General features: G+C 46.2%; 3 protein-coding genes across 7 annotated transcripts; all 3 read right to left on the bottom strand.

The window, feature by feature from the left end:
- Nucleotides 1-20,334: 20,334 nt before the first annotated feature.
- On the bottom strand, nt 20,335-25,190 carry LOC125553655 (fatty acid amide hydrolase-like). Of its 2 annotated transcripts, XM_048717408.1 has the most exons (19): nt 25,029-25,190; nt 24,838-24,947; nt 24,669-24,729; nt 24,404-24,579; nt 24,143-24,272; nt 23,296-23,373; nt 22,713-22,973; nt 22,530-22,605; nt 22,372-22,443; nt 22,186-22,228; nt 22,037-22,108; nt 21,851-21,931; nt 21,651-21,757; nt 21,476-21,568; nt 21,311-21,379; nt 21,132-21,196; nt 20,950-21,011; nt 20,764-20,859; nt 20,335-20,657 (listed from the first exon to the last, which is right to left on the bottom strand). In XM_048717408.1, exons 1-19 carry the CDS (start codon nt 25,126-25,128, stop codon nt 20,592-20,594), a joined length of 1,818 nt encoding a protein of 605 aa, XP_048573365.1. In that variant the 5' UTR covers nt 25,129-25,190; the 3' UTR covers nt 20,335-20,591. The 2 variants fall into 2 exon arrangements, with proteins under 2 accessions (XP_048573365.1, XP_048573366.1); XM_048717409.1 differs by lacking the exon at nt 23,296-23,373.
- A 1,457-nt stretch (nt 25,191-26,647) lies between these two features.
- Nucleotides 26,648-33,054, bottom strand: LOC125550954 (filament-like plant protein 3). 3 transcript variants are annotated; one of them, XM_048714089.1, is made up of 7 exons: nt 32,548-32,625; nt 31,476-31,671; nt 31,201-31,331; nt 29,930-30,030; nt 29,491-29,815; nt 27,265-29,246; nt 26,648-27,108 (listed from the first exon to the last, which is right to left on the bottom strand). In XM_048714089.1, coding segments are annotated over exons 1-7 (3,063 nt in total). In that variant the 5' UTR covers nt 32,549-32,625; the 3' UTR covers nt 26,648-26,781. The 3 variants fall into 3 exon arrangements, with proteins under 3 accessions (XP_048570046.1, XP_048570048.1, XP_048570047.1); XM_048714091.1 differs by lacking the exons at nt 31,201-31,331; nt 32,548-32,625 and adding an exon at nt 32,938-33,054; XM_048714090.1 differs by lacking the exons at nt 31,201-31,331; nt 32,548-32,625 and adding an exon at nt 32,166-32,515.
- A 19,100-nt stretch (nt 33,055-52,154) lies between these two features.
- On the bottom strand, nt 52,155-57,884 carry LOC125550953 (CBS domain-containing protein CBSCBSPB3-like). Of its 2 annotated transcripts, none has more exons than XM_048714088.1 (14): nt 57,558-57,884; nt 57,313-57,472; nt 56,690-56,822; nt 55,399-55,569; nt 55,066-55,144; nt 54,856-54,969; nt 54,691-54,757; nt 54,495-54,600; nt 54,345-54,403; nt 54,136-54,245; nt 53,931-54,058; nt 53,764-53,846; nt 52,966-53,055; nt 52,155-52,796 (listed from the first exon to the last, which is right to left on the bottom strand). In XM_048714088.1, exons 1-14 carry the CDS (start codon nt 57,713-57,715, stop codon nt 52,620-52,622), a joined length of 1,635 nt encoding a protein of 544 aa, XP_048570045.1. In that variant the 5' UTR covers nt 57,716-57,884; the 3' UTR covers nt 52,155-52,619. The 2 variants fall into 2 exon arrangements, 1 of the variants encoding a protein (XP_048570045.1); XR_007302091.1 differs by having other exon boundaries at nt 52,727-52,796; nt 53,790-53,846.
- Between the last annotated feature and the right edge of the window lie 13,219 nt (nt 57,885-71,103).

Here is a 71,103-nt window from a genome sequence, read left to right as displayed (position 1 = left end):
CACCACACCTCCTAGAAGGGCTATGATGCGCAACACACCATCACTTGAAGACTCTGAGTTTTCTTCATCTGCTGCCACAGTCACTGCCAGAATCATTGATGAAGAAGACGATGCTACATCACCGCCACCTGCTTCAGCACCTCCAAGCTCTTCTGCACCGCCAAACACCTCCAACGACCCTGCTGCTCCTGGGAACGAGTAGACACTCTATGTCTTCAAACCTTTTTGGTCCTTGCTGACAAAAGGGGGAGAAGCATATGGGTTGATAGTCTTCAAGCGGGTCCATATGGGCGGGTGCTTTATGTTTTGCTATATTTTGCTTCGTGCTTACAACTCTTGTTTTGCTTCATTTGGTTCTTATGAGTTGTAACACTTAAACCAGATGGTCGTCTGCTACTTGTTTGCCACCCTGTTTTGCGAAGATAAATTCCGCATGTGCGGCGATAAATTCCGCACTTAGCTCATTCTGCAGACGTCCATTTTCCATTATGCATGTCATTATCTTCATATACTTTCACATGCATAGTGGATTGTCATCATAAGCTGAAGTGGATCTCCAAGTACAACCTGCCATGTGCATTTGCATTCCAAAAGCAAATTAACTTATATGCACATCTTCAGGGGGAGCCCTTACAACTTATGAAGACAATTCCTTATCCTTTACAATTTCACAGACTATATTCCCCGTTGAAAACTTCAACTAGTTTGTCATCAATCACCAAAAAGGGGGAGATTGTAAGTGCATCTAGTGCCACCCCTGGTTGGTTTTGGAGTATTGACGACAAACCTAGTTGAGGGACTAATGTGTTTGTGAGAATTGCAGGATAACACAGGTAGAAGTCCCTCATTGATTCGGTTTTACTACCAGAGATGACCCCTAAAAATGTATGAAGACATTGAAGCCAAAGGTGGTATATGAAGATATTCACATTGAAGACTATGACAAAAGAAGACACGTTATGAAGCCTATGGAGCTCGAAGACTTAGATCTTTCGTAGTTCTTTTTCTTTTGTGTTGAGTCATAGGAACCACCGTACTGTTAAGTGGGGTCCAGGAGAACCAGTCAGAATGACTGAAGTGATGCCTAAACCAAAAACCTATGTCTTCGAGTGAAGACAATGAGAGCAAATCTTGTCCAGAGTCGGACAAGTCAGCTTTGCTTGTAGCCCAAGTAAAGTTGCCATGAGAGTTTGAAATCTGACCATTGAGACACGTGTCAGTTCCTTAGTGACCCAGGGTCATTTCGGACAAATCAGGTCGGGTTGCCAAGTGGCTATAAATAGCCCACCCCCTACAACCATAAACGGTTGGCTGCTCAGATTTCAGTGCACGACTTTTGTCGTTTGAGAGCAACCCACCTCGAAGCCTTTGAGAGAAAATTCCTAGCGAGGAGAAAAGCCCTGACCACCCAGAGCCAGAGAACATTGGGCATCACTTAAGTCTTTTTGTCTGTGTGATCTGAAGACTTATTACACTTGAGGACTGTGAATCCTCCAGACGGTTAGGCGTCGCGTTCAGAGCATCCAAGAGACATTGTGGATTGCCAGTGAACGAAGTTTGTGAAGGTTTGGGAGTCTACCTTGAAGACTTACCAGAGTGATTGGGCGAGGACTATGTGACCTTAGCTCAAGGAGAATATGGTGAGGACTTGGTGTCCTGAGCTGCGTGTTCAGGACTGGGTGTCCGGGACTATGTGTCCTAAGGTTTAAATACCTAGCCGCTGCAACCAGACGTACAGTTGTCACAGCAACTGGAACTGGTCCAACACATCATTGTCTTCAATGAGTCACCGGTTTCATCTTCACTTCCTTTTTCTTACTGTTACTCATTGTGAAGCCATTGCATGCTTGCTCTATCTTTTGTCTTCACAACGTGAATGTATGATCTGTTTGGCTTCATAACTTCTTCCAATCTGATCCTTATTACACTGCAGCTGTTTGTCTTTGTGCTTTCACTCTATTGAATACTTGACCATGGCTTGCCTAGTGTAATCTAACTTCCGCTGCATAGTAATAGGCAAAATCTTCGCTGTTTGTCTTCATAACTCCCACGTTTTGAAGACTTTCATAAAAATCGCCTATTCACCCCCCCTCTAGTCGATATAACGCACTTTCACTATGCTACCACGCTGCTGCTGGTTTCACTGTCCGGGCGGGACCATCTTCGTCTTCCCCGCCGCGGCGTCGCGTCGTCTCTCCGGTAGCGCTCGGGGGCTCGACTTCGACCCGCCCCTGGAGCAGCCGTGCGGGACGGCGCGCCCTCGCCGTCGGCCTCGCCTTCTTCACCACCACCGCAACGCGGGCCGTCCGTCCGCGCGCATGCCGCGCACGGGGCCTTGCTTCGGTCGGCCGTGTCCATCCACGCGCCGCCCGCGTCGGCTCCCCTCCGCAATGCACCTTGCTCTGGCCGGAACGCGCCTTCACTTCTCTATATGTCATCTCTACAAGCTAGCTAGATGCATGTCAAACAATGGTCAAACCATTGGCCATGCACAAGCCGTATATGCCCTGTACGCAGCCCATACACTTCCCAGACAATGGCTCTGTACTAGCACGCCCTGCTCATCCTTCTCGAGTCCATTCGCCACGCCTGCGTGCGCCGTTCCTGCTGCTCGAGCATTGTTGCTACCTTCGCCCGCAGCCGCGGCCGTCTCCTCCGCTGCCGCGGTCGCTGCTCCTACTTGCTGTCGTTGTGCCGCAGCGCCCCTCGCGCCTGCGCGCCGGACGCTCGTCCGCGCCGAGCTCCTCCTGGCCAGCTGCATACACACGCACACGTGATGACTGAGATTCAGTCAAAGCAGCTTGCTTAGCAAGCTCCACAAAACGTGATTTTCAACCAAGATGGTCAGCTTGGCTGGTTGGATGCACGCGTGCTTCGCCGGCTCCCAGTCAACACTTCCCATGCTCCCCCGCATCAGCAACCTCGGGCTGGCTCAGCTTCGTCCGGCCGCCGCCTGGCCAGCTACCCAGGCTGTCTGGCCGGCTGCGCCTAGCCTGCTGCCTGCCATGCTGCCCGGCCGGCTGCGCTAACCCGACGACTGCACGAGTCTAGTCGGCAGGCCACACCCGGCTCTGCCTTATCGTCATGCATACGGAAACGTCCGGCTCTGCTTACTCCTCCTGCACGTGCGTCCGGCGCGCGGCGCCTCCCGCGCGCCGGCCCTGTGTTACTCCGTCGTGACCGCGCCAGCTCACCGGCCGGATGCCCCGCCTCCCGTGCTGGCCGGCCTCCCGCACCGCCTATCGGACTCGCCCCGCTCGGCCAGCTTCCGGCTGGCCGGCTCCCCTACCACCCTGTGCCCATCCGCGTCCGGGCTACGCGCGCGCCTGCTCCACCTCGAGCCCGGCCGCGTCCGGCTCCCTGGTGCCGCCTTGCGCCCGGCCGGGTCCGGCGAGCGTCGCGCTCGGCCACCCATCCCCGCACCAGCCGGCTCCGGGTCCCCGCCGGGTCGCCTCCACCTGCGGTCGGGTGCCCCGCACCGGCCAGCTCCGTGTCGCCGCCTGGTCGCCTCCTGCGCGCTCTCACGCTGGCTCGCGCCCTGTGCGCCTCGCACCGCCGCCTCCAGCTGGCCGCGGCCCCGGGCCGTCTCCGCCCCGCACGCACGTGGCGCCTGCCGCTGTAGGATCGAAAGTATGTCTAGAGGGGGGGTGATTAGACTACTTGACCAAATAAAAACTTAACCTTTTCCCAATTTTAGTTCTTGGCAGATTTTAGCTATTTTAGGACAAGTCAAGCAATCATCACACAATTCAAGCAAGCATGCAAAGAGTATATTGGCAGCGGAAAGTAAAGCATGCAACTTGCAAGAATGTAAAGGGAAGGGTTTGGAGAATTCAAACACAATTGGAGAGACGGATGTTTTTCCCGTGGTTCGGATAGGTGGTGCTATCCTACATCCACGTTGATGGAGACTTCAACCCACAAAGGGTAACGGTTGCGAGAGTCCACGGAGGGCTCCACCCACAAAGGGTAACGGTTGCGCGAGTCCACACAGGGCTCCACCCATGAAGGGTCCACGAAGAAGCAACCACCCACAAAGGGTCCACGAAGAAGCAACCTTGTCTATCCCACCATGGCCATCGCCCACACAGGACTTGCCTCACTAGCGGTAGATCTTCACGAAGTAGGCAATCTCCTTGCCCTTACAAACTCCTTGGTTCAACTCCACAATCTTGTCGGAGGCTCCCAAGTGACACCTAGCCAATCTAGGAGACACCACTCTCCAAGAAGTAACAAATGGTGTGTAGGTAATGAACTCCTTGCTCTTGTGCTTCAAATGATAGTCTCCCCAACACTCAACTCTCTCTCATAGGATTTGGATTTTGTGGAAAGAAGATTTGAGTGGAAAGCAACTTGGAAAGGCTAGAGAACAAGATTCATATGGTAGGAATGGAATATCTTGGTCTCAACACATGAGTACGTGGTTCTCTCTCAGAACATATGAGTTGGAATGGTGTATGTGTTCTGATGGCTCTCTCTTCGAATGAAGAGGAGGTGGAGGGGTATATATAGCCTCCACACAAAATCCAACCGTTACACACAGTTTTCCAATCTCGGTGGGACCGAATCAACAAACTCGGTCGGACCGAAAATGTAAACCTAGTGACCGTTAGAGATTTTCGGTGGGACTGACATGCAACTCGGTAGGACCGATATGGTTAGGGTTTGGGCATAACGTAATCTCGGTGAGACCAACTACACAAACTCGGTGAGACCGAATTTGGTAATTAGCTAACCAGAGAGTTGGTCAGGCAAACTCGGTGGGACCGATTTTCTCTTTCGGTGAGACCGAAAAGTTACAAAGGGGAAACACTGAATTTACATTGCAATCTCGGTGGGACCGATTCGCTCTTTCGGTGAGACCGAAAAGTTACGAAAGGGAAACAGAGAGTTTGCAATCCCATCTCGGTGAGACCGAGATCCCTATCGGTAGAACCGAATTGCTAGGGTTTGGCAGTGGCTTATGACAAGTGAAACTCGGTGGCGCCGGATAGGAAGAATCGGTAGGACCGAGTTTGGCTTAGGGTTTAGGTCATATGTGGATATGGGAAAATAGTTGAGGGTTTTGGAGCATATCACTAAGCACATGAAGCAAGAGGCTCATTAAGCAACACCTCATCCCTCCTTGATAGTATTGGCTTTTCCTAAAGACTCAATGTGATCTTGGATCACTAAAATATAAAATGAAGAGTCTTGAGATTTTGAGCTTGAGCCAATCCTTTGTCCTTAGCATTTTGAGGGTTCCACTTTCACATCCATGCCATGCCAATCATTGAGCTTTCCTGAAATAATCATCTTGGAATAGCATTAGCTCAATGAGATATATGTTGTTATGAATTACCAAAACCACCTAGGGATAGTTGCACTTTCAGCCGCCCGCCTTCCCGCCGGCCGGCTTGCTGCGCCTCGCGCACCCCCGCCGAATCCCACTACAGCCGCCTGTTATCCTGAAGAAAAAGAAGAGGCCGGCTGCCCCATGCGAGGAGAAGAAAAAAAATAAGTGGGAGGCCGGCTGAAAAAAGAAAAGTCAAGCCGGCTGAAGAAAAAAAATATATATATATATATATACGTCCGGCTGTGCAGAAAGGAAGAAGTACGTCTGGCTGCCCATAGCCGGCTGTTGAGAAAAAGTGCGTCCGGCTACCCACAGCCGGCTCACAAGAGAAAGAAAGAAATGTGCGTCTGACTGCCAGATGTGCGTCTGACCGCTGGCTGCCTGGCCGGCTGCAAAGAGCCCGACTGCTGTGTGGGGGTCCGCCCGCCCAGCCGGTTGAAGAAGAAAAAGAAAAAGACAAAGTAGTCGCCGGGAGATCCGGCCCGACTGCTCAGCAGTCGGCCCGAATCTCGAGGGCTACACCCAGCGGGTGCGCTGACGCGTCCCCGTGAAGAAGAAGACAAAGTAGTCGCCGGGAGATCCGACCCGACTGCTCAGCAGTCGGCCCGAATGTCGGGGGCTACACCCAGCGGGTGTGCTGGCGCGCCCCCGCGAAGATTGCAGACAAGAGAAGAGTTCTGTCTGACTGTCAGCAGCCGATAGAAGAGGAAAAGCAGAAAAAGGGCGTTGCAAGACGCCTCACCGCCCGGCCGGTCGAGCCTGACCGGCCGGGACCCCCCTTCGAGCACCCGGGGGCTCGAAGGCTACACCCAGCGGGTGCGCCGACGCGCTCTGCCAGTGCCGAGTCGCGCCGGCTGTCTCCGACGACCGCGACTACACAAAAATCAATGTGAGCTCCTCGCCCGTATATTTTTGCATCGCGCAAACACGGATAACCCCGAGCGATGCTCGGGGGCTATCTCCGCATTTTAATTACAGTTGCATCACTGTTTGCCCCGACGCCAGCCAGAGTTGGCCCGGGGGCTGGCCGCTTGGCCTAAGACGTTAGTTCCCGCAGACGGCTTAGTAGCGCGCGTGGTACCAAAGGCTCACTCTTAGTCACAGATCGCAGAGCGGCTGTCCGGCTAGCAAGAGTGAACGCTGGAGGCCACCCACGCGAAAAACGTCCGGGAAGAAAAACGGTTCGGGCGACCCGGCCGTTTTCCTTTACAAGTATCTACTCGGTTGAATCTGCTCCTAGACTCTGAGTACTGTACACTCCACTTCGCGGCCCACTCTTAGCCACAGACCGCAGAGCGGCTGTCCGGCAAGCAAGAGCACAAGCCAAAAAGCGGAGGGAACACGAAAAAGATTAAGGGGGCTCGGACGAAACCGAGTCGGCACCCTCCGCATAAAACTTGCATTGCTAAAATCAAACATTTGATATATCTACATGGACTAACTTTGTCTTTTTTCTTGACAATTTCCATGAACACTCGCCAAAAAACCTCCGCCCAACTTTGCCAAGTTGCCCGGAGGCTTGGGGGCTACTGTCGGAGTAATCGACCATGGGTACCCCGAGGACGGCAAGACGATATTTCAAGACATCGGGGCTAGCAAAGCCCCTCAGTCCGACTATCCGGCCGCTCCTGTCGGCTTCCCGTCCGACTGCTCTGCCCGGCCGACTGCCGGCTGCCGACTGCGCCAACCAGCCAGCTGCCGACTGCGTCAACCAGCCGGCTGCCGACTGCAGCACGACCCGACACCGACAAGACCCTGACACGATGGCCATACCATGGACAAGACGGCTGTACCCGGACACTGCTGAGCAATAGTGATACACTGTAGCAGGTGTGAGATGTCACATCGTTGTCTCCCAAATAGTGAAGTTGGTCACATGGGCCATCCCTTGTCCCCTGGGCTCCCCTTTATAAGGAGCACCAGGGGAGGCTCACGGCCAGGGGCGCCACTATGGCCTCTTGGCCATTCACTCCCACGCATGAGCACTCACATGCTCACGGCCATGAGCATGGTCGGCCACTAGCATGCCTCACATAGGCATATACCAGATCAGATGCACTTAGCACTGATCCCAGATACAGCTCCAGGAGCACTTTGTACTGCCCGATGTACACCCCAGATAGATACCCTCAGACATGCAGTAGTAGGAGTATTATCTCTCCGGAGAGCTCCGAAGTTGGGTAAACCACCGCGTGCTACTCGCATACCCGCTCCCGGTCCTATCAGCAGCAGTCTTACCCTCACACTAAGCCCTTGTGGCATCTGTCGACTCGCAAAGCCCCCCGTGAGAATACCACGACAAAATCCGCAGTGCTTAGGCAGATGATAAGGTGTTACAAATATATGTTCAAAATATGCACCAAGGGCACGCACCGGATTTCTCTATGGATCAGCAAGGCTCGCTAAGGTTCCGAGGGAGACTTTGCGTACCCAACCAAGAAAGTATGAAGAAGAAAATATTGGCAGAAGCGCATGAAGCACCATACTCAATTCACCCCGGTGATACCAAAATGTATGAGGACCTTCGTCAGGTATTTTGGTGGGATGGAATGAAGAAATACATCACATACTTTGTGGCCTGTTGTGACATATGCAATAAGGTAAAGGCAGAACATCAAAAACCCGTCGGTCTCCTCCAACCTCTGTCGGTATCCCAATGGAAATGGGACGATATTTGCATGGATTTCATCACCGGATTACCAAGGTCTCATCGAGGAAACGACGCGATATGGGTCATAGTGGACACCTTAACCAAGGTGGCACACTTCCTGCCTATCCGGACTACATACCGTGCAAATCAACTCACACAGCTGTATGTATCAAGAATTGTCAGTCTGCATGGAGTACCCAAGACTATCACCTCCGACAAGGGATCTCTATTCACCTCCGCATTTTGGTCCCGACTACATCAAGCCTTGGGGACCTCTCTGAAGTACAGCACGGCCTATCATCCTCAGACAGATGGACAGACCGAGTGAGTAAATCAAATACTCGAGGATATGCTCCGTGCATGCACATTGGCCCAAGGAACCAAGTGGGAAGACTGTCTGCCCTACGCCGAGTTTTCCTACAACAACAGTTTCGAGGCCAGCTTAAAGATGTCACCCTATGAAGCCTTGTATGGCCGGAAATGCCGCACCCCATTGAATTGGTCTCAAACCGGAGACAGCCTTATTTTTGGGACTGGTTTAATGCTCGAAGCAGAGAAGCAAGTCAAGGAAATCCGAGACACACTGCAGCTGGCCAAATCCCGGCAGAAGAGCTACTATGATGCCAAACATCGCCAGATCAGCTTCGAACCCGGAGAACACGTATATCTCCGAGTCACCCTTATGAAAGAAGTCAAGAGGTTTCAGACCCGAGGAAAATTGGCACCCAGATATATCGGTCCATTCCCCGTCATGGCCAGAGTCGGAACAGTTGCATACCAGCTGGAATTGCCACCAGAATTGTCAAAAGTACACAACGTGTTTCACATCTCACATCTAAGGAGATGTATCTCGCCATCGGAGAAAAGGACTGATATGGCAGAAATAGAATTGGCTAAGGATTTGACTTGTGAGGAAAAGCCAATCAGAATATTGGATCAGACAGAAAGGGTCACTCGCAGCAAAGAGATACGGTTTTACAAGGTTTAGTGGGAGCATCACACCGAAGAAGAAGCAACCTAGGAAAGAGAGGAATTTTTAAGGATTGCATACCCAGAATGGTTTTCCCAAGCAACCGAATCTCGAGGATGAGATTCATCCTAAGTGGGGGAGGTTTGTGACAGCCTGGACTTTGCCTTCTCCCTTTTTCCGGACTTGCCTTCTCTCTTTTTCCGGACTTGGTTTTCACCGTGGTTTTTGCCCTGATTTGATTTGGGTTTTGAATCATTTCAAATGGACTTGTCACTTGGGCATATCCTTGACTTTCACCCAAGTGACCTATCTACCTTATTCTTCCAACAAATTCCTAAAATAATCAAATGAATATTTTTCTGGAAAAATATTCATTTTCCCCTCTGAAACTCACTTCAGAAACTTGTGCTCCAAAGCAACCTCAATTTTTCTTACTCAGAAAAATCTGAGATAAATCATGAATATTCTTAGAACCCTAGCACACCTTCCCACGCAAAAATATTGCATCACTTTTTGTAATATTTTTGCTGTAGAAAATCTTTTCACTTCTGGTCTAGAAATGCACTTTGTACAGCAAGTGCATTTTTCCTTTAGCTTTTGGCCTTGAGATTTCTTGAGCTTAAACACCCTCCTAAGAAACCCTAAACCCCAGGAGATCAGCCTAATGGCCTTCTAGAAGGTGGCAAAACTTGGTGACCAAGTTTCTGATCAGAAACTTGCCTGCTTAGTTGAGTCCAATCTGGTCGGCCTGGGTATGAGCCATCACCTCTCCTAGACGTAACACTGCACGGTCGAGCGCATAGAAAAGGTTTGGCCGCTCCTGGACGTCGTTTTGACCATGCCATCTTGGTGACCGCGCGAGGACATGGCGCCTGGCAGCGTCTCGACGCGCTCTGGCTATCGTCTTGGCCTCCGTTTCGCGCGTGCTCGTTCTAGTGCTCGCCGCCGACTGCCGCACCGCGCCACAAGCCTCGACCCATCAACCTTGACCGCTCCCTGGCGCTCGCCAACTCCGGAGCCGCCGCAGCAAGCACGGGCGCGTCGCGTCCAAAACGCCACAATGCGCGCGTGCGCTTGTCCTCTTCTCCAACCGCCTCCTGTGCTCGTCCGCGAGCGTGGGCAAGCTCCTGCGTTGACGCTGAGCCTTGCCCCCTCGCGTCGGAGCTTCTCGTCGATGTTCGCCACATGTATAGAGCGCTCCGGCGGCGACACGTCCTCCCCCTCTTGCTCCGGCTATATATAGCGCGCCCCTCCTCGTTTTCGAGCCAAGCCACACTCCACACAAACCCCACGAACACATAGAACGACTGCAGCTTGATCGGACAGGCCTCTGGCTATCGCCCCGACCCAAGGACTCCGGCGATCCCCGCAAGCCAGCCGCCGCTCTCCGGTGCCTCTCGAGCTCAAGCAACTGCTTGGGAGGAGCATTGGTGGTCCGTTGGTGCTGCCTGGATACCGCCAAGCCCTCGGAGCCGCCCCAGCCATCGTCTTCAACCTCACCGGCGAACTCCGTCCGCCACCGAAGCTTGCGAGCTCGAGCGCGAGCCATTCCGTCCATCTCTCGCCAAGCCACGGGTACGGGCAGGTGTGCCTCAAGCCCTGCTTCAATCCTATCCCTCTAGCCTAGCCCCAAACCCCCTCGTCACCGGCGTGAGCCCCGACGAAGCGTCCCCCCCCTCTGATCTCGATCCCCCCCTCTCTCTCCTAACAGGCGGGGCCTAGTGTCAGTCTCACCACTCGCGCCCGAAGCGGTACGAGTGGAGGCGCACTCCCGCTTTACGCCTTTGACGTCACCCCCCAGATTTCTGTTTAATTCAAATTTAATTCAGAAAGTTGACTAAACTTTGACTAGCCATCATTTCTAAACCATAAGTCCAAATGAATTGATTCTTTTTGCATTGTCTTTGTTACAGAAAGCTCTAGCAGCACACCAAAGGGTGGATTTTTCTCTGCTGCCTAGAATTTCTAGTAATTTTCAGAATGTGTTTTGACATTTATTTTTGTGGTTTTAAATTATTTTCAGAAGGAGAAGCTTGCCTTGAAGCAACCCAAGAGGAGTGTGATCCTCCTCTACACCAAGGCAAGCCACACCAGCATTTGGATGGTGTTATTTCAATATCTATGATTTTCTACTTGAATATGAGTTCTTATTTGCATTTCAAATTTGATAAATAAATTTGGTGAATTGTTAGTTACCTTACTATGCATGATATGCTTGTTTTAGTTCCTGGTTGATTGCATGAACTTGTTTGGTTAAGTAGAGTAAGATTTTACACTATGCATATTGCTATGGAAACTAATGGTAGTAGTTTTTACTAAGTGATATTTTCATTTAAATAAAGAACTAATAAAAATATTGCTTGAGGATAAAAATGAGTTATAACCAGAGAGTTTTGATCTTTACTGTTGCAAGATAATTATGTGGTTAAGTTTGATCCATGAATATGAGTTGTTTGCTTTGCATGATGAGTAGTTGCATGAATTTTTTTTATATCATGTTATTGATAAAAAGTTTTTATCAAAGTTAAATTGGATTAAGTTCAACTTGAACATGATGTTGATCGCATCATGGTGCCACTAAATCGGGTTTCTAGTTCAGTGCGACCACATTTACCTAATGGGAAGGTCTCGATTCAGTCCTTTGTTGTGGCTCTTACTGGTGCCTCCTGCGAGGGAAGGTTATGGGCGTGCATACCCTGGCCCGGTCAACAAACATAACCTTGTGTGATCATTTTTGTTTTTATGGTACCTTGTCCCCGTTTGGGACTGTTTTGCTACGACGGTGGCCGTTGGTGTCTTTGGTAGACACGGGGCCACCCAAGACCTAGCTCGGAGAGGGAGATGGTCGGAGTGGCCGGGGAGAGTGCATGACAAAGGGAGGGTTTCGTCAGAATATTTTGGTCCACCCAAATGGGAGTACGGGGCCAGGTATTTCATAGTGTGGGTAAAGTGTGCTACCTCTGCAGAGTGTATTTAATCTATCGATAGCCGCACCCTCGGTTATGGGCAAGACTCGGGAGTAAGTCACACCATGGATCAACTTTTATAATAAATCTTGCAAACTAAATGATTGTCGTGATGCATTGTTTGTGTTGAACCTTGAACACTCGAGGTGTTTATGAGTAATTGATTTCAAGTGTGACCCCGGTGTGGTCACCGTTTGGTTACGAGGTAACCGTCTGGTAAGCGAGTCCGTGTGACTCGGTGCACTGTTTGGCTGCATTGCATCTGTAGTATTTCTTGCATTGATTTAACCTGATTAATTATCATGATATTGTCTATCATCATGCCTATGTTTGTTGTGAGCTTGCAAGTACATTCCATGTACTGACCTGGCGTGTTATGCCAGCTTTCAGGCAAGTCGATTCGCATCGGAGCGCACCTGGTGCCTAGGCCGTGTCCACGTCGGTGTCCCTGTTCTATGGAGTTCCACTTTGTCGTCTTCCGCAGTTGCGTAGTTCGCGTGATTGAGGCCCCAGCCATGTTCATTAAATAATGTACATACTGTCCAGTAGCATCGTGTGTGCCGCTTGGCCTCGTATCTCGATGTAATATCAGACCTGTGTATTCCGCTAGTATCAATAAAGCGGTTATTTTTGTACCATGTTGTTGTGTATTACCAGAAGGCTCGATCTCTGGGCTGGCAATGCAGGGTAAACCGGTTGCTCTGAGCCGGTTTGCCACATGACCTAGTCATCGCCAATTGCTTGATAGATGCTAGAGTGTTTGTGCATGCTCTACCACATATTTCATTTGCCATTTTATTGTGTGAGCATGTTGGTTGCATATTGTACTCATTCGAGGACATCCACTTGTTGTTTTGATTTTTTTGGCGTTTTTCTCTTTTGCCAAGTGGATGAACATGAATGCCTAAGAACCTCCTCTAGCTATCTATGCTTTTGTCGTCTCAAACCCTATTCATTCTACATCACAAAGTTTGATCAAGTCAGATTCAAACCACTCTCTATGAGGAGCACTCGGAGTCCCCGATTCTTCATAGACTTAAACTTCCAAAACCTCTTTGTGCATTTCGGTATGACCGAGTCATCCACTTCGGTCACGCTGAGTTCACTAAGTTGATCTAGGTTTTCCATCTCGGTGCAACCGATTTGAACTTTTCGGTCACACCGAGTTGCAGTAACCGCTCGCGATTCTGCATCTCGGTGCCAACGAGTTGTTCCACTCGGTCACACCAACAGGGTCGGGATATATATACCGATGGGTTGAATTTTGGATATTTTTCCAAAACCCTTCACCCCGCGTGTGTCCTGCTCTGCCTCCTCGGGTCTCCGGATCATCTCCTCGCCGCCAGCGACCTCCCGCCGATGGTCTCCATCGCCGTCAATGGAATTCTGCTCCGCCGTTGTCGCCGTAGCGAACTCCCGCCGAACTTGGGGTTTGCTGTCAGTGATTGCCAAGATGTCTGACCAGAGTGACAGTCAGAACAAATCTGAGGAACATGTGCAATTGAGTGAGGGTTCAGATCCATCAAGCACCTCAGATGATGGCAGCAGGAGCACTCCTAGTAACTTGCAAAAGGCAGCCACTAGGACAAGGAAGAAGAAAACCTCGGACTCTAAGGATGAAGACTATGTGACTGTTGAGGATGAGGCCACCTCAAAGAGGAAAGTGTTGAAGAAGGAGTATGGCTCAGCTGCTGCAACAAAGCCAGGGATGCACAAAAAGGCACCTGCCAAGAGAATGCCAACATCCAAGCCTAGGAAATCAGCCTTGGAAGAAACTATGGATTTCACTCTTGAACCCAAAGAGGCTGGAGAAGGCAAGAAGAGAAAGGAGAGGGTCAAGAAGACCACTGCCAGAGCTCTAGGGAGATCATCCATGTTCAAGGATCCCGTAGAAGAAGAGGAAGAGGAAGAGGATGCTCCAGCACCCAAAGCTTAGAAGCTTATGGGAGATGCAATTAAGTCAGGGGCTGCAACATCAAAGCTCAAGTCTGCTCCCAAAGCTCAAGCTCAGAAGTCAAAGCCCAAGAGAAACACTAGAAGTATTCCTGCAAAAGAGAAGAACAAGGCCCCAGTGCCTCAAGCTGAAGAAGAGGATGACGAGTCTCTTGTTTTGAGGAAATTGAAACCCAAGATCCCAGACCACAATGATACTCATCCAGTGGCTGAAGACATGCACATCAGAAAAGATGCTGGACTAAGATTGTGGAGACAGTCTGATCCCTATGCTGTGAGGAGAAGGACTGCAGTTGACTACAGGTTCCACACAAAAGAACAACAAGACTTCTATGAAACTATTTTGCTTGACAAGAAGCCCATTGTTTGTGACATGAGATGGGTTGATTGGGAATTCATCAAGGATAATGAAGATCACTTCCCAGGAGTATATGACAGCTTCAAAGCATCTGGAATAGATGAGTTTGTTGGACAGAAGCTCACAAAATGGAATGATGAGTTGATCGTGCAATTTTACTCCACTGCTCACTTTTACCCAGATGGGAAGATCATGGATGTCTAAAGGTACTAAGTACCAATCCACTGTTGAAGAATGGGCCAAGCTAATCAATGCCCCAGAGGAACATGAGGATGACTTGGATGTGTATGCCAAGAATAAGAAAGACCACAACTCCATGGAAAACATGTACAAAGAGATCCCTGATAAAGCTGTGGAGACTCACAAGCTTGGATTTGTACATTACTTGTTGTCTGGTCTGCCTCCCATCAACTGGATCCTAAGGCACACATTGCTAGCCAAGTCAGGAGATCACAAGATGATCAGAGCACATTCCATCAACATGCTGCAAATCTTTGATGTCCCTCAGAAGTCAAGGTCATGAGTCTAATTGTAGAGACAATCAAGAGGACTGCTGCTGACCAAAAGAGAAGTTGTGGGTATGCTCCACATATTCAGGAGCTCATCAATTCTAAGATGGGCACAGAGACATACTTGTTGGACAAGGAGCATCTACCACTTTATCCTGAATTTGAAGACAACACGGTTGTGGTGAATGAGGAGGAACCATCTTCAGTACAAGCACAAGAGAAGAGAGCCAAAGCTAAGGCAGAGAAAGCTGCAAGGATGACAAGTGCAGAAGAAGCATCTCAGGTGTTCCTCAAGTCAAAACAAGATCAATTACGCTATCTGATTCAAGCTACACTAAGAATTGAGAAGGGCTTGGCCACCCTGACTCAGAATCAGGAGAGCCTGGAGAGGATTGTTGAGAAAAAATTCTATGATCTTGACCTCAAGGTAACTGAGATACAGACTGCAGTTGAGCGGCTCTAGGAGGGAGCAGAAGAGAGGAGAGGGAAGGCAACTACTAATGCTTTTCAGCGTGTGCCACGAGGTCAGAGGTCTGCCGCAGTGCCAGTACCAGTCTCTAGAACCACTCTGTCAGCACTAGCAGCTGCAGCCTCAGTACCACCTCCAGCAGCCACTCCACCAGCTCCAACTACATCGACATATGCCTTCATCCTTGGAGTTCTCTTTACACCACCTCCCGAAGACCGAGCTTGAGAGACGCATAGCACTATGCGTTTTCAAACTTTTTGGTAACTTGTTGCCAAAGGGGGGAAATATGTATAGATCATAGGCTGAGAGAGAGAGTGTGTGTGTTGCTTTTTATCTCTCTTGCTTTTGGTTGAACCTTTTTATGCGCTTGGTTGATACACTATGTCTTTGTCTGTGTGAGATACTTGTTTGATCATGTGTTTGATCATATGCTACCTTAATGCTTGCTTGGATGATATTATCTCTTATATTCTTATATGATCATTCACTTTGCTTGGTGATGAGTGCATGCTTTTAAGTTATATCATTTTGAGTGCTCCACCAAGATGTATGTGACATGTAAGAGTAACCCATGATCCTAATCGATTGTGCATTTGCATTCAAAAGAAATTTTAAATAATGCACAAATTTAGGGGGGGCTCTTGCTTATCACATACTTCTCAAAGTGATGATGTATTTCAATCTTATAATCATTTGTCGAAGCTTTGATCTATATGTTGTCATCAATTACCAAAAAGGGGGAGATTGAAAGTGCAACTATCCCTGGGTGGTTTTGGTAATTCCTAACAACATATAGCTCATTGAGCTAATACTATTTCAAGATAAATATTTCAAGAAAGCTCAATGATTGGCATGGCATGGATTATAAATGTGGACCCCTCAAAATGCTAAAGACAAAAGATTGGCTCAAGCTCTAAAGCTCAAGACTCTACATTTTACCTTTTAGTGATCCAGGATCACATTGAGTCCATAGGAAAAGCCAATACTATTAAAAGGGGATGAGGTGTTGCTTAATGGGTTACTTGCTCAAAATGCTTAGTGATATGCTCCAAAACCCTCAACCACTTTCTCATATCCACATTTGTCCCAAACCAAAAGTCAAACTCGGCCCCACCGAAACTTTCCATCCGGCGCCACCGTTGACATAGCCACTGCCACAAAACCCTAGTCTTTTCGGTCTCACCGATAGGGATCTCGGTCTCACCGAGATGGGATTGCAAACTCTCTGTTTTCCTTCATAACGTTTCGGTCTAACCGAGATGAGCGACCGGTCCCACCAAGTTCGCAATGCAAACTCTCTGTTTCCCCTTCGTAACATTTCGGTCCAACCGAGATGAGCGAATCGGTCCCACCAAGTTTGCCTGACCAACTCTCTGGTTAGCTTATTACCAAAATCGGTCCCACCGAGTTTGTGTAATCGGCCTCACCGAGATTACGTTATGCCCTAACCCTAATGAAATTGGTCCCACTGAGTTGACGTGTCGGTCCCACCGAAAATCCTAATATTCACATTTTGAACTGAATCAGTCCGATCAAGTTTCACGATTCGGTCTCACCGAGTTTGGTCAATTGTGTGTAATGGTTAGATTTTGTGTGGAGGCTATATATACCCCTCCACCCACTCTTCATTAACAGAGAGAGCCATCAGAATATGCCTACACTTCTAGCTTACATTTTCTGAGAGAGAACCACCTACACTTGTGTTGAGATCAAGATCTTCCATTCCAACCACATAAATCTTGATCTCTAGCCATCCCCAAGTTGCTTTCCACTCAAATCATCTTTCCACCAAATCCAAATTAGTGAGAGAGAGTTGAGTGTTGGGGAGACTATCATTTGAAGCACAAGAGCAAGGAGTTCATCATCAACACACCATCTATTACCTTTTGGAGAGTGGTGTCTCCTAGATTGGTTAGGTGTCACTTGGGAGCCTCCATCAAGATTGTGGAGTTGAACTAAGAAGTTTGTACGGGAAAGGAGATCGCCTACTTCGTGAAGATCTACCCTAGTGAGGCAAGTCCTTCATGGGCGATGGCCATGGTGGGATAGACAAGGTTGCTTCTTCGTGGACCCTTCGTGGGTGGAGCCCTCCATGGACTCGCGCAACCGTTACCCTTCGTGGGTTGAAGTCTACATCAACGTGGATGTACGATAGCACCACCTATCGGAACCACGCCAAAAATCTTCGTGTCTACATTATGTTTGCTCCCTCCAAACTCCTCCCTTTACCTTCATGTGCAATGTTTTACATTTCGCTGCTATACTCTTAGACTTGCATGTGTAGGTTGTTTACTTGATTAGTGCTAAGTTGCTAAAATCTGCCAAGACTTAAAATTGGGAAAAGGCTAGATTTTTATTTGGTCAAGTAGTCTAATCACCCCCCTCTAGACATACTTTCGATCCTACAACAAACTAACAAACACTTGCACACATCGCAAAAGAGGAGTTGTCAATCCCTTCGCGGTCACTAGCAAGAGTGAGATCTAATAGAGATAGATATAAAAGATAAGCAAAAGGCAAAATAAAGTAAATATAAATAAATTGCAGCAAGGTATTTTTGGGTTTTTGATTTTATAGATCTGAAAATATATGATGAGAAATAGACTCGGGGGCCATAGGTTTCACTAGGGGCTTCTCTCTTGAAGAAAGCATATGGTGGGTAAACAAATTACTGTTGAGCAATTGATAGAAAAGCGCATAGTTATGACGATATCTAAGGAAATGATCATTAATATAGGCATAACGTCCGTGACAAGTAGACCGACTCCTGCCTGCATCTACTACTGTTACTCCACACATCGACCGCTATACAATATTCATCTAGAGTATTAAGTTCATAAGAACAGAGTAACGCCTTAAGCAAGATGACATGATGTAGAGGGATAGGTCCAATCAATATGGTAACCCCATCTTTTTATCCTTAATGGCAACAATACAATACGTGCCTCGCTACCCCTCCTGTCACTAGGTGAGGACACCGCAAGATTGAACCCATCACAAAGCACCTCTCCCATTGCAAGAAAAAACAATCTAGTTGGCCAAACCAAATTGATAGATCAGAGAGAAATATAAGGTTATCTTAACCATGCATAAACGAGTTTAGAGAAGACTCAAATAATATTCATAGATAATCTGATTATAAATCCACAATTCATCGGATCTCAACAAAAGCACCGCAAAAATAAGATTACATCGAATAGATCTCCAACAACATCGAGGAGAACATTGTATTGAAGATCAAAGAGAGAGAGAGAGAGAGAGAGAGAGAGATAAAGCCATCTAGCTAGTAGCTATGGACCCTTAGGTCCGTGGTAAACTACTTACACATCATCGGAAGGGCGGCAAGGTTGATGTAGAGGCCCTCCGTGATCGAATCCCCCTCCGGCGGAGTGCCGAAAAAGGCTCCAAGATGGGATCTCATGAGAACAGAAGCTTGCGACGGAGAAAAAGTATTTTTGGTGTGCCCTCTGACATAAGGGGAATATTTGGGTATTTATAAAGCTAGAGTTAGTGTTAGGAGATCTGTGAGGGGCCCACGGCCTAGGGGCGCGCCCCTAGGGCTTGTGGCCTCCTCGTGGGTCTTCTGGCCTCCTCCCTGAGCTTCCTATATGTCTTGTTGTTCAAGAAAAATCATCAAAAAGTTTCGTTTCGTTTCGTTTGGACTCCATTTGGTATTGATTTTCTGTAGAAGACAAAATTAAGGAAAAAAACAGCAACTGTCACTGGGCACTAGGTTAATATGTTAGTCCCAAAAAATAATATAAAATAGCACATTAATGCATATAAAACATCCAAAATAGATAATATAATAGCACGGAACAATAAAAGATTATAGATACGTTGGAGACGTATCAACTCTCTCTCTCTCTCTCTCTCTTTGATGTTCAGTGCAATGTTTTCCACGGAGTTCTATTTGACGTAATCTTCTTTTCCGGTGTGTATGTCCGGATCCGATGAATTGTGGGTTCTTGATCAGATTATTCACTAAAAACAATTGAGTCTTTTCTGAACTTATTATGCATGATTATTATAGCTTTGTATTTCTCTCCGATCTATCTGTTTGGTTTGGCCAACTAGATTGATTTATCTTCAGCGGAAGAGGTGCTTTGTAGTGGTTCCAATCTTGCGATGTCCTCACCCAGTGACAGCAGGGGTAGAGAGGCACGTATTTGTATTGTTGCTACTAAGGGTAAAACGACGGGGTTTAATCATATTGCTTGGTTTTATTCTGTCTACATTATGTCATCATACTTCATGCATTAACTCTATTTATTACGAATTAAAACATAGACAGGCAAGCATAGAAGCGCTCTGAAGTGGAGTAATAGTAGTATATACATGCAAGAGTTGGTCTACTTGTCACGGACGTAATGCCTATATACATGATCATTGCCATGAATAATATCATGCGATTTTCTATCAATTTTCTAGTAATTTGTCTACCCATTGTATGCTATTTTTATGAGAGAGATGCCTCTAGTGAAAACTATGGCTCTAGGGTCTATTTTAATCATATTACAAAAACCAAAAATACCTCGCTGCAATTTTCTTTCTTTATTTTACTTTGCAATTCATTTATCACCTATTATCAGATTTAATCCTTGCAATTAACGAGTACAAGGGGATGGACAACCCTCTTGCCCGTGTTGGGTGCAAGTATTTGCTCTTGTGTTTGTAGGTATTGTTGACTGGCCGTTTGCGTGAGTCTTGTATTGGTTCGATAACCTTGCTTATCTACTGAGGAATACTACCCGCTACTATATTACTTCACACTTCCTCTCCGGGGAAAATCCTACGAATGCCGTCGAGGCCGCCACCGCCGCCGCGTTGGCCTTGCCAACGAAAGGGTATGATTCGTTCACCCCCTATTTGCTCGTTCAGGTGCTAGCAATATATATGTTGTTCATAGATGTTTCGGTTTTATGTACTGTACGCGCTCACATGCTTAGGTATCGGTATGGGTTGTATACCGTATTGTCATGCTTATTGTTAACTCGTGGATTAGTCGAATGGAAAAAGGTGATGATATTTTCAACATGGGCATATTCAACTTAACTTTAGCAGTTTTATTCTTCAGAGGTAAGTGTGCCCGTCGACAACAAAACATCTATGATGACTTCGTCAATATCAAGACATGCAAATCCAATCTCATGGTGTGCATGTTTATATAGGCATGAGTAATATATGTGTGTGAGAACGTCGGCATCTGTACCGTGTTTCAAAAAAAAAGTACCACTGCATTAGTGTATCATACGGCTGCTGTACGCAGATATTCTACAATGTATCTCAAGCTTATACAAACTTAATGTTCATAGCTATTCGCATCCAAATCAATGGTCTTCTCTCGCCGCACACATCGTAAGTCGTATGACTAACAGAAGCTACTCTTTCTTGCTGAGGAGATCAAAGGACACCATGGGTTTCCTGCAGCTCTTAGAGCACGCTTCCTGCACAAACAACCACATCCACCACTGCTGAGAGAGGAAGAAAAAAGGTACTGGCCCTGAAGAGATGGCCGTGAGGTCGTGAGGAGATGCATGTGGTGAGACTGACCTGCATGGCGTAGGCTAAATGCAGCAGCGTCGCCTCCGCCCACGGCCGGCCGATGAACTGGAGGCCGACGGGGAGGCCTCCCCTGTCGTACCCGACCTGGAGATTTTTCCAAGAAAAATCGTGTCAGATTGTTTCTTGCGCGAGGTACACGAAGCACCCTGGAAAGCTGAGTGGATGGATGCGCACCGTGACGGTGATGGCCGGCAAGCCGAGGAAGTTCCCTGCGATGGAGTACCTCGAGATCGCGGCTGGTTTTGGGTGCAACAACAAGACCACGAGTTAGCGTAAACATTGTTGCAGCTTCCCACTGGATTTGCTGCAGCTTTGAGACACACGAGTTTCACTGGAAACGTGGAGGACGGTCGTACCTGCGTTTATGTAATCGAGTTCTCCGGTGCGCAGCGCGTCGTCCTGCAGCGCGTACGCGGTCACGCTGCACCCACAGGAAAATGCGGTGGTGGTAAGAAAGAATGCCACCAAGAAATAATGATGGATGACGTGAACAGCTAGCTTGACAGGCAGATGAGAACACTCCCCACGCACGTACCCAGTCATGGGTGTAACGATGGCGTCGGCCGTCTCGAAGATCTTGTTGTGGAAGTACATCTGACGGTTTCTGTGAAGCACGCAGCTCTCAAGATCATACCATCCATTCAGAAAAAAGATCTACTAGTAGAAAACAGAACAAAAACGTGGTCTGAATCAGACTGACCGAATCCGCTGCGCGTTGAGGTAAGCCCTGCTGCTGAAGGAGCCGTAGGCGCTCAGCGCGATCCTCACGTCCCACCCGATCTCGGACTTGTCCCTTCGTTCGCACACACGCACAAATCCTTCAGATTCAAAGTAGAGTACTACAGTATATGGAAAGAAACTAACTCAAAACTCACAGTTTGTCGAGGTATTTGGTGGCGAGGGAAGCGGAGCACTCGGAGCCCATGGTCACGTAGTGCGCCAGACGCATCTCCTCCACCTCAGGCACCGTCACGTCCACGGTCTTGCGGTGCCATCCACGAAAAATGTCATTGTTTCAGAGAAATGCGGAGTAATGTTTCAGAGAAATGGGTCAAATCTTTAATTCGTACTATACCTCCCACCCGTAGTGCGCGCGCAGGATCTGCAGAGCCTTGTCGCAGCAGCCCCGGATGTCCTCGGAGCTGTCGTCGAACCACTGCGTTCAAAATGCCAGTTATTACACTTATTACTACTCCTACTATCCTGTGTTCATCATGAGGCTTGAATCGGTTTGTATCTGAAGACAGAGACGCTAGCTCACCTTTCCGTATCTTGCTAGCCTGATGTTAGGCATGGAATGGGTGGACGTCAGCAATGGCAGATTCAGCTGGGGCTGCAAATAAACGGATATTTAAGCCTGCAAATTTAGCTGAATACCTCTCATGCATCCAGCAAAAGTAACAAAATTACCTGGGAGTGAGCTGGTCCAGACTGATCAACCATGGCCGCGTAGCTGAAAGATCAGTCAGTCACATGCATGGTAAGATGAGCAGAGTGCAGATAGATACAGCAGGAACATCCATTTGGTTGATGTTCAAAAAGTAATAACGAAAGTGCTAGCTAGTTTATGCAAGAGAGAAGCGTGGAGACACTGACGCGACAAGTGCGTCCTCGACCGTCGCCGCCAAGATCCCCGGCACCCCCACCGTCCAGTTCAACGGGAGAAGCCTGAGTTAAAAGAGCAGCGCACTCGTCACTACACAAGTCAAGTGCGTGCATATGAAAGCAGCTAGGCCATGTGTTAGCTACGGCACCCCGAGTTGGAGAGCCGGCCTGCGGTGGGCTTGAAGCCGACGACGCCGCAGAGCGCCGCGGGCATGCGAACGGATCCTGTAAATAATGGAGCAAGCATCACAGGCACGGTGGGATTCAGGTAGCATTGCGGGCAGATAACTAACTGCAAGTTGTTGAAAGCACTAGAGAGAGAGCACACGCACCGCCTCCGTCGGCGCCGAGGGCGACGGGGCAGAGGCCGGCGCAGACGGCGGCCGCGGAGCCGCTGGACGAGCCGCCCGACACCCTGGCGGTGTGGTAGGGGTTCCTGGTGGAGCCGTGGTGCGGGTTGATGCCGCTGGTGCCGGCGCCGAGCTCGTGCATGTTGGTCTTGCCGGCCAGGACGGCGCCGCAGGCCCGCAGCTGCGCCACGCACGCCGCGTCCGCCACGCACGGCCTCATCTTTCCCAGCCAACTCGTGCCTCCTGCATGCACGAGTATTTGTGAAACATAGACATATTTGAAAACCTACTCCCTCCTTTCACTGTTACAAGATGTTCTACTAACTTTTTCTGACTCGGATGTATATGGACACATTTTTGTGTGTATGTTGACTCATTTAAGTCGATAAGAAGAGAGCCAGGTGCAAGCGATCCACCATTCATATCTTCGCATCAAACATGACTATTGGGTGAGTTGACGAGTGCGTGCATGCACGCAACCTAACGCTCCTCTGTGCAAGTGCAACACAGTACCAGCGTATGTTCAGCTAAAAAACAAAAATCTTGCGTTTTACTGTATTTTTACCGGTTGTTTGGTAGGGCAGGCAATCGATCTCGTCCTTGACTGCCACCAGCACCCCATCCATGGCAGACAGAGGCGCCCCTGCAATGCACAGCGCATCAGACGTACTTCCTCCGTTTTGAAATGGCGCACGCATATACTCCCTCCGTTCCAAAATAAATGACCCAACTTTAAAGTTAGTACATATTACGCCAGCTGGCGAAAGGGGGATGTGCTGCAAGGCGATTAAGTTGGGTAACGCCAGGGTTTTCCCAGTCACGACGTTGTAAAACGACGGCCAGTGAATTGTAATACGACTCACTATAGGGCGAATTCTAGCACAGATCAGTGCCGACTGCTTTCACCTCCGCGGGATTCAGGACCATGGACGCGTACGCACCAGCATCTCCAGATCGGCCATTCATGCATGGGCATTGGGCTGGGTTTTTCCCCGTGAACGCCTGAATTTCCTGCCAGCTTCGAGACTTGCTGAATCTGCAACAACTCGAGGAGCAACGTGTTCCTCCACTGCTCTTGAGAGACCTCAGGCAGGTTCTCGCAATGGCGACACCACCGTTGGCTCTGCTGCGCTACCCACCTAACTATACACACCGTGATGAGTGAGCTGAGCGGGACCACGGAGGAGGTGCGAATGCAAAGACAGCGGGGCATCGTCTTCGTACCATCCGTAATGGCGGTGCCACTGCCACTGCCACGCCATCCTCGATTCGGCCGGCGACGGCCCTACTGCTTAAATGTCACGGCGATCGCTTCGCTGTCACCGGCCCGGCCCGGCGGCGTACGTGTCTGAGGGTGATTGATTGATTGGACCGGAGAAACGAGGCATAAGTTTTGGTAAGCTGATGTTTACCTTGCTGGTATCTGAGGGTGGACTCCTCGGCCTGCCTGAGGATGTCTTCGGGGTCGTAGCTGATGAACAGGGCCATGTTCAGGTCTGGGCCCGAGCACTCCTCCACCGCCGCCAGAAACCTCCTCGCCACCTGCGAATTCAACAGGGACACCGGACACGTCGCTGATCAATCATCATGTGTTTGCAACCACGCCCGGTGCTCGCGTGATCAAGTGGTGGCTACCAGTACGTAGTGCGACACGGAACAGATAAAATGTTTACCATGACAGGAGTGATCTCTCCTGAAGTGTAGGCCTTGGTGAAATCCCGGATCGTCCAGCGCCTGAAGCCCGGCGATGACGGGTCGGCGAGGCCAGGGAGGCAGCCGACGGCCTCCTCAACACGCTCCGCCGGCGACCACCCGGGCTTGGCCAGGCTCACGTTCTGCTCAGGGATGTCTGCAGTAACAGTGGACATGACCGAGTTAAACCCAATGTGACAAAAGAACTACTTATGCAGGAACGGACCGGAGGTGATGAGAATCCACCTTGCCAGGTGTGAGTGGGAGTGAACAATGGCGGCTCCGGGATGTCGGCGTCGGAGACGAGCTGCAGCGTCAGGTCAAATTCAGTGTTAAGCTCTAGTTCCTGCTGCGGTTCCACATGGCAATCGACACTAGAAAGAGCAGAAAGAAGGTTGTTTGATTTGATCTCCACCTTGTTGACGAGGTTGTCTTTCTTGAGGACGTAGAGCACGACGGAGCCGAGGACGGGCGTCTCCAGCACCCACGCGAACATCTTCACCGGAAGCCCAGCCACCCGAGGAGCTGAAGAACATATACAGACAAGAAACAAAGAAGATTCAGCAGGAGTAGAAAATGCGAGCGTGAAATCGGGGAAGAAAGAACCTTTGACGTTGGGACTGATGTAGTGCTCGTCGCTGTCGGGGCCGAGGTCGACCTCGGCCGCCGGCTTGTAGACCTTGGGAGCCGAGCAGACGAGACCCATGGACGAGCAGAGCTGTGCCGTTCTGGTTCCGGTGATGGAATGGACGTCAGAGACTGGCTTGGCTGGGGGAGCACGGGCTCGTAGTACTAGTAGTAGCGTGGCCAGGTCTCAGTTGACCGAGACTTAACCAAGTCTAGGTCAACTGATATAATATGCAAAAAAGAAAAAAAACTAAAAAGAAAAGTTTACACGAATCTTCACGTAAGATCTCATGAATATAACATTAACCGAGACTTGGCTAAATCTCAGTCGACTGAGATTTAGCAATCTCGTACTACGGTAGTATTCATGTGCTGGCCCTTGGTGTTGTGGCGTTGGTCGTTTTAGAGTCGAGGCACAGGCAAGTCAATAATATAGAAACAGGCCGCCATCGTCTACTCCCTCTGTTCCAAATTACTCGTCACAGAAATGGATGTATCTAGAATTAAAATACATCTAGATACATCCATACCTGCTATAAGTAATTCGAAACGGAGGAAGTAGTACCGTACATGGCTTAATTGGCATTATTAGTAGTTAACTCACCAAATATACCTGTACTTTGGACTTTAAGTTATGTTGTACCAATTGATGGGCAAAGTGACATCTTCTGCCGTGAAATGTGGCAAGCACGGCCATTGGTGAGAAGTGAAAAGGTAGTTTTTAAAAGGGCACCGTAATTGTGGTCTTACTTTTGCAAGTAGCGTGTGCATCTGCAGCAACCAATGAACACCCAAACACCAAGAAACAGCAGAACGAGAGGCAAAATCAAACCAACGATTGGATCGAATGAAACCCAAGAACGGTGGTGGTATGCGTCACAATGGCGCAGAGGTCATCGCCTTTTCGAAGAACCCAATGTAAACGGTGAAGTGCGCCATGATGATAGAGGCTGGATGTCACCCTAATTTTCAAAGAAAAACAAACTGTAGTTGATCATCTTAGAAGTTGTGAGGATTTGGCAACGAGCAACCTCGTTGTCTCATCCCTGGTCGCTTCCAAAGATGGCTACGGAGAACGTTTGGCAAAGAAATTAATCTGTGTGTAAACTTTCAGCTGCATTCAGAGGAATCATAAGTTTCTTTTTACAAAACGAGGTTGAGAACACATGAGGAGATGAAAATCACAAACCAATATATTACATGATTACATAACTACACACATTTACAGGATCGCCATCCAAATTTGTGGAACGTATCTCATGCTACCGTCTCCCATCAATATCATATGCTCATGCAGTTCCACACATTGAAATAAGGACTACAGATCTATCGTGTAGGAGTAGCACTCAATTGATCTGCGATTTATTTTATTTTGAAAAACATACTTTTCTCAATTACTAAATGACCAGCGTGCTACTTTACACGTGGCAAATTAGTGAAAAGCGAAGAAGTATATTTTAAAAAGGACACCGTAATTGCAGTTTTGCTGCTTGGTCTTTGTTTTGAGATTGTCCTAGGTAACATTTTAGTGCAAGTACACTACTAATCATCTGCATCTAGCGAAACACCGATCATCTAGTGACAGACAGGACCGAAAATGACAGACAGCACAAATCCAAGCGAACCATCAACTTCCAGTAAATGCACACCGATCATCTACCACCAGGTGACAACTGACAACAACATCCAGGAACAGTTAGATAACCCTATGGCCTATGCACAATCCCTTCCATCACGACTCACTCCCTTGCTCTGCCCCTGTAGCTACCGATCGACGATAACCCGAGAACACCGAGCGCCGCGATGACGGGGACTGCGCCCGAGGAACAGGCGAGGCGCAGCCCCCGTTGCTCATTGGGAGATGCAGGCCGTACGATTCATCGGCGAGCGGCTCAGTGCCATCTTCTCTGAAGTCCAGCAGCGTGTCCTTGGATTCCAGCTTGCCAGGCTCGGTCATCACACTGTCAAGGTTCGTCAGAGATTTCAGCTGAAGCCCGAGGTTGGCGATCGTCCTCTGGCACTCCGCGAGCTTCCCTGCAGCACTGGCGACCTCCTTCTCCTGCGATGAAGATGATGATGATTGTTATACAGGGATTTCTCAAGTTTCAGGAGTGATTAGACCATATGCCTTGAGAGGGGTGCTTAGAACCTAGGCTAATAGCAGGTACCACCCATGTTATTTTAGCCCAATGTTGTCAACTTCTAAAAGGTTTACCTGCTTGAACTTCAGGTCTCCATTTGTGTTGGCGAGTCGCCAAAGCTTTGCCTCGCGACTGTCCCTTGACAGCTGAGCCTCCAATTTGCGGCATTTTGCTTCATACTCTTCTGAGAGCAGCTTCTCCTGCTCAATCTTCCCTTGTAGCAAGCTCACCCTGTTTGTCAGTTTCGCGAGTTCCAGATTTGCCTCTTCAAGTTGACTCCCCATTGCCTTCCTCGCAGAGACTGCATCCTCTGCCTTGGCAGTGAATTCTACCAGCAACACACTCTGCTCTTTAAGTCTCACTTCCAGTGACAACACCTTCTCCTGGAGCTTCATGGTCTCCTGGTGCGCAGACTCAAGCTCAGACCCCAAAACCTTTCTGATGCCCTCAACTGCCTCCAATTGCATATTGACCTCCGAAGAATATTCCCTCTCCTTTGCCGCATCAGACTCCAGTGCATTGACCGTTACATGCAGCTTTGCGATTTCTGAATTTGCTACCAGGAGCTGAGCCTCTAGTGATTCTTTGGTGGACTCCACCAAAAATGTTCTCTCTGATTCAGTCTTCATAGCCTCTATTTGTGCCTCAAGCTCTTTGTGACACATCTTTCCCTTCTGCACCTCACTCTCCAGTGTTTCGATAATTCCTCTTAGCTGCCCAATTTCTGTGTGTGCAGATCGCAGTTGTGTCTCTAACGTGTCTTTAGCTGTCTTTGCCATGTCTGCATCTGCTTTGTGCTGCGCAGACAGGGTTTTCACTGCATCAATCTTCGCTTCCAAGGATGCCACCGTCTTTCGAAGATTTGCTACCTCTGCAGTAGTTGATTCTAACTGCAACTCCAACTCCAACTCCTTGCTAGCCCCACTTTCTTCCAATGAAGTCACCACACCCTGAAGCTTCTCAACTTCTGCTGACTTTGATTCCAACTGCAATGCCAATGACTTCCTCTCACCATCTAACCGGTCAGCTTGTCCTAAAGCAGCATCTTTGGACTTGTTTGCCAAGTTTAACTGCATCTGCAGGTCAACAAGCTTGCTGTCAGCTGCCATGAGAGTGTCACATGACGTGTCAAGCTGATTTCTAGCCTCCGCAAGGGCCATTTCAAGCTCTTTTTTCTCATGTTCGATCTTTTCAACCTTTGCTTGCAGATCCATAACCTGGTGCTGTAGGGCTTCAGTTTCGCCTCTTGAGATATCTCTGGTCACAGCCCGGTCAGAATCAGTTTCTGTTCCAAAGCTAGAGCTCGTGTGATCCGCTTCAGGCAATGCGGCCAGCTTTTCCATCTCAAGAAAGTCATCCATTAGGTCAATTTCAACAGGATTATTTACAAGATCTCTTGTGCCCTCGTTGCCGTTTTTGAACTGATCGAGTTCTGCTATAAGAGCTGAGGCCCACAGATCAGAATTTTTTACTTCGCTGTCAATAGCTAGCATATGCTCCCCACTATCAGACTGGCTGTCAGTCAGAGATTCCATGCAAGCATTGTTTGGAACAGGCCTAGAAGAATCATTGGTTAGGGAGGTTCTACGTGTCACATGGCGCAACCTACGGCATTCTGCCTCGACTCTTGTAATTTTCTTCACACTTTCCAAGTGTTGTTTGCTCGCTGTCTCTGCTGCTTGGCTGCTCAAGTCTCTTTCCAGTGCAAGCATCTTCAATTCCTTGGATAGCGTGAGCAACTCGATCTTGAGATCCTTGCATTCTTTCTCTGCTACCTGAAGTTTTTCCCGCAGATCAGAGGCTTCAAGCTGCTGCTTCAGGTCCACGATATTGTTCTGGAGCTCAGACATCTCAGACTCCAATTCCTGGGACTTCTTAGCAACTGCATCACGGATTTTCTCCTCCTGTTCTTCTCGTGCCTGGCGAAGCTGCCTGACGCATTCCTTGAGAGCACCATCCAAGTGGCTGACTTGATCCTCCAGAGAGGCATTCTTCAGAGATGAAGCATCAAGTAGCCGCTTCAGGTTACTAACTTCAGCTTCAGCATGCTCCCAACCTACAAATAAATCACAAGTATGAGTTAACTACTACTACGCATTCTAAATTTCTGGTTACTACAATGTAATAAATAGATTTCTTGTTCATACCATTCTAAATTTGCTCAAAGAGCATGCAAAAGTAAAAATCATCTATGAGTTTACTCTTTCTTAATTTCAGCAGATGCAACAGTGATTCTTAATAAAGAGAGGAAACTACTGACTAGCATGAATGCATGCAATCTAACATGAAAAAAACAATACCTGCAACAGCATCTTCTGCAACTTTTGCATGCTGCTTCACCAAGTCCTCTTTAGCACTGATAGTCAAAAGAGCAGCAGAAAGCTTCTCACTTAAACTTTTCACAGAATCCTTCATATCAGCATCTCCTACATTTGTAAGGACCTCCTGCGGTGGTAGTTGACCATGCTGCGGGGAAGAATCATTTGGCCCATTTGCCCATGTTAGCTTCTCATTCAATGATTTTCCTGCTTCAGTTTCATGGGTTTCACCGTCTCTAATTCTCGAGGAAGCTTCAGGTGATTGGCTATGATTTGGGGAACCACCAATGGAGATAGGTTTGGTATCCTGTATTTGCCAAAAGTGAACAAACTGAGAATGTTTTCTGCAAAGCATTTGCCAAAGAAATTCAAATTTACGAATAGTCTACAAAAGCCTCAAGGCATCATCTAATCACTGTACCAGATGAGTCATTCCTCCCAGCTCCCAGCTCCTCTTTTTGAGAAGTTGAGCTAGGCAATAGTAATCTTCTAAACCAACGTAGTGGAAATCAAGCTTGAGGCCTGTTACATAACCAGCAATTATCTTAAAACTAAGATAATAAATGAATCTGAAGCAAAATCTACACATTCAGCTCCATCATGAAAAAAGCAGTATGGAATTCATTCAGCACGGCATAAGTCACTGATATAGTCATGCAAACGTTTCAACTAAAACATACAATTTTGACAAGTTTAATTGTGACCTCAGTATTCAAGCGTAACACAACTTTGTTCCTGTATATATTGGAGATGTTTTCCTTTTTTTCTAAAAATGTATTGAGGATTCTAACTATCTAGGACCAAAATATAGGAAACAAAAACTTCGAAAATGAAAAGTATATGATTGGTTATATTAATTTCTGTCAGTTCTATGATAAACTTTCGTAAAAAGTATCACTGCCTGATACAGTAATCAAAATCAGATATTGCATGACAGCTTAAAGATACTCCCTTCCCCCATTTAAAAATAGAAGGCCTACAGTTTTTGCAATCTTCTAAAAGAATATGACACGCGCATGTAGAATTGATAACCCTTTTTCTCTTTTTCCCACATTAATCTCTTCATCATTTATGGCTAAACATACATTGTAACTAATCTACCCCTCCGTCCCAAAATAAGACACTTATTTATTTTGGGACGGAGGAAGTATCTTATAATATCAAGATAATAACACCATGGCTATGATGGTCATTTCCCTCTACTATTAGAAATGAGATAGAGGAAGCAGATAGTAATCATTGATAATCTCAAGATAACAACACCATGGCTATGAGGGCCATTGATCTCATAATTTCAAGATAACATACTGTACATGGTAACTAATCTATCTCATACCAAACCCATGTAAAACTAAGACAAGTATTGAAAAAAGCTCAACCCACAATCCGTTTTTGCTCTAATTAGGAAAAACATATGACTAAGAGAAAATTCCTAGAATTACCACTCTCTACTAGATGCACCATTTACTAGTGTAACCGTGGTTCAGAAGACAAATACATTGCAACCTTCTAAAATCACATAAACATGAGCACTCAAACACAGTCCAGCTACTGCAGTGTCTTGCTATGTAGTAACATCTAACAAGACATTGTTAGTACTCCTACTTATTAGCAATTTAGCATGAAACTTGTAAGTCTGGTTTGTGAGAATGTTTTCATCAAACAGTATAGTAAGGTCTGATTATGTCCCACCAGAAACAGGTTGAAGTGAAGCTGAATGTTCGACAAATCTGTCCAAGACTGCAAATGACACATTGCTTGAGATGCCAATAGTAACACATTGCTTTGTTTTCACTAGAAGTCCCAAAGTTGCTTTCCGAAATCTGAAAGTAACACCTGAACTATCACCATGATGTTTCCCTCTACTGTACATGTTTCGCTGTATTTGAAATCGAAAAAACTCAAGCAAACAAGATATAAGACATGCAATCCCATCTAAACAACAAAATTAACATATGGAGCAGAACCTGGCCACGGGATTAACGGTCAGAATGTGATGACACCAAACTGAAGATCTCACTTTCCCCAGGGCTCCTCTCCGACGATTTGCGCCTCCAGAGCGGATTCCGGCAATCCATCTCACACCCACCACACCATCAAAGCATCCACAGTCGTTCCCTTGGTTTATTGGAGACCACCAAAGGCAGGGTTCAGGTACCAACACTGAAACAGAAAGGAATGGAGAGAAATGCCCTTTAGTACACACCTCCTTGCAGATTACCAGCGTACCAGGCACTAAAAATAATCCCTCTTGAGTAAGAACAGAATTTGTTGAAGGATGGGAATAGCAAAATCTTTAAAGCAACCCGCTTATAGCAAAATAACACCTGACTTTCAACCGCAAATACCAAATTCTTGGCAACAAATTGTTAGCAAGATACGAAATCAAATCAAATAATGAGTCGGATCCCAGAAACTGAGAGATGTCACAGGCGAATATGTCACTGCAGAAAACTACATTTCCACTATCCTCCAAATCCTTTGTTAGAAAAGGAGGATCACCCCCGGCCTCTCTGCATAGAAATCCAAATCTATAACAGAACACTACTTTTTTGCGGCTTTTCCAGTCGAAACTTGTCTAGGAATCCGCTGTAAAACCCCAAAATCCTACCACCTCGCATCAACCGAAAACCCTAAGGAGACGGCCAAGATTTTACCTCAAAATCCAACCAAGAAACCAAATCCAGGAGAAGTCGATTGCAGCACGGAGAAAACCCTCCCTCGCCTTACACAACACCTAAATCTCATAGAGAATCTGCTCGAAATCCCAGACCGGCGGCAGGACGCAGAGCAGAATCTGCAGAACCCCGCCGAAGAGTGCCAGGAGGAAGGAGCAGGAGAACATCTCTCCCCTTTCCCAGGCAGGCCCACACGGGAAATGAATGGAAGAAAGAGAAGAACTCAATCAAGAAGAGCGAGACGCCATTGGAAGAAAGAGGGAAGGGGACGGAACGGAAACGAAATCGGGGCAGCATTAACGCCTGCCTGCGGGCGCAATTAAACCCTCGGCGTGGCGGAGAAGGGCAAGCCATCACTCACTCACATGAACCGTGTGAACTGTGAACTCGCTCTCCCACCGTCGGTCCCTCGTTCCCCCCCCCCCCCCCCCCCCCCCCCCCCCCCCCCCCCAAAACCAAATTTTGGCGGACTAGGCCCGGCGAAAGAAGGAGAGCGGGAACGGGAATCGCATTGCCCAACCAACCGGCCGGACGGACGCCGGCGCAGATCAACGCGGCGAGGGGGGAGGAGGAAGAGAAGAAGGGGACTGTACCGGGGCCGCGGCGGCGTCGCAATGTGGAAGGAGGGAAGGAAGAAAAGCGGCGGGCTCGCGTGGGAGCGTGGGAGGGAGAGAGCCGGGCGCGTGGGAATCGGCGATAGGATACAGAAATCTGCTCCTTTTCCTTTTTTTCCTTTCCCCTTTTCTCTCACCAGTTCACCAGCATGCGCACTGGGCCTCCTCCTCCTCCTCCCCAGTTTCCTTTCCCGCCCAGGCAGCTCAAGCCACTCCTCTCCTTGCTTGCCTATCTTCTCCTCTCTGGCTCTCTTCCCTATGCCTGCACGAGAGAGTGATGGACTTCAAGGCTCAAGACTACTCTTCTTCTATCAACATATTATTGTTATCCTACTAGTACTACTTGACACACTGCAGAAACGCTTTTCCTTTTTCCCGGTTTAAACGGGTAAAAAAAATGCTGCTGCTCCTACTGGCAGTACTACCTGTACACCTGTACTGCTGTCTGTACCGCTGCAAATGCAGCCGTACGTACTTCCTGACATTTGACCAGAGACTGTTACTGTAGCAGAGTAGACTTTGTAGCCTTGTTGGAGTGCTGTGATGTGCTGCTTGTAGTACATGAATTTTTTTCCTACTCTTTTTCTTTTCTAGCTTGTTGAGCTTCGTGCACCGGAGGGTTTAGGTTTGGTTATTTTTGTTTTTGTCTCTTCCAATACCGTGGCCCCCACACGGGAGGGTTTCGCTTCGTGCGGTGCGGTGCTGCATCGGGGCCCATGATACCCCTTGTATTTGTAGTGGAGTACACCGTGAAGCATGTACTACCACTGTACACAAGGAGTAAGTTTTTCTTTACACACTACAATCAAAGTCGCTCACATAGTCACATACACGAGCATACACTCACCCTATGAATACACATCCTACACCTACGAGCACTCGCCTCACAGTCGACGAAAACGTCTCCTCTCGCTGAACGAACATTGTCGAAAGTCTAAAATAAATTCAGAAATAATGCAAGCATACTTCAAACATGACGGGCTGAGAATACCACTGCCTCCTAACCATCCAAACATAGATTGATTCCCACACAAGTAACTGTAAAAAAAGTGATGCATTTCAGAAGCAGCACGCATCCCTGACCCCCGAGCCGCTCCCGCGAGCGTCCTCGGGGGAAACCCTAGCCGCCGCCCCTCGTCCTCCCTCGTCGATCTCTCCCCCCGCCGCCACCGCACAGCGCCGCCGGGCAAAGACCGGTCGGCGTTGGTGGCGGCGGGGATCTTGCCCCTCTCCTCGCGGTTGGCGTCCGGCGCGAGACGGCGCTGGGCTGGGCGGGGCCCAGCGGCACGGCGGAGGGCGTGTTGGGTGGCGGCGCCCCTGCCTGGCGGCGGTGCAGTTGCGGCTTGAGGCCTCTCCAACGCGCGGCGGCTGCGGCTTCTCTGGCGGCGGCGCGAGTTATCCCGGCGGTGGCTTGGCTGCGTGGCGCGGCGGAGCTCCGGCGATGACTCGACGGCGGGCTGGAGGGCTAGGCACTGTCCAGTGGTGCTGCCTCCGCGGCGGTTGCGGCTTGGGGCCCTGGACCCCGATCCGATCTGGATCTAGTGGTGCCGGGGTCTGGGCCATGGCGGCTGGCGAGGCATGGGATTCGTCGGGGCTTGTCGCCCTCTAGGCATCATGGGGGTGCCCGCGGCGACACGTACCCGGCGTGGTGACACTGGTGGACGTGGTGGTCATCTTCTTCCCGAGATGGCCGGCCAGAGGCTTGGTGATCGGATCTCGAGATCCATCATCTTGTCCCGGTTGCGAGTAGGGGAGACATGGTTGCCGGTGAAAACCGAGCCGACGGCAGGCGATGGCGGCGTTTTCGCCGTTACCTTGATGAAGGCATCGTCGTGTAACTATTGTCGACCCACTCGTGCTGCTCTGGGGGAAACCCTAGGATCTGGTGTTCCAGATCGGACGATGGCGGCACTGCGGTGTCGTTTCTCTCTTGGGAGCATCGTTTGCGGAGCAGCGCTGGATGTCAGAGGCAGGAGGTGGAGCGGCTTCGTCTTGCACGGAGCTTCGGTGGTGATGTCAAGTCATGCCTGACCGACAGGTGCTACGCTTTGTCATGCCTGGTCGGCAGGTGCTACGCACGACAGATCTTCCAAGGACTTCAAGCTGTGTCAGCTGGTGATACCTGGCAGCATGGCGCTGAGGTGTATCAGTGGCGACCGCAACGTGCTCAGCTGTCTGCGCGCAGGGAGGAGGTGTCGTTTGGCGCCATGGTGGCGTCGACGATAGCTAGACCGAGCAAGGTTGATGCAGCAGTACAGTTCTGAAGATGGAGCGGTGGCAGTTGGCGGCGGCGGCATCTGAGTGCATGCCGGACCGGTGAGACCCATGCCCGGCAGGCGTCCTGGATGGATTCTCAGGTCTTAGATGTTAGGTTTGGCTGCGATGTCTGTTTGGTATTAGGCCCAGGTTATCTGCGCCCCTTCATCAGTTGGATAGAGGTGTTTAGACGGTGGCTTTAGTCTTACTGTTGTATTACTTTATAAGGTCTTATGAGAATAATTAATAAAGTGGCCATATGCATCGCCTAAATGCAGAGGCCGGGGGTCATCCTTCTTTTCTAATAAAAAAATTCATGTTCAAAAGATGTTCAAGACACAAGAGCAGTACGCTGCCCAGAGTGATGGCCCAGCCATGTCTCACTAAACATAACACGCGATGGCCGTGGCCGTACCAGACACGCCCCACGACCACATGTGTAACAGTTAACGCATGCCCCCCATGCTTGGAGGCTTGAGGTTTACTCAACCTTCTGCCACAAGAGCAACTTGTACTCTTTCCCAAAAGAAAAAGGAGCAAGTCGTAGTACTCTAGAGAGATCAAACCAACTCAGTACTCCACTGTACATTTCCACGTCGGCTTAGGTAATTAATACACAAAAAGGCAAGAAAAGGAAGAGTAGGTGATTTGTCCTTAATAACACATTTACGGTTGGTAATTTGATGTCTAACCGAAAGCAAACAACATTAGGTGATTCCTTGAAATTTTGATGGTACCTAGTAGTTTTTATAGCCAATGAAAAATAAGCAGTACACATGGTTGCAAAATAAACTGTCGTCCTTTGAGGAGTGTACAGAAGGTCCAAACATGACAATACGTGAAACTCCACGTCGAAGCCAAAGTTTCTTTTTCTTTCCTTCAGTTAGTTTTTTTTAAAGCGAATATACCAATTACACTCAGCCTTTGCACCAATTAGATGTCTCAAAGACATTTGAAATGCACATAACCCGAAAAGAAAATAGAAAAAAAGAGAAAAAGAAAACCTCGCCACAGTGGTCATTGATGTCCTCATCATGTATTCCACTCGGCATATACCTCTATCCTCTCCAACCAGAGAGAAGATTTTCTGAACGCATCCCTCCTCTGCTGGTAGGTTGTTGTCCCCTCCTAATCCATTGGCTATATTAGTGCAAGGCCCTGATGTACTCGATGAAGCTCTAATTTTACCACTTTAGGGCTTTTAGTAGGATTGTGCAGCTCCGCTTCAATGATAGTGGCGGGAGCGCCGATCTGACAAAGAAAAGTTCCTCGAGCTTTTTCCATTTTGATGTGTTGGCTCAACCGGCTTTAATGGATCGTTAGTGTAGACTCTTGCTAGGCTATCTAGTCAGTGATGTTAGGAGGTTTGCAGAATTTTTGTGCAGGCGGTGACCATTTTTTTTGCAGTTTGGTCCTCTAGCCTCCACTCCGTCATGTTGGTGCTGACGTGAGGTTTGTGAGTTTTTTTTGGAGGTTGGGGTCTTGGATCCGTGGATCTTTCAACAACAACGACTTCAACGGTTTCTTCTTCAGGGCACTGGTCCAACAGGACTTGGCCTTGATGGCTTCTCATCCACGATCAACAATGACCGGATGGCTTTGATGATGGAGTGGTAGTGGCGGGGGCGCAGTCGACGCATCCAGGACGAAGAAGACAATCGACCCCCAAGGGACCATAATGTATTTTTCTTTAATTTTTTAGGATGTCTATACTATTGGTTTGATCAATAGATTTGAGGCCTTCTGCAAACAATAAATTAAAAATAAGTCATTGATGCATGGTGCCGTCGTAGAGTATCTCATAATAAAGGAAAATAATTCCATCTTTGAACCAAAGATAAACTATCTTGTTTCGAATTGACGTATCTGAAAGTGCCATTCTTCTCCCGAGCTCAAATGCACTTCTTGTGAACAGTGATTTTTTTAAAAATAAATCATAAAAATTCTTTGATTTTTTGGCAATAAACATTGTTGAATGTTTTACATACGTGCAGTTTTCATGAACAAAAAACATTACCAGTGCTCTAAAAAAAACACTCCAACATGCTTTCCAAAATAGTCTTTTTGGAACATCGATTTTGTTTTTTCGACCATAGCATCTAGAAATGTTTTCTCTTCATGAAAATATTCATTAATGTTTCTTGTCAAAATAATTCATAGTTGTTTTAAAAAAATATTGTTCATCGGGAAGCATTTGAGCTCGCGAGCAGATAGTCTACCTCCATTGGAAATGTGGATAATTAGCTATATGTCGCCGCTTACCAACTTGGTCTAGCTACACTATGAAAATGAAACGGTGTATGATCACAGCAATCCGGTTGAAAAATTGCCTTTGAAGCTACGGTACGTAGCGAACGACACCGGTTGCAAAAGATAAACAAAATAATCCATCCATCATGAGATTACACGCTGGTTGAGCAGTTATGCATGACACGAACCCACCCAAGGGAATTAAGCCAGAATGGACAAGACCACACGCATAAAAAGCTCATGGAAAAAGAGGCTTCACCTCACTTGCATTGCATGCGCCCCCACCCCATGAGAAGAAGACGCCGCACCCCATTTCTCATCTCCCATCATTTCTCGGAGGATTAACTGGGGACCCTCCAAATGGCGACACCAAACCTTTTCGGAAAAGGATAGGAGAGAATGTGGAGGCAGTTCCGTGAAACTTCGGGATGTGATTACGCAGCTGAAAATTGAGGGCTCACCTATTCATACCCACTATTGGTTTGTCTTTCTTCTAAAAAGGATGGTATGCATTGGACTTTTGTTAGCTTTATGTCGGCGGAAACTCGCAGGGGAACGCATGTCGGAGGCACGCACCTGTTCAGCTGTGTCAGCCTTTCGATTGTCTTGCAATTCCGGAAGTCGTTGGATTCCGCACGAGAGCACATTAAAGGCCTGTTCGGCAACCCCCTGTTCCGTGAAATTCGAGAATCCGGGGAGCGCCTGTTCCCCCGCTCCGCAATTTTTAACTTCAACTCCACCAGCTCCGGAAGCGGGAGTGTGGAGCGGTGGGATGCCGAACAGGCCTCAAGTTTCAAGTTTTAGTTTCTGAAACATGCAATTTTGTTGTTGGTTCATACCAAGTTTCAACAGTTGAAACTTATTTTTTTTATACATCGAAGTGAATTTAAAATGAGTCTTATTTGAAAGCCCTCGTCGCAAAAAACGAATACGCAAAAAAAAACATAGTTTAAACTTTTGATTCAAAATGTATACAGTAAAAGATTAAAAATCAAGAGCCAAGAGAAAATGGGTCGGTGCCTCACCCATGCGTGCCACAAGCCCCCGTGTGATCTACTTTTTTCTCCTTTCCATGATGTCTTAGTTTGTGTCTCCCTGATGCAAAGTGTGAGGGAATGGAGATAAAACTGAATATATAGACTCAGCTCACTCACAAATGGATGTCATTTTGGTCAACCTATGTAGGTTGATTTACGCCTATGATAGATCAAGTTAGTTCTTGTGTTGCCACAAACAAGTTAGTTTTCTTCTGGAAAGGAGATTAACCCCCGACCTTTGCATATCGATATCGATAGATGCAACCATCTTTATTATTATTTAACAGAGTCTGACAACATGTATACATGGATAAACCCGAAGCCACCTATCTGATGAACAAAGTCGTAATGCCTACACTCATGATAATGTGCTTGAACCCCATGAACATGCACTATCTAATCCGGTGGTCACACGCGGCTGCCCCGCATTGGGCCAAGAGCACAACCCGGTCTGGTTGAACCGCAACATGCACCGTATGCGCACGCTCTGGATTTGCCGCCGCCATCTTCTGTCGTCCCATCTCCAGAAGCGATCAATGCATGCACCCTGCTAGGCCATGCCACCATCGACGCCACCACGACACCAGACAATGTCACCCTCATGCACGTGTCCATCCACACGCGCCCGTCGCCGAAAACTCCACTGCGCCACGCCGCTGAGACCCGTCGTTGGCCTTGCGGTAGATGTAACACCGCTCCTCCTCTTCTCTTCTCCAGCCAGCTCCTGCTCCAAAATGATGCCCCCAGGAGGGAGAACGGTATCGAAGACACCGTCATCGTCTGATGCGGGAGACCCAGATTTAGGGTTTCACACGAAACATCCCGAGCATGGTGCCGCAACCTGCAACGACGATGCCTTGAGAAGGAAATGGCGTCACAGACGCCGGCATCATCCGCCATGATCGCAACGATTTTCACCTGAAGTCGCATCACCCTGATCTCGTAGCTGGCAGGATCCGTGCAGAGCCTCGCCCTGAAGACGAACGCTATCGGCGGAACGCCGACAGAGAGCCTCCAGCCGCCCATCACTGGTCCCTCCATGCGTCACCGATTGGACAAGGCCACGCCACGGCAGATCTAGATGGGGCGCCAGATTCATGGCCCGCCACCACCCATCTCCAGGCATAGAGTCCAGCCCACTAGCAGGAGGGGAAGCACACCATGCCGGCCATGGATCGCAGGTCGCCGTCGCACGGGCTAGGGACGCAGTCCTACCTGCTGCTCGCGGATCCACCACTAGTCCCCCCCCCCCCCGCGCTTCTAGGGATCGCGCAATGCAACACCTGCTCTAGTGCGTCTGGCGCCGGCCAGGCCCGCCGCCGTCGCAGACCTCGCCGGCGGCAGCGGCGACGGGTGAGGAGGGGAGGGAAGACTGGCAGCTTTAGGGTTTGGGGCCCCTAGCATCGCCCAGGGGAAGCCGCGTGAGGGGGTACGAGGGGTTATCTTGTGTCTTCTCCAATCAAGTTAGTTGTATATTAGGAAAACATTCAATATGGTTGACATGATATACTATGTAGTATGTACCAATTTCTCATTTTTTAAATAATAATACTATGTAGCCTTATCTAAGAAGGTGCTTCTAGTGTGGAATTAAGCTCTCGAGGTGTACCTATGGTTTGAACCCTAATTTTCATGTCCATCGTTGCGTTTGTTTCTTGTGCAATGTCAAGTCATGAATTGTCTCACTACAGTGGATGGAGCTGGCTTTCAGAGCTTTCTTGATCTAAGGACATATCCAAAGCTGGCCCGCAAATGGCTCCAGTATATGCCTGTTTTTATGTCCGAATGTGATCCGCGAACATGATGTGGGAGACATTCATCCAACCCATTTCAAAAACTAATCCTTATTTGTCCGGTTGGAAGAGAGAGAGAGGAGAAGGGGGCCATGCATGTGAGGAGGAGAGAAAAGGGAGGAGGACCACGTGGTGGCTTTTTTCAAGTGGATGTCCAGACCTTGGTATAGCCCGCCACATTTGTCTTCGGTTTGCTGGAAAACGGACGTCCGGACCACTTCATGGACCGATGGGGTCTCCATTGGGTGACAAAAGTTGACACAAACTATCCGGACACTACAGCCCGGGCATGTATCAAAGCTTTGAGGGTCTCCTTTGGGTATGACTGAAGGAAATATGCCCTAGAGGCAATAATAAAGTTGTTATTTATATTTCCTTATATCATGATAAATGTTTATTATTCATGCTAGAATTGTATTAACCGAAAACTTGATACATGTGTGAATACATAGACAAAACACGGTGTCCCTAGTATGCCTCTACTAGACTAGCTCGTTAATCAAAGATGGTTAAGTTTCATAACCATTGACATATGTTATCATTTGATGAACGGAATCACATCATTAGGAGAATGATGTCATGGACAAGACCCATCCGTTAGCTTAGCATAATGATCGTTAAGTTTTATTGCTATTGCTTTCTTCATGACTTATACATATTCCTTTGACTATGAGATTATGAAACTCCCGGATACCGAAGGAACACCCTGTGTGCTATCAAACGTCACAACATAACTGGGTGATTATAAAGATTCTCTACAGGTATCTCCGAAGGTGTTTGTTGGGTTGGCATAGATCGAGATTAGGATTTGTCACTCCGAGTATCGGAGAGGTATCTCTAGGCCCTCTCGGTAATGCACATCATGATAAGCCTTGCAAGCAATGTGACTAATGAGTTAGTTGCGGGATGATGCATTACGGAATGAGTAAAGAGACTTGTCGGTAATGAGATTGAACTAGGTATGAAGATACAGATGATCGAATCTCGGGCAAGTAACATACCGATGACAAAGGGAATGACGTATGTTGTCATTACGATTTGACCGATAAAGATCTTCGTAGAATATGTAGGAACCAATATGAGCATCAAGGTTCCACTATTGGTTATTGACCGGAGAGGTGTCTCGGTCATGTCTACATAGTTCTCGAACCCGTAGGGTCCGCACGCTTAACGTTCGATGACGATTTGTATTATGAGTTATGTGTTTTGGTGACCGAAGATTGTTCGGAGTCCCAGATGAGATCATGGACATGATGAGGAGTCTCAAAATGGCCGAGAGGTAAAAATTGATATATTGGACGATAGTATTCAGACACCAGAAATGTTTCGAAATGTATCGGGTACGTATCGGAGTACCGGGGGGGTTACCGTAACCCCCCCTCCCCCGGGGGGGGGAGATATGGGACACATGGGCCATAGGAGGGAGGCAAGCCAGCCCACAAGGGTGCCCCCCCAAGGGAGGAGTCCGAATTGGACTAGGGGAGGGGGCGGCGCCCCCCTTTCCTTCTCCTTCTCCCTCTCCTTCCCCTTTTCCCCCTCCGATAAAAGGAAGGGGGGCGAATTGGACTAGGAGCCCAAGTGGTACTCCTCCCACTTGGGGCGCCCCTAGGCCGGCCTCCTCCCCTCTCCCTCCTTTATATACGGGGGCGGGGGAGGGGGGCTCTAACACACATCAATTGTTCCAAGCCGTGTGTGGCGCCCCCCTCCACCGTTTACCCTTCCAGTCATATTGTCCTAGTTCTTAGGTGAAGCCCTATGTGGATCACTTCACCATCACCACGCTGTCATGTTGATGGAACTCTCCCTTGACACTTTACTGGATCAAGAGTTCGAGGGGCGTCATCGAGCTGAACGTGTGCAGAAATTGGAGGTGCCGTATGTTCGGTACTTGATCGGTTGAATCGAGAGGACGTTCGACTACATCAACCGCGTTAAACTAACGCTTCCGCTTTTGGTCTACGAGGGTACGTGGACACACTCTCCCTCTCTTGTTGCTATGCATCTCCTAGATAGATCTTGCGTGATTGTAGGAATTTTTTTGAAATTGCATGCTACGTTCCCGAACAATGACCTAAGAGTATCTCCAACATCGACTCTCAAAACGCCTGCATCAGTTCGGACCGAGTTGTACGAACCCATTCTACCATCCATACCGAAGCGGTTTGGATTTCCATTTTCCCGCAAATTGAAAGCAAACTGGGGAGGGGGCTTTGCGGGAGTCTGGATAGCCGCCACGTAGGACTCCTACACCCCAGACCCACTCAAATCCTCCCTCCCAGTCTCATTTTCTTCCACTCTGATACGTCTCCAACGTATCTATAATTTTTTATTGTTCCATGTTATTATATTATCTGTTTTGAATGTTTTATATGCATTAATATGCTATTTTATATTATTGTTGGGCTAACTTATTAACCTAGAGCCCAGTGCCAGTTTTTGTTTTTTCCTTGTTTTTGAGTTTCGCAGAAAAGGAATACCAAACGGAGTCCAAACAGAATAAAACCTTCGCGATGATTATTCTTGGACCAGAAGACACACATGAGACTTGGAGTTAAAGTCAGAGGAGCCACGAGGCGGCCACAAGGGTGGAGGGCGCACCCAAGGGGGTAGGGCGCGCCCCCTACCTTGTGGGCCCCTCGCGACTCCTCTGACATAATTCTTTCACCTATATATATATATGTATATTCCCAAACCACCAGAGGCATCCACGAAAACACTTTTCCACTACTGCAACCTTCTGTACCCATGAGATCCCATCTAGGGGCATTTTTCGGCATCCTGCCGGAGGGGGATTCGATCACGGAGGGCTTCTACATCAACTCTATTGCCCTTGTGATGAAGCGTGAGTAGTTTACCACAGACCTACGGGTCCATAGCTAGTAGCTAGATGGCTTCTTCTCTCTCTTTGATTCTCAATACCATGTTCTCCTCGATGTTCTTGGAGATCTATCCGATGTAATATTCTTTTGCGGTGTGTTTGTCGAGATCCGATGAATTGTGGATTTATGATCAGCTTATCTATGAATCTTCTCCGAATTCTTATATGCATGATTTGATATCTTTGTAATTCTCTTTGAACCATCGATTTGGTTTGGCCAACTAGATTGGTTTTTCTTGCAATGGGAGAAGTGCTTAGCTTTGGGTTCAATCTTCCGGTGTCTTTTACCGGTGGCAGTAGGGGCAGCAAGGCACTTATTGTATTGTTGCCATTGAGAATAAAAAGATGGGGTTTTCATCATATTGCTTGAGTTAATTTCTCTACATCATGTCATCTTACTTAATGCGTTACTTTGTTCTTCATGAACTTAATACTCTAGATGCAGGCAGGAGTCGGTCGATGTGTGGAGTAATAGTAGTAGATGCAGAATTGTTTCGGTCTACTTGACACGGACGTGATGCCTATAGTTCATAATCATTGCCTTAGATATCGTCATAACTTTGCGCTTTTCTATCAATTGCTCGACAGTAATTTGTTCATCCACTGTATTATTTGCTATCTTGAGAGAAGCCTCTAGTGAAACCTATGGCTCCCGAGTCTATTTTCCATCATATAAGTTTCCGATTTACTATTTTGCAATCTTTTACTTTTCGATCTATAAACCAAAAACCCCAAAAATATTTACTTTATCATTTGTTTAGTTTTATCTATCTCTATCAGATCTCACTTTTGCAAGTAACCATGAAGGGATTGACAACCCATTTATCACGTTGGGTGCAAGTTGTTTGATTGTTTGTGCAGGTATTAGGTGTTTCGTACGTTGTCTCCTACTGGATTGATACCTTGGTTCTCTAACTGAGGGAAATACTTATCTCTACTTTGCTGCATCACCCTTTCCTCTTCAAGGGAAAAACCAACGCAAATTCAAGAAGTAGCACACTCCGTCCGGCTCGCCCTTGCTTTGCATCCACACCCTACTCGCCAGCCGCCGCCTTTGTACTTCGTTGGCCGCTGCCCAGGCATTGCCGAACTTCTACAGCCCCCACCCACGCACCCGCTCGCCTTGTAGTACTGTGTCGTTCACCCAAGATACATCCAGAACCACATACCTTCTGTCCCCCTGTCGATGTCGTCCATGGCGGACAGCACGCCCGGTAGGTGTTCGGTCAAATGCCATTGAGCATATTTTCAAACTTCATGTCATTTTTTAGAGTAAGAAGGATGGCAGGGTACTCACAGAAGGAGGATGATTTGTTGTGCGATGTGTGGTTGCCTGTATCTGCTGACTTCGTAGGGAGGAGTAGAAGGGGGACCTTTGTCAGCGGGTGCATGGTTTGTTTATGTGCGAAAGCACATTGCACTTTATGACATGCACATCATCCATGAACGTAATGTCAAGTCGTTAGCATACCAATAGTACGTCATCCAGAACTCTGTCATGACGTTTTTGGCGCGATTGACCGGCTGGTGGCAATGTGACCATTGTGCGTTGCACGCGGTAACCATGGAGATCGTAAGTTTTGCTTCTTCTTACTCTACATGTTGATTGATTCATTCGTTGTTGTACACATTGTGTAGCCTGCATGCGCTATCGTGACGTACTACAGGTCAGAGGGTAGACCATTCACGCACATACATTGTTGAATAAAACTCAAGGGGCGGTATGTGTAGGGCAACATGATCCATCCATGAAACACTTATTGATCATCCGGTTAATCTCGTTGAATTTGTACTATTGTTGTACAAGACATACTTGCATGCTATTTATGATTAATTTGTGCTATTTTCTATCCAAATTTCGATAAATTTCGTCATGTTTGATGAAAATCATCGGGTTAGTTGAAATCCAATTTAAAATGTATGCGGCTATGGTTGGATAGCCGGCTCCCGCATTAATGTCCGCGGTCAAATATGGTGTCCAGTTTGGACAGCATTGAAGATGCCCTAAAAAGCAATGCCTCGGGGTTGGTTTCCTTAAAGTCGAGTTTTTCTTTCCATGTGCTCTCATTTTAGGCATAAAGTGACATTTGGATAAGGTTGATGTACGATTACAATAAATTAAAATATTTGTACTATATAAAAAAATATGGTAGCAGTGCATATAATTGTAATATTACATGCACACATATGTGCAAAACAAAGTTCTTTTTTGAAAATAGAGGAAAAGATTTGCCTCAATGATTAAGAAGAAAAACACTGCCCAGTTAATTTCTGAAAAATTGGGCAAAAACCGATGAAACCGACCATTGACGCAATACTAACAGACCGGACAAAGTTCTACATCACACTACACAAAAGGACAAACAAAAAGGCGCAGTCACAACAACAATTATTAGAACGGTACAAGCAAAACACAAACAAATAAAAACCTTTTGCCATGAAACTAGAGTGTGATAAAGCTATCAAGAAAAATGGTAACACGTGTTCCTTTGATGAGGCAAAAACCTCTTTTCAGACTAAAATAATAATCCTACAAAGCTAACTAATTAACCTCTTTGTATAAAATACAACAAAACATCTAATGGAAATCTTTCAACCCCAGAGTATATGGGGATATTTTTTACGGAACCTCGTTAGAAAGCAGTGCTCCTACATATTTCATATAGATAAAAAAGTAGATACTGCACAGTGTGATCCGGTCTATAAGGAAAACTAGGTCGAAAACCACACCATAAAAAAAGACAGAGGAGAAAAAACACAACACCTATGAAAACCTAAACCGGCCACCACTATCGAGAGTGATTGAGAGCAAGAACTTCGGAGACGTCTTCACGAAGAAGAATGACAACTATTGGCGTCGTCAACGACCAGCATCGGCCACAAAGATTCCGCCCAGACCCTTTCTAGACCGCCCCACCGAATTGTGGGTAATGATCCAGCCATGCCAACAGCCTCCAACGTTTCTCGCATGGTCCAATGTTGAGGAAGGACTCTTCAAAGTGCCTTCAAGGAGGAGAAATACACCCTCAAGCACCAACATCATCGGTAACCCTCATCGAATCAAAGATTTCATCCATAGTCTTATTCCTCGCTACCTCAAGAGATCCCGGATAGGAGCCTAGCCACTTGGAGACCGAGCCGTGGCTCCATTCGTATTCATCAACAGAGGACCACACCGAACTAAGCAGAAAGACATCACAATCATGCAACACCATGGAGGATCGCCGAATTCGACGCCGGCACAACTCGGAGCCAGAACGAGCCCGCAGCACCGCCGCACAAGCAACACCTGCGAGGAAAGATGAGAGTGGAAAACAGCATCATTGCTTATTTCACACCCACGTTTGCCACCGTATTAAATTCATGGTATCCTTGCACATCTCCCATATCTCTAGGTCGCTACCGGTTTGTTATGCGTGCCCTCTTTGGTTCATGTGTAAGCTAAGGTAGTAGCTTGTGTCATACTCCTCTTGTCGTGTCATTGCCATTGGACCAAGAAACCTCTCCTTGTTTAATTTTGTGCTCACGAGGAAGGAGGAGATATGAAAAGTAGCCTCTCTCCTAGCTAGGCTTCATACACAAGCTAACAACCGATACTTAACTTTTAGTTTTTCTCTTGAATAGAGAGCTTGAAGAACCCTCCTAGCCCGCCCAGCATCCTATGCTCCTAGGAGATCTTGAATGTAGAGCGTTTCCTTTTAGCTTTTTTTCTGGATCTTGACTTCATTTCCAGTAGGCTGGTCTTTCAGCTTCCGTCCCACCACCGCCGGTGCGGTAGTGTATCTCTCGTTGTTTTTAAATATAAGACGTTTGGGAAATTTAAACTGCCCAAACATCTTATATTTAGGAATGGAAGTACTACATCACTAATTCCATGTGCGTACATCGATCGATCACAAAACGCTGGGCTTTCTAGTGGTGCGTTGAGCTGGACGACGCTTCCTGTTTTTTCCTTTCAACTATTGATGGATTTGACTTCATTTCCGGTAAACGCCTAAACGGGTAGTATAAATCTGGTCTTTCAGCTTTCGTCCCACCAGCCACCACCACCACCACCACCACCGGTAGTGTATCTCTTGTTGTCATAAGTATGCCACAAGGTACCACATCCATAATTGTTCAATCAATGGCACTAAATCAGAGTAATAATGAGCGACAACAAACTCCACCTTTTGCAGTATAGTTTGTTGGTACCATTGTCCTGGAACTGCTAAATCTTTGGTAGATGGTGAAAATGAACTGGAGTATAGAATTGTGCAACGCTTTCTTGTCATAAACTAAAATGAACCGGGGTAGCAACATGCACATCAAGGAGCTCGGAACATTTTTCATGATTCATACATGAATTCTGTGTCTTTTTATAAAGCTTGAAACGGAGAAAACATAAATAGAGAAAAGGGTGGTTAGCGCATCTCCAACGGCGATCCGTAAATTTCCTATCGCATCCATGTCTGCGGACGGATCGTCCGCGGACACGGATTCGGGAGGCAGCCATCCAATGCTGCCCGCATACATTTCAACACCATTCCTAACCAACCGAATGAAATTCGTGCAAACACGCCGGATTTCATACAAACCGAATGAAAACATTTATATCTTGGACATATTTTAACTAAAAAGGTAAAAGTATGTGCATGTACGATCGCGCGGAGCTCCACTTCCACGACACGAATACACTACACTAGCCTACGGCCGGCCGCAACGGATTCCTTTGTCTTCCCCATGTCCGGCAGCCCGCTCATCAGACTGTCGGGAGCCCCGGAGGTATATTCTTCCCCCGTATCTTCCCTATATCCAGCTGTGTCGCTCATCGGAGTGGCAAAGAGGGTGCTTCAGCCGAAGGGGAAGGGAGGCTCATCCGCTTCCGTGGAGCCCAGGCGGGGGTCGGCGATGGTCTGAGATAAAGACAGGATAGGTCACCGGCTGTACAAACGGGCGACGCACCGACGGTGGCCTTCCTGGGACCCAAGCGGCGGCGGCCTCCCGTGTTCTACTTTCCCTCGATGCTGGCAGTGGATGCGCTGGCCACTAACTCGTCGATCTCTGCGCAGACGGTTTCTTTCTCTGCTGGCAAGGCGCAGTTACGCGTGCGTTGACGGCCAATGGCACTGTCGCAAGCACGGGAGGCGTGGTACGGCGCGGTGTCGTCCATGACAACGACGATGCCCGTGCCACGGTGTTGCTGGCTTGGAGCGACATCTTGCTGCGTCGAGCTGGGCGAGGGAGGTGGAGCAACGAGCTGCCTCGCTTGTATCGGGCGGGCTCGGTGGGTCACCTAGCCAGCTTTTATGCTGGAGAACTACTCTTCTTGCTCGTCGGATGCCATCTAAAGGGTGGAAGGAGGAGATGGGGAGTGGCGGAGTGGTGCGATTCTTGCCTGGCATCTGGCCTCCTTTAATAGCGGGTGGACGGGAGGAGCTTGTTCGACGTTGTGTTTAATGTCGCCCGCTCGTGGACGGACGTGTGGCCGGAGTAGGTTTCTCGGCTTCCACACAGGTTTAATGGAGGTGCTTAAATGTGACGAGGAGGCGTGTTCTACCGACGGTGCAGCGGGCAGTGCTCTCGGCCAGCGCACCGCTTGAATGGTGGAGACAGTGAAAGGTCGCGTCCGCCCTGAGACGTGTTCAATGTGGAGCAATCGCTCTACAGCGGCACGGATGCGGGTAGCTGGCGTGAGGCAACAATGTGCGCGGGCGAGGAAGGAGGAGTTTGGGTGGGCCATGGCTGTCAGAAGCGGGCGTGGGTGCTGTCTAGACGCCCGCAAAGTCCCACCATATTTGTCTTCGGTTTGCAGGAGAAAGTATGTCCGGACCGCCCTGTAGACTGATATAGACCCACGTTGCATGGCACAACACGTCTGGACGGTTGGGGCCAGTTTGAGGGTCGCCGTTGGAGATGCCCTTAGAGCATCTCCAAGGACAGTCCCCGTACCCACCCCATATATCCGCTCAGATACCACATGGATAAAAAAAATATCAACCTACGAGCCTTCCAAACATCCCTTTGTGTGGATTGTTCGAACTGAAGGAAATATGCCCTGGGGGAAATAATAAAGTTGTTATTTTATATTTTCTTATTCATGATAAAGGTTTATTATTCATGCTAGAATTGTATTGATCGAAAACCTTAATACATGTGTGAATACATAAACAAACACCGTGTCCCTAGTGAGCCTCTACTAGAGTAGCTCGTTGATCAAAGATGGTTAAGATTTCCTAACCATGGACATGAGTTCATTTGATAACGGGATCACATCATTAGAAGAATGATGTGATGGACAAGACTCATCCGTTAGCTTAGCATTATGATCATTCAGTTTTATTGCTATTGCTTTCTTCATGTCAAATACATATTCCTTCGACTATGAGATTATGCAACTCCCGGATACCGGAGGAATGCCTTGTGTGCTATCAAACGTCACAACGTAACTGGGTGATTATAAAGATGCTCTACAGGTATATCCGAAGATGTTTGTTGAGTTGACATAGATCGAGATTAGGATTTGTCACTCCGAGTATCGGAGAGGTATCTTTGGGCCCTCTCGGTAATACACATCATAAGCTTGCAAGCAAACGACTAAGGAGTTAGTCACGAGGTGATGTATTACGTAACGAGTAAAGAGACTTTCCGGTAACGAGATTGAACTAGGTATGAAGATACCAACGATCGAATGTCGGGCAAGTAACATACCGATGGACAAGGGAATTACGTATGTTGTCATAACGGTTCGACCGATAAAGATCTTTCGTAGAATATGTAGGAGCCAATATAGGCATCCAGGTTCCGCTATTGGTTATTGACCAAAGAGGTGTCTCGGTCATGTCTACATAGTTCTCGAACCCGTAGGGTCCGCACGCTTAACGTTCGATGACGATATAGTATTATATGAGTTATGTGTTTTGGTGACCGAATATTGTTCGGGTTCCCGGATGAGATCATGGACATGACGAGGAGTCTTGAAATGATCAAGAGGTAAAAATTGATATATAGGACGATAGTATTCGGACACCATAAGTGTTTCGGGGAGTACCGAGTACTTATCGGGTCACCGGAAAGGATTTCGGGCACCCCTGGCAAAAGATATGGGCCTTATGGGTCAAGAGGGGAAACCCACCAGCCACAAGGGGATGGTGCGCCCCCCATATGGGCCGGCCAAGGTGGAGAAGGAAAGGGGAAGGAGGAAAGGAAAGAAAGGGAATAGGATCCCCCTTCTTTTCCCCCTCCCCCTCTTTCGTTCCCCCTCCAACAAATAAGGCAGGGGGCGGCTACTTGGGAGGACCCCAAGTAGGATTCGGCCTACTTAGGGCGCCTCCTGGCAGCCTCCCCTCTCCCTCCCACCTATATATATGTGTGTGTGGGGGGGGGGCTAGCATAGGACAGACAATTGTTTAGCCGTGTGCAGCGCCCCCCTCCACCGTTTACACCCCCAGTCATATTTTCGTAGTGCTTAGGCGAAGCCCTGTGAGGATCACTTCACCATCACCATCACCACGCCGTCGTGCTGACGGAACTCATCTACTACCTCGACGTCTTGCTGGATCAAGAAGGTGAGGGACATCACCGAGCTGAACGTGTGCAGAACGCGAAGGTGCCGTGCGTTCGGTACTTGATCGGTTGAAGCGTGAAGAAGTTCGACTACATCAACCGCGTTGAGAAACGCTTCCGCTTACGGTATACGAGGGTACGTAGACACACTCTCCCCCTCGTTGCTATGCATCTCCATTGATAGATCATTGTGTGTGCGTATTTTTGTTTTGTTTTCCATGCAACGATTTCCAACACGAACTGCCCCAAACCCAGCACAACATGCCTCCCCAAACGCCACCCATTTGTTCAAACTATCTGGACCAACCCAAACTTAACCCAAGTGTGAGACATATATGGAGTTGTCCAGACACATCCACCACGTCAGATCCAACATGTCGGCCCACCCTAATACCACCCAATCGCCCCCATGACCTGCTCTCTTCATCCTTTCCTCCTATGTCTTGTCCAGCCCCTGGTCCCGCAAGCACCGACCCCCCCCCCTCCCTGACTTGCTCGTCACCCCTAGTCCTGCCTCCACTCGAAGCACCTTACAGGGATATGGACTCCGCCTCAGGTGCCACGTCGGTATGTCCTAGTCCGCCCGGCCACCACCATACAACGCGTACACCACCTGCTCACCAAATGCCCGAATAGATTTTTGACCCTCTAGGTCATTACAAATTTGTAGGGACACACAATGAACTCAGATGATGCATTTATTTACAACGAGGTCTTCAATTCATCATCATCGGAAGGCGGTGGCGACGAATACGAGTTGATGATGATGAGCATCCTCAAAGCAATAGAGAAGGGAGAGTAGCATGTTCTCAACTACAAGGGTTCGATGCTGGGCGGGAAAAATGTTAGTCGAAATAGGGCAAAGGGTCATGTCGATCTCTACGATGACTATTTTAAAGCCAATCTAATATATAATGAGGGCTTCTTTCAGCATCGCTACTTGATGCACAAGCGTGTGTTATTGCACATAGTGGAGGGTGTGAAGGAATATGACATTTACTTCACGGTGAAGAAGGATTACACGGGTTCTCTCCTCTCTAGAAATGCATTGCTGCTATGAGGATGATTGTATATGGTACAACTGCAGACACCATTGATGAGTATGTCCAGATGGGAGAGATCACATGCATTGACGCAACTGTGAGATTTGTCACTGCATTGGTGCGACTGTTTGGACCAGAGTACTTGAGAAAAGCAAATGTCAAGCACACACAACCAAGACTTTGGCACTTGAAGAAGCAACAGGCTTTCCCGGTATGCCAGGTTCCGTCAATTGCATGCACTGACAATAGAAGAATTGCCTGTTAGGATTGTACGAGCAATACAAAGGTCATACCAAAGAACCCACTATGAAAGTAGTGGCATCACATAACTTATGGATTTGACATGCAATTATCTCAAAACAACGTCAATTGCAATTATGTAAGATCTCGAGACATTGTGGGAGGTGATGACTCATTTGATTTTGCACAATAAATTGTGGAGGATAAGCACAATGGTATACGTACCATCGCGGTCATCCTCCAGAATCTGACAATGGTTGCCTCCCCACATTGCGACCTAACTTTTCAAACATGTATAAGACGCATACTCAGTAGTCAACCACACTGGACATAAATATGTCCACCTCATCTCAGAAAATATGTCCAGTGATTGTTTGGGAAATAACCCCTCACCGGATTTGTGGTAGAGATGGTTACAAAAGGCACATGTTTCACCGCATTCATGGAACTAAAATGAACTGAAAATATATATCATAGTTTCGTGCTTCCTTCCCAGTATAACTAAACTCAATAGTTTCGTGCTTCCTTCCCGGTATATAACTAAACTCATTTATGCAAAAAATTGAGATGGTCAGCTGATTACTTTCTGGACTTCGGTGCATCTGGTGTATAGCCCATGATCTTCAGTTCTTCATTCTTTTCCTTATTCTTTTTCTTTGTCTTTTGTGAGGGGTTCAGTTCTTCATCCTTGGCCAGCTGAAGTGCCGGGGCGTTTGAGTCTTCTGAGAGACGTTAGTCACAGAGGTAAGGATTGGAGTTAAGTGTGCCTCCCAGAACTCACACTTTTGAGCGCTTCAAGTAAACCACGAGCACGACGCCTGTCAGGGCAATAGCGCCAGCCATTAGCCCGTAATGAGCAGGCATCAACTGACTTTTTTGGAGAGGCACTAGCTCCGGCAATTGCTTTTTAACTTCAGAACTGGAATCCGAGTTGTCAACGTGCAACCTCAGGACCTGCAAGTCCAAGCTCCACTACAATGAGGCATAGGAGACAAGCAAAAGACTGACACATCTGGCCATGACAAAGTGGTAAAGGAATCTCCGGATGCTTGTGCTGAGAGTAATAGCAAAATAGCGGCATTTTAAGCAGGCAAATGGGTTCTAAGTCAGAGAAAGGAAATACCTTCAATCCGGATGATTTGGCATTGAGAACAGCACCGGCAAGATCAGAATCTGTAGTAAGCAGCACCCTATCGCCTTCATCATCGTCATACTGCATAGAACATCAGAATCAAAATCTTATTGCTACTGCAGTTTGGATGTAGTATAGTGTAGAATACAGGCTAAGGTAGCTGCAACTGCAAGTGAGCGAGTGCTCTACAATTAAGAATACATTCATTCATGGGACTAAGTAGCTAGCAGTACCACTCAAGATAGCTGATGTTATTCAAGGCGGTTCTTGGTGTTAGTCCACTAGTTACAGGAACCATTTTGTATTACTATGTAGGATCTCGAATACATTCAAATTATACTCAATGGTGACGTCAAGTTGGCAACTACGTACAGGTGTCTTCGGAAGGAGAATAGCTTTGACTAGACGTATAGTTTCCTCCATAACCATAGGAATGAATAGTATTCCCAAGGAATTCATGTGCTCGTTTCATATACAAAACTAATGCATCCACATGGAACTTTCCTCTGGAATCTGCATTCCTATGGTTTTCCTATGAAATCCTCCAAACCGAATGAGCCCCTAGTCAAAGCTCATTTTACCATCCTATCGCATTCCTATGCTACTACTAATTACTATGTTTTGGTTTCCTCTAAAATGAAAAGCCCTCAATTCTACTTGCAATTATAACAGAAAATGTTCCATCAAAGCAATTAGAAATGCAAGATTGAGGATTAGGAACTGCTCATCTAGCTCTTCCGTTCAAAATGCCAAGAGTTTAGAAACACAAATATATCAAATAAAGCTTACCAAAAGTTGAATTGGGCCCTTTTCACCACCAGTGCCTAATCTTTGTGTTATAGAAGACATAAGCTCATCTAAACTCTCAGAACCTGCAGCAATGAAACACAAAATGTTGTTAGTCGGTACACTGCCACCACAGCTAGCTCTTGTCAAACTATGAAGTGTGTACACACCGCATGTAAATCTATGCATACGTCCCTTCTTGTCCTGAAGCTTGAAGGCAAAAGAATTGCCAACAGCAGCAGGATAAATGCTACTCCTGCCATCTCCGACCTCTGACGGCATCACTAAGGATATTTCACTGAGCAATGAAATCATGCAGGTAAGCATCACATTTTTGAGCGGAAAAAGAAAATCACAAAGGATGCATCAACCAACCTCTGGCTATCAAATTCCTCATCTGGAGGCTCTAAAGCAAGAGCAGAGTCCCAGAACTTCTGCATCATTGTGTTTGCTACATCATTTGCAGCTCCAGAACCTCCTTCAGCCTTCAGACAGAGCATGTTAGATGGACCAAGGTTACAATAATATTCCTCAGGCAACTATATTCCAGTAATAGAGGAGGGGTAGAGGGCAGGGGAACACACCATAGAAATGGCTGCCTGGGTAAGTTGCAGAACATCCAAACAAGCAACAACTCTACCATCTGACATGGAAAATTGAAAAATAGGTTAGACAAAAAAAACAATAAGTACCAAACAGCTAGTATTACTAGGCTGAGAACAAAAAGGCTTTACCTCCATCAACAACAGGAATATGCAAGAATTTGCCATCATGCATTATATGTAATGCGTCCAGAATTGACGTGTCCAATGTAGCACAATCAGGGTGTGCAGTCATTACCTTGAGGAAAATGGTAAATAACAGTGAGTCCAGAATGAGTTGCATAAACCTTCCACCTTTTGAAATAAGAAATCAGTCTGGAGAAGAAACCTTTTCTACTAGAGTTAATTCGGGAGAAAGATTTTGTGCCACAACACGCATAAGCACATCCTTTGAGCTGAATTTCAGAGTAACATATACATTAACAGCTCGACAATAAACATAAAAAGGAAACAACAGACAAATGTTTAATGAAAGAAATATGAGAATGCTTACGTAAAGATCCCTTGCAGCAAATTTCCGGTAGTTATAACCACTGAATTAACACGTAGTTCACGCATTTTTTGGGCGGCTACATAAACAGGATCTGAAGGAGAAACAATCGCTACTCTGCAAATTGACATAAGAGGTAGCTCCCATCATCTAATTAACTTTTTTTGTTACAACATAACCAAGAAAAATGAACAAGAGAAAGCAGATAAGTACTTTGTGCTTTCCGTGATAATGGTTGACAAAGAAGGTTTAAACATCCGTTCTCTTATAGTTTCTATTAAAGTGGAAGGAGCTGTATCCACAAAAGTCACATCAGTTTGGTCAGCTCATGAAAAAATTGGTAGACAAGAACAATCTATTTAGAAAAGAACACATATTTACGTCAAAAACTTGAAGACTTTCCGTGATAATGATTTAATTTTTGTTTGAAATAAACTGGATATTGTTAACTATTCACGAATATAGGTCATGTGTTCTATTACTTCTTACTTGTGTATCATCAATGTATAACAACAAAGGAGTAGAGTTAGCTGGCAGTCACAAGACCTGAGAAGTTGCTACCGAATTGGCGCTCAACCCCTTCTACAGCAGCTGCAAGTGCACTTCCTTGTTCTGCTGCCTTCTCCAGTCTTGATATTGCATCATAGAGGCATTTTGCAATGTCCAGCATGGCAATAACCTCACCATTATCAACCACAGGAAGGTGTCTAAATTTCCCTAAAACCAGAATGTACAAAATTAATTTCTAGGAGTCGACGCAAACATCTCTGGAAGTAAGCTTTATGTGAAGAACACGAACACAATCACCATCAACATATATACACATCTCTCATCATAAAGCTAAAGAAAACTAGAAATGCAACCACATTTGAAACACCTTTTGAAGATTTTGCAGAAGAATAAACATAGTTAGTTCTATCACTAAGCACGTTTCCACCGGAAGTTTCAGATATATACAGATTTAGTAAAGTGGCTCTAAATTGCTACAAGAAAAAACACCAAATGATTCCCCTAACAGTAAGGATGAGAATTTCTAGTGCCTCTGTTACTTCTTTATTAACATGTCAGTTTGTGTTGTCAGCATAGTTAAAAAAGGCGTGTCTAGGCTCTAGGCGATAGCCAAACACCTAGCGCATAATTGCGCTCAAGCGTGCACTTTGGACAGAAAAGCGCAAGGCAGTGGCAAAACGCACAATTGACGCCTAGCGCTTGTTTTAACTTTGGTATCCGTATAGATAAATCATTAGGGTTTTCAGAAACTAAACTTTGTCAGTTTTGTAATCATTTAGGATATTTGTTTTGAATTGCAATCCATCTTGTTAAGAGTTACTGCTTTCAAATGCTAATGCATCAGGAGTTGAAGTTATGTAGCAGCTAAACCTATAAAGCACATCCTACATGAATTTTTAAGAAAGCGGTGAGAAACTTGATAGAAAAGATATAGCCACAGAAGATTTAAGGGGAAAAGGGACGAAAATAAGAAAACTTTGAAAAGTTAAAGTGCTAAAATTTAACAAATTGCAAGAAAAGAGAAAATTGGAGGAGTAAAAATAAAATAGTTAATACAGGGTCAATGACTTGACTTGACCAAGGGAACAGATTTAACTGCTGAACCATCTTGTTGTCAATTGTGTATTTAAAAGGACTAAATTATGGCAACTGGAAAAGAGACGTATAATATAATTAACTGAACTGTACTGATCATGATATAACAGAATTACCTTCAGAAAAGACAACACATGTTACAAGTTATAGGATGTGAGTTTCAACTGATTCGACCACTCACAGTGATGGTTAGTTGGAGCATACTGTAACTTAAAGTGTAGCTCAAATATACCTTGGACCATTTTCTGTAGTGCCTCGATAGCAAGTGTGTCAGCTGTGACATAATGAGGGCTGCGTGTCATGATCTTGGATATGATTGTTTGCTCAACCCGCAGCCCCTCGGCAATAACCCTTGTGGCTATGTCCTACATCATAAGGCAGATGGTAAGGAAAAACAGAGCAGGTTGTTCACATCATAAGCATTTTCACATGTAGCAGTCAGACAGACTGCTGAATCAGTCCAGAAATAGGGTGGAACACGCTGATACAGTGTTATTCAAAGAATAAGATGACTCACATGAGCTTACAAAACATTGCTACTGTACTGACCATTTTTCCATCAGTTCCAAGTCTGAAGCATCATCAATTAAACAAGAAACTGAACAAACACATTGTTGGTCATAAACTAAAAGTTGTATAAACTGAACATAACTTCCAACCTAAACATGCCTTACTCTAGTCACTCGATGCAAATGCAAAATTGCAGACACAAGCAATCTTTATGGTGTGGAGTACAGTTCAAAACAGGCAATGTACACTGTTACCTTAAAGAATCCTACCGTTCAAGCTCCGAACACTAACTAAACGACAACCGGCGCAATCATCAAAGGAAGATTCCAAGAAAGAACATATCACCTTGTCGGTGACAATGCCGGAGAGGAGGCCGTTGACGTCGGTGAGCAGCACGGCGTCGACCCGCCTGGCCGCCATCCGCCGGCACGCCTCTGACACCGTCGTCCCCTCCGGGATCGTCAGCGCCTTCGACAGCCGCAGCTTCTTGACCGTCCTCTCCCCTCTGACAAAACCCACACCCGGCCAAAAGGAGGAATCAGGATCGAGGTGTAAACAGCAGAAAAGGGAGGAAGCGTTCGGGCGCTTACGCGACGTGGTTGGGAGAGGTGGGCTTGGAGGGGGCCTTCCCGTTTCCGTTGGCGACAGCGGCGGAGGGATCATCTGACTTGCGGGAGGAGGCGGCCGACGGCGGACGGCTGCGCGTGCGTCGGTTCTGCGCTACGGCGGCAGTGGCGCCGGAGTTCATGGCTGCGGCGTCGAAAGTGAGGGCGAAAACACTAAAAAGGGCTTAGTTTACGGCTTGGGGGTTGCCAAGGGAGGACGACGGCGACGAGGTGGCGGCGGCGGCGAATGTTGGAGGAGGGGAGCGGTCGCTGCTTCTTGTTGGGCTGCTTCCTTGTGGGAGTCGTTTTCACATTCGGTCCCTTAGATGCTGCATTATTGCGTTAAGAGTTCATGTGACTTCCTAACTTATTTTATAATATTTCTCAAATAAAACTTATATCTTATAATCTGCTGTAGAAAATACCCACCAAAATATACTAATGGTAAAATCTCTAAAAGTTGATTAAAATATTAATAATGAAAATAAATAACCAGGACCGACTAAATAAATTGATCAGTGTAATCTATTATGATGCTTAGCTGAAGGTTACTATTATTACGCGTGCGAGAAATCTGATGGGAAAACAATAGAAGAGTACAAACTTATCACTCAAAATTATGAAAGTGATTTTACTATTAGATTCCGTTTCATATAAATGTGTGAACTACCAGTTAATCCAATGGTCATAATTACCGAAAAATTGTTAGAAAGGATATTTAGGTAAGCATTCCCATATTCCTTTCATTAAGATTGTGTTTGTTGTTCTCGTATTTATGTTTACTATCAAGTTTTTGTTGCATGGGTTCACTATCAAGTTGTTAGTGTCTATTTATTATTATTTTTTAACATAGTACAGACGCAAAGCGTTCATAAATACGCGCATACACTGATCCCTATAAACACACACATGCACACCCTATGAGACCTCTTCCAATGTAAAGGTGCTTACATGAGGTGCTAAGTGCATTAAATACCTTAGCAACTCAACTCCTCAATGCATAGGTGCTTAACTTGTTGTTGCTAAGCACACTTTATTTAATGAGTTAGCACCTAAAGTCTTTCATGCATTGGCCAAATTGTTTCATTTAAGTGGTTTGTCTAGGTTCTCGCGCTTGATATTGGTTCTTTCTGGGGTCACCAAAGTACTCTCTCCCCTCCTTAAATGTTGTGCCATGTCATTTTTTTGCTTATGTGACATGCTTAGCACCTGTCCACGGTGGAGCACTGGGAAGGGCCTGAACACCTTCGAGTGTCGAGGCACGACAATCTATGGGACCGGCAAAGGTCCCTTTGCGGTTTGGCTATGGGGATCAACGAACACAAAGAGCAAATCCAGCAGAGACACACAGAGTTTATCTAGGTTCGGGCCGCCATGAGGCGTAAAACGCTACTCCTGCTTTAGTGGATTGATGAGTATGAGCTCAAGTTACAAGAGAGCGCAGCTTGCCGACAAGGTGCGGGCTACGCAATGTAATTGAGGCGGGTTTTGACATTTGTAAAGATAGCCGTGGACCTCCTTTTATAGACTATGGGGTCACTACAATGGCAAAAAGAGTAATTACATATGTTGAATAGTGGCTACAGTGCAATCGTACCTAACCCTGCCGGATAAGGACAAAAGTAATAAATGCGTTGTGAGGTGTCGTGTTGGGGACGAAGCCCAGCAAGGGAGCTCCTCTCTTTCCGTGTCGTCAGTCGAGCAACCTCTTATTCTACCGCCACGCTTCTGGGAAGGGTGGCAATAAAGTTGATCTTCAGGCGACGTGCTGACACGTGCCCCGACAAGCCTAACCTAATCACCTGCCCGTTCGACACTTATTGACAAGCGACTAGCCGGTCGCTGAGGTGGAGCGGTGGGAAGGTGGAAGGAAGTTTGCTGGCACGGAGCTTGCCAGGATGTAGCTTGCCGATGTGGAGGTTGCCGGCGGATGTAATCTTGATTCTCAATACTTCTTAGTACTTCTCGATCACCTGCCTTGAGGTCTTCTTCACGGTCTTGTTGACCAGGTCTTGAGATTTCATAAGTGTCATCCTCCGACAAGCTGTTGACGCCGGGAAGGTTGCCACTGCCTGTGCATAAATCAAGGGTATAAGATGCCCATGTTTTTATACACCGGCACCGAGAGACTGAGCCGACATATCATCTTGAGATTTTATGAAGTCACCGTAGGCACCTCATAGTCGACGGGAACGTCTCCTAACGTGCATCGCTGGAAATCTGAAATAAATCCAGGAAAATGCGAGCACCGGGACTTGAACCATGGTGGGCCGGGGATATCATTGTCCTCTTAACCATCGAATCACAAGTTGGTTCGCTCTACTTATTATCTAGTGTATTAGATTTTATTTAGGAAAAAATATTTATCTAGCGGTTAATCTATTACATGTGAACACTCTGGAAAACAATAGGGTAATATAAATTTATTAACCAGAAACACGAAATGACTTCTTAACCTTTTATTTTGATCGTAGCTCAGGTAGTTAGGTTTCTTGCGGTGGAACAAACCCAACAGAATTCAGGTCCTAGACTTGGCATTGGTGCTCGCATTTTTCTGAATTTATTTCATGATTTCTGGCGATGTTTGGTCAGTGAGAGGAGGCGTACCGGTCGACTACGGGGCGCCTGTGATGACTTCGTCAACCTCAAGATGTTGAGTGGGCTCGGTATCTTGAAGGTGCTCATAGGGATATGATGTGCGTATATGTGTGTAAAAATTATAAAAATAGACATAATCTAGTTAAACATACATCCAAATAGATAATTTTTATTAAATAAATTGTAATTAGCATAATCCACTACGATGTCGAACGAACCTAACTCCGTGCTCCATATGTTCCAACCACTCGACGACTGCAGCGGTGGGGAGGTTGCTGCTCATCGGAAGGCTGGTATGGATGAACTGGTGGGCGGTTGCGGGATGGAGACAGTGATGCGTGGGTGGGCAGCGGCTGTTAGCAGGCGATGCTCGACGACAGCGTTGTTAAGCCAATGAGGTGATCTTCAACGGCATCCCGACCTGGCTAGGTCATAGGAGAAGAGGGAGTCAGTGCATGGTCCCCAACGTCCGCGAGCTCGACATCGCACCCAGACACATGCAATGGCATGGGTGATTTTTTTTCCAGGTTTTCTTTAGCGAGTCTTTGAGTTTGGTTTGGGGTGGCAAGGAGGCGATGCTATTCCCTTGTAGTAATAATGCTTTTCCCGCTCTTTCCTTGTTCTGTTAGTGTGTTTATCACCAGCGGAGGGTGTGTGGAGCCATGTCTTCAGCGCGTCTATTATGATCCAGTCGGCTTAGGTTTCCGGTGGATCCATTTAGATTCAACCAACATTCATGGTCTTCAAAGTTTTTACAATCCCTTATTGGCGATTTCTTCTCCGAGGCGGCGATTTTCTTCATATATCGTGCCCGCCGGTGTCTCCTAGTTTGTATCGACGACTTCCTGGTCTGTATGGACGACTTCCTGGTCTGTATCGACGACTTCCTGGCCGCTGCTTCTACAAGCCCATGGTTTTCAAATAGTTTGCTCTACTGATGCGGAGGCCCAGAGACGGCGCCGAGCTATGCTCCGGACGTGTCGTCGGGGGATGTAGGAGAAAGAAGACTTCGGCATCACCAAAAACTTGAATGTAATTTTATTTTTCTGTATGGGTGTTTATGTAAGGATTTGTGCTGCTTAATATATGGCCTTGGGTCCTTCCAAAAAAACTACTCTATTAATATAAAAATATTTCATGGTCTCCGCAACAAAAAAATCTGATTGAAAATCATAGGATAATCCAAATTTATTACTAGAACCCACGAAGCGATAACTGAAGGAAATATGCCCTAGAGGCAATAATAAAGTTGTTATTTATATTTCCTTATATCATGATAAATGTTTATTATTCATGCTAGAATTGTATTAACCGGAAACTTAGTACATGTGTGAATACATAGACAAACATAGTGTCACTAGTATGCCTCTACTTGACTAGCTCATTGATCAAAGATGGTTAAGTTTCCTAACCATGGACAAATAGTTGTCATTTGATGAACAAGATCACATCATTAGAGAATGATGTGATTGATTTGACCCATCCGTTAGCTTAGCACGATGATCGTTTAGTTTACTGCTATTGCTTTCTCCATAACTTATACATGTTCCTATGACTATGAGATTATGCAACTCCCGAATACCGGAGGAACACTTAGTGTGCTATCAAACATCACAACGTAACTGGGTGACTATAAAGATGCTCTACAAGGTGTATCCGATGGTGTTTATTGAGTTGGCATAGATCGAGATTAGGACTTGTCACTCAGTGTATCGGAGAGGTATCTCTGGGCCCTCTTGGTAATGTACATCACTATAAGCCTTGCAAGCAATGTAACTAATGAGTTAGTTACGGGATGTAGCATTACCGAACGAGTAAAGAGACTTGCCGGTAACGAGATTGAACTAGGTATGATGATACAGACGATCGAATCTCAAGCAAGTAACATACCGATGACAAAGGGAACAACGTATGTTATTATGCGGTTTGACCGATAAAGATCTTCGTAGAATATGTAGAAACCAATATGAGCATCCAGGTTCCACTATTGGTTATTGACCAGAGATGAGTCTCGGTCATGTCTACATAGTTCTCGAAGCCGTAGGCTCCGCATGCTTAACGTTCGGTGATGATCGTTATTATGAGTTTATGTGTTTTGACGTACCGAAGGTAGTTCGGAGTCCCGGATATGATCACGGACATGACGAGGAGCCTCAAAATGGTTGAGACATAAAGATTGATATATTGGATGACTATCTTTGGATTTCGGAATGGTTCCAGGTGAGTTCGGGCATTTACCAGAGTACCGGGAGGTTACGGGAACCCCCCGGGGAGTGTATGGGCCTTATTGGGCCTTAGTGGGAGAAAGGAGGAGGCGACCTAAGAGGGGGCGCCCCCCTAAGCCCAATCCGAATTGGGAGGGGGGGCGGCCCCCCTTTCCTTCCTCCCTCTCTCCTCCTTCCTTCCTCTCCTACTCCTACTTGGAAAGGGGGGAATCCTACTCCCAGTGGGAGTAGGACTCCCCTAAGGCGCGCCATAGAGGGCCGGACCTCCCCCTCCTCCACTCCTTTATATACGGGGGAGGGGGCACCCCATAGACACATAAGTTGATCATTGTCATAGCCGTGTGCGGTGCCCCCTCCACCATAATCTACCCCAGTCATATCATAGTGGTGCTTAGGCGAAGCCCTGCTCCGATAGCTTCATCATCACCGTCATCACGCCGTCGTTGGACCTAGAGTTTGTGGGACACTTAGCTGGATCTAGAGTTCGCGGGACGTCACCGAGCTGAACGTGTGCAGATCGTGGAGGTGTCGTACCTTCGGTGCTAGGATCGGTCTGATCGTGAAGACGTTCGACTACATCAACCGCGTTGTCATAACGCTTCCGCTTACGGTCTACGAGGGTACGTGGACAACACTCTTCCCCTCTCGTTGCTATGCATCACCATGTTAGATCTTGCATGTGCGTAGGATTTTTTTTGAAATTACTGTGTTCCCCAACAGTAGCGTCAGAGCCAGGTGTATGCGTAGATGTTATATGCACGAGTAGAACACAAAGGAGTTGTGGGCGTGGGTATATACATATTGCTTGCCGTCACTAGTTGTTTCTTGATTCAGCGGTATTATTGGATGAAGCGGCCCAGACCGACATTACGCGTACGCTTACGCAAGACTGGTTCTACCGACGTGCTTCCCACACAGGTGGCTGGTGGGTGTCAGTTTCTCCAACTTTAGTTGAATCGGATTCAATGAACAGGGTTCTTTCTGAAGATCAAAAGGCAATCACTATACCGTGTTGTGCTTTTTGATGCGTAGGTAAGAACGGTTCTTGCTCAGGCCGTAGCAGCCACGTAAAACTTGCAACAACAAAATAGAGGACGTCTAACTTGTTTTTGCAGGGCATGTTGATGTGATATGGTCAAGACATGTGCTAAATTTTATTGTATGAGATGATCATGTTTTGTAACACAGTTATCGGCAACTGGCAGGAGCCATAAGGTTGTCGCTTTGTTGTATTAAATGCAATCGCCATGTAATTGCTTTGCTTTATCACTAAGCGGTAGCGATAGTCGTAGAAGCAATAGTTGGCGATACGACAACGATGCTTTGATGGAGATCAAGGTGTCAAGCCGGTGACGATGGTGATCATGACGGTGCTTTGGAGATGCAGATCAAAGTCACAAGATGATGATGGCCATATCATATCACTTATATTGATTGCATGTGATGTTTATCCTTTATGAATCTTATTTTTCTTAGTTCGGCGGTAGCATTATAAGATGACCTCCCACTAAATTTCAAGGTATACAAGTGTTCTCCCTGAGTATGCACCGTTGCTACAGTCCGTCGTGCCGAGACACCACGTGATGATTGGGTGTGATAAGCTCAACGTTCACATACAACGGGTGCAAGGCAGTTTTGCACACGCAGAATACTCAGGTTAAACTTGACGAGCCTAGCATATGCAGATATGGCCTCGAAACACTGAGAGCGAAAGGTCGAGCGTGAACCATATAGTAGATATGATCAACATAGTGATGTTCACCATTGAAAAATACTCCATCTCACGTGATGATCGGACATGGTTTAGTTGATATGGATCACGTGATCACTTAGATGATTAGAGAGATGCCTATCTAAGTGGGAGTTCTTAAGTAATTTGATTAATTGAACTTTAATTTATCATGAACTTAGTACCTGATAGTATTTTGCATGTCTATGTTATTGTAGATAGATGGCCCGTGCTGTTGTTCCGTTGAATTTTAATGCGTTTCTAGAGAAAGCTAAGTTGAAAGATGATGGTAGCAACTACACGGACGGGGTCCATAACTTGAGGATTATCCTCATTGCTCCACAGAAGAATTACGTCCTGGAAGCACCGCTAGGTGACAAACCTGCTGCAGGAGCAACGCCAGATGTTGTGAACACCTGGTAGAGCAAAGCTGATGACTACTCGATAGTTCAGTGTGCCATGCTTTACGGCTTAGAACCGGGACTTCAATGACGTTTTGAACGTCATGGAGCATATGAGATGTTGCAGGAGTTGAAGTTAATATTTGAAGCAAATGCCCGGGTTGAGAGATATGAAGTCTCCAATAAGTTCTACAACTGCAAAATGGAGGAGAATAGTTCTATCAGTGAACATATAGTCAGAATGTCTGGGTACCACAACCACTTGACTCGGCTGGGAGTTAATCTTCCTGATGATAGTTGATACGTCCATTTTGCATCACGCTTTTATACCGATGTTTATTGCATTATGGGCTGTTATTACACATTATGTCACAATACTTATGCCTATTCTCTCTTATTTTACAAGGATTACATAAAAAGGGAGAATGCCGGCAGCTGGGATTCTGGGCTGGAAAAGGAGCAAATATTAGAGACCTATTCTGCACATCTCCAAAAGTCCAGAAACTTAACGGAAGTCATTTTCAGAATATATATATAAAATGCTGAGCGCAAGAAGTTCTAGAGGGGGGCCACACCCTGGCCACGAGGGTGGGGGCGCGCCCTACCCCCTGGGCGCGCCCCTGCCTCGTGGGCCCCCTGGTGGCCCTCCGATGCCCATCTTCTGCTATATGGAGTCTTTCGATGAGAAAAAAAATCATAAGCAAGCTTTCGAGACGAGACTCCGCTACCACGAGGCGGAACCTTGGCGGAACTAATCTAGGGCTTTGGCGGAGCTGTTCTGCCGGGGAAATTTCCCTCTGGGATGGAGAAATCATCGCCATCATCATCACCAACGATCCTCTCATCGGGAGGGGGTCAATCTCCATCAACATCTTCACCAGAACCATCTCCTCTCAAACCCTAGTTCATCTCTTGTATCCAATTCTTGTCTCTAAGTCTGGGATTGGTACCTGTGTGTTGCTAGTAGTGTTGATTACTCCTTGTAGTTGATGCTAGTTGGTTTATTTGGTGGAAGATCATATGTTCAGATCCTATATGCATATTAATACTCCTCTGATTATGAACATGAATATGCTTTCTGAGTAGTTACGTTTGTTCCTGAGGACATGAGAGAAGTCTTGCTATTAGTAGTCATGTGAATTTGGTATTCGTTCGATATTTTGATGAGATGTATGTTGTCTCTCCTCTAGTGGTGTTATGTGAACGTCGACTACATGAAACTTCACCATTATTTGGGCCTAGAGTAAGGCATTGGGAAGTAATAAGTAGATGATGGGTTGCTAGAGTGACAGAAGCTTAAACCCTAGTTTATGCGTTGCTTCGTAAGGGGCTGATTTGGACCCATATGTTTCATGCTATGGTTAGATTTACCTTAATACTTTTGTTGTAGTTGCGGATGCTTGCAATAGAGGTTAATCATAAGTGGGATGCTTGTCCAAGTAAGGACAGCACCCAAGCACCGGTCCACCCACATATCAGATTATCAAAGTACCAAACGCGAATCATATGATCGTGATGAAACCTAGCTTGACAATAATTCCCATGTGTCCTCGGGAGCGCTTTTCTATATACAAGAATTTGTCCAGGCTTGTCCTTTGCTACAAAAAGGATTGGGCCACCTTGCTGCACTTTATTTACTTTTGTTACTTGTTGCTCGTTACAAATTATCTTATCACAAAACTATTTGTTCCTTGTAATTTCAGTGCTTGCAGAGAATACCTTGTTGAAAACCGCTTATCATTTCCTTGTGCTCCTCGTTGGGTTCGACACTCTTACTTATCGAAAGGACTATGATAGATCCCCTATACTTGTGGGTCATCAAGACTCTTTTCTGGCGCCGTTGCCGGGGAGTGAAGCGCCTTTGGTAGGTGAAATTTGGTAAGGAAAAATTTATATAGTGTGCTGAAATTTACTGTCACTTGTTACTATGGAAAGTAATCCTCTGAGGGGCTTGTTCGGGATATCTTCACCCCGACCAGTAGAGCAAAGAGTTGCTCCTCAACCTACTGAACCTACTAAAAATGAAAATGTCTTCTTTGAAATTCCTTCGGGTATGATAGAAAAACTGCTAGCTAATCCTTTTACAGGAGATAGAACATTACATCCTGATGAGCACCTAATATATGTGGATGAAGTTTGTGGATTATTTAAGCTTGCAGGTATGCCCGATGATGTTATCAAGAAGAAGGTATTCCCTTTATCTTTGGAGGGAGACACATTGACATGGTATAGGCTATGTGATGATATGGGATCATGGAACTACAAACGATTGAAATTGGAATTTCATCAGAAGTTTTATCCTATGCATCTTGTTCATCGTGATCGTAATTATATATATAATTTTTGTCCTCGCGAAGGAGAAAGCATCGCTCAAGCTTGGGGGAGGCTTAAGTCAATGTTATATTCATGCCCCAATCATGAGCTCTCAAGAGAAATGATTATTCAAATTTTTTATGCTCGGCTTTCTGATAACAACCGCACCATGCTCGATACTTCTTGTGTTGGCTCTTTTATGATGAAGACTATTGAATTCAAATGGGATTTATTGGAAAGAATTAAATGCAACTCTAAAAATTGGGATCTCAACGAAGGTAAGGAGTCAGGTATGACACCTAAGTTTGATTGTGTTAAAAAAATTATGGATACCGATGTTTTCCGTAAATTTAGCACTAAATATGGACTTGACTCTGAGATAGTGGCTTCTTTATGTGAATCTTTTGCTACTCATGTTGATCTCCCTAAGGAGAAGTGGTTTAAATATCATCCTCCCATTGAAGTAAAAGTAGCTGCACCTATTAAAGTTGAAGAAAAGACTGTCACTTATAATGATCCTGTTATTCCTACTACTTATGTTGAGAAACCACATTTTCCTGTTAGGATAAAAGATCATGCTAAAGCTTCAACTGTAGTTCGTAAAAGCAATATTAGAACCTATACACCTCCTGAGCAAGTTAATTTTGAACCTAATATTGCTATTGTTAAGGATCTCTTGGCTGATAATATTGATGGGCATGTTATTTATTTCTGTGATGAAACTGCTAGAATTGCTAAACCTTGTGCTAAAGATAAACATAGACCTGCGGTAGGCATGCCTGTTATTTCTGTTAAAATAGGAGATCATTGTTATCATGGCTTGTGTGATATGGGTGCTAGTGCTAGTGCAATACCTATTGACTTATACAAAGAAATTATGCATGATATTGCACCTGTTGAGTTAGAAGAATTTGTTGTCACCATTAAACTTGCCAATAGAGATACTATTTCACCAATGGGAATTGTTAGAGATGTTGAAGTCTTGTGTGGGAAAACTAAATATCCTGCTGATTTTCTTGTTCTTGGTTCCCCACAAGATAGCTTTTGTCCCATTATATTTGGTAGACCCTTCTTAAACACTATTAATGCTAGGATAGACTGCAAAAATGCTGTTTTTACTATTGGTTTAGGTGATATGTCTCATGAGTTCAACTTTTCTAAATTTCATAGACAACACCGTGAAGAAGAATTGCCTAGTAAATATGAAATTATTGGTCTTGCTTCTATTGCCATACCTCCTAGTGATCCTTTAGAACAATATTCACTAGACCATGAAAATGATATGTATATGAATGAAAGAAAGAAGGGAAATAGATGAAGTGTTCTTTAAACAGGGACCTATTCTGAAACACAACTTGCCTGTTGAAATCTTAGGGGATCCTCCTCCACCCAAGGGTGATCCCGTGTTTGAGCTTAAACCATTGCCTGATACTCTTAAATATGCTTATCTTGATGAAAAGAATATATATCCTGTTATTATTAGTGCTAACCTTTCAGAGAAGGAGGAAGAAAAATTATTGAAAACTCTGAAGAAGCACCATGCAGCTATTGAATATACTCTTGATGATCTTAAGGGCATTAGTCTCACTCTATGTCAACACAAAATAAATTTGGAAAAAGATGCCAAACCAGTTATTGATCACCAACGACGGCTGAATCCTAAGATGAAAGAAATGGTAAGAAAAGAAATACTAAAGCTCCTTGAGGCATGTATAATTTATCCCGTTGCTGATAGTCAGTGGGTAAATCCTGTCCATTGTGTTCCTAAGAAGGGAGGTATTACTGTAGTTCCTAATGATAAAGATGAATTGATTCCGCAAAGAATTATTACAGGTTATAGGATGGTAATTGATTTCCACAAATTAAATAAGGCCACTAAAAAGATCATTACCCCTTACCTTTTATTGATCAAATGCTAGAAAGATTATCCAAACATACACATTTTTGCTTCCTAGATGGTTATTCTGGTTTCTCCCAAATACCTGTGTCAGCTGATGATCAATCTAAGACCACTTTTACTTGCCCTTTCGGTACTTTTGCTTATAGACGTATTCCTTTTGGTTTATGTAATGCACCTGCTACCTTTCAAAGATGCATGATGGCTATATTTTCTGATTTTTGTGAAAATATATGTGAGGTATTCATGGATGATTTCTCCGTTTATGGATCCTCTTTTGATGATTGCTTAAGCAACCTTGATCGAGTTTTGCAGAGATGTGAAGAAAATAACCTTGTCTTGAATTGGGAGAAATACCACTTTATGGTTAATGAAGGTATTGTTTTGGGGCACAAAATTTCTGAAAGAGGCATTGAAGTTGATAAAGCTAAAGTTGATGCTATTGAAAAGATGCCGTGTCCCAAGGACATCAAAGGTATACGAAGTTTCCTTGGTCATGCCGGTTTTTATAGGAGGTTCATTAAGGACTTCTCAAAAATTTCTCGGCCTCTGACTAATTTATTACAAAAAGATATACCATTCGTCTTTGATGATGATTGTGTAGAAGCCTTTGAAATACTTAAGAAATCATTAATCTCTGCACCTATTGTTTAGCCACCTGATTGGAATTTACCTTTTAAAATTATGTGTGATGCTAGTGATTATGCTGTAGGTGTTGTTCTAGGGCAAAGAGTTGATAAGAAATTAAATGTTATTCAATATGCTAGTGAAACTCTAGACAATGCTCAAAGAAATTATGCCACTACTGAAAAAGAATTTTTAGCAGTTGTATTTGCTTGTGATAAGTTCAGACCTTATATTGTTGATTCTAAAGTAACTGTTCACACGGATCATGCTGCTATTAAATATCTTATGGAAAAGAAAGATGCTAAACCTAGACTTATTAGATGGGTTCTCTTGCTAAAAGAATTTGATTTGCATATTATTGATAGAAAGGGAGCTGAGAACCCCGTTGCAGACAACTTGTCTAGGTTAGAAAATGTTCTTGATGACCCACTACATATTGATGATAGCTTTCTTGATGAACAATTAAATGTCATAAATGCTTCTCATACTGCTCCATGGTATGCTGATTATGCTAATTATATTGTTGCTAAATTTATACCACCTAGTTTCACATACCAGCAAAAGAAAAAGTTTTTCTATGATTTAAGACATTACTTCTGGGATGATCCACATCTTTATAAAGGAGTAGATGGTGTTATTAGACGTTGTGTACCTGAGCATGAACAGGAACAAATCCTACGCAAGTGTCACTCCGAAGCTTATGGAGGACACCACGCTGGAGATAGAACTGCACATAAGGTATTGCAATCCGGTTTTTATTGGCCTACTCTCTTCAAGGATGCCCGTAAGTTTGTCTTATCTTGTGATGAATGTCAAAGAATTGGTAATATTAGTAGACGTCAAGAAATGCCTATGAATTATTCACTTGTTACTGAACCATTTGATGTTTGGGGCTTTGATTATATGGGACCTTTTCCTGCCTCTAATGGATATACACATATTTTAGTTGCTGTTGATTACGTTACTAAGTGGGTAGAAGCTATTCCAACTAGTAGTGCTGATCATAACACCTCTATTAAGATGCTTAAAGAAGTTATTTTTTCGAGGTTTGGAGTCCCTAGATATTTAATGACTGATGGTGGTTCACATTTTATTCATGGTGCTTTCCGTAAAATGCCTGCTAAGTATGATGTTAATCATAGAATTGCATCTCCTTATCACTCACAGTCTAGTGCTCAAGTAGAATTGAGTAATAGAGAACTCAAATTAATTTTGCAAAAGACTGTTACTCCCTCCATCACAGTTTGTTGGGCGCATCTCGCGTATCTCTGGGCCCAAGGTGAGGTGTGATTGGCAGGAATTAAGGAGGCGTTGGAGCTGCTCAATTGAAGGAGATGCGCCTAATAAATCGTTAAACCAACGCTTTGTAACCTCCCTGTCCAGTAAAAGAAGGAGCCGATCGCATGCATTGGTGGAGACGGTTTAGAGCGAGATTTTAGCGAGTTTCCTTCTTCCTCTCGCGCCTTCCTTTCTTCCCGCGCACTTTCCTTCCTCCCGCGCCTTCCTTTCTCCCCGCGCACTTTCCTTTCTCCCCCGTGCAGTTTCCTTTTTGGCGATCAAAATCTCCCGCCGATCTCCGCTGCCAAATCTAAAACGAAATTTTCGGAGTTGAAATAGCTCCCGCCGATGTACCCGCCGGTGTTCCGCTCTATAAGTAGCTGCGGCGAAGGAGGGACACGAACAGACAGCGCTCATCTTCTCTCCTCTCTCCAATGGCGCCGCCGCAGCAAGGTGCAGCAGA

This window comes from Triticum urartu, chromosome 4, assembly GCF_003073215.2.
Source record: "Triticum urartu cultivar G1812 chromosome 4, Tu2.1, whole genome shotgun sequence".
Taxonomy (NCBI): Eukaryota; Viridiplantae; Streptophyta; class Magnoliopsida; order Poales; family Poaceae; genus Triticum; species Triticum urartu.
This window is presented reverse-complemented; position numbering and strand designations above follow the sequence as displayed.

Excerpts from the sequence above, each read along its gene's own strand:
- LOC125553655 (XM_048717408.1), bottom strand. The coding sequence starts at position 25,128 with ATGGGTCTCGTCTGCTCGGCTCCCAAGGTCTACAAGCCGGCGGCCGAG. Across the intron at positions 23,374-24,142 it reads CACCCTCAGATACCAGCAAG|GGGCGCCTCTGTCTGCCATG; the intron begins GTAAACATCAGC and ends TGTGCATTGCAG. Across the intron at positions 22,229-22,371 it reads GTCGAGGACGCACTTGTCGC|CTACGCGGCCATGGTTGATC; the intron begins GTCAGTGTCTCC and ends CTGATCTTTCAG.
- LOC125550954 (XM_048714089.1), bottom strand. Across the intron at positions 30,031-31,200 it reads TTCACTTCAACCTGTTTCTG|GCCTCAAGCTTGATTTCCAC; the intron begins GTGGGACATAAT and ends GTTATGTAACAG. Across the intron at positions 27,109-27,264 it reads GAGACCTGAAGTTCAAGCAG|GAGAAGGAGGTCGCCAGTGC; the intron begins GTAAACCTTTTA and ends TCTTCATCGCAG.
- LOC125550953 (XM_048714088.1), bottom strand. The coding sequence starts at position 57,715 with ATGAACTCCGGCGCCACTGCCGCCGTAGCGCAGAACCGACGCACGCGC. Across the intron at positions 55,145-55,398 it reads ATTCGGTAGCAACTTCTCAG|CTCCTTCCACTTTAATAGAA; the intron begins GTCTTGTGACTG and ends TTGTGGATACAG. Across the intron at positions 54,758-54,855 it reads TTGCTGCAAGGGATCTTTAC|CTCAAAGGATGTGCTTATGC; the intron begins GTAAGCATTCTC and ends TCTGAAATTCAG.